The following is a 72,089-nucleotide window of genomic DNA, read 5'->3' on the forward strand; positions in this document are numbered from 1 at the left end:
TCACCTGGTTTGAATGACCATTTGTAAAATTATGTCTTTTATTTTCATTTTTATTTTTTATTTCTACTTGTTATTAGTAACTATAGTTACTAATTATATTATATATATTATCATTAATAATGTTGTTTTATTGTATAACTTTTCACTCTCTTTTTATTTTACACACATGAAAAATTTGAATGTTGGGAAGAATCCTACTGGATGGCTCATGTTGAGGAAAGCCTGTTGGTTGAAACCGGTCTGGGATGTATACTACTTTTTGAATAAAATACTTATGTCTTTACTTTACTAGTTTGTTTGGTGCTTTTCACTGTAATTGGTGCTGGTATTTTTTGTCTACATCTGTCGTGAAGTTTGCCACTTCTGTCTTAAGAAGCGTGAAGTTGGCTTTGGAGACATTTTTTACTATGGTTTCCCTAATGGAGGGGGGTTGGGGAAGGGATGTGGATGTCTAGGGTGATTAGCTTGTGGTCGGATCTGACCAACTAGAAATTGACCTCTGGTGTGGAGCACCGGTTGCCCATGTTGGTAATAGCCAGGTCTAGGATACTGCTGCCCTGGTGGGGGTGTGGATAAGTTGATCCAAGGTATTGGAATTTATGAATTCCAGAAAATGTTGAGCACAAGAGTTGGTACATGAGTAGTTTGACCAGTTAATGGTGGGGTAGTTGAAATTGCCCATTATTATGGTGTTAGGTTGTACCCTAATATTTTCCAGTGTATCAAGAAATGAGGAGTGTGAATCCTAAGGCATGGTGGGGGTTCTGTAGCAAGCTACAATTTGGATTGCGGTCTTGCCCAGAGTTAGTTGCACTTGGATAATCTCGGATGCATTATGCTGAGCAACTAGCCTGCAGGAGTGGATATCCTTAATGAATATGGACACGCCTCCGCCTTTAGTGTTTCGGTCCAGGTTAGGTGGCCGAAAGATGTGGTATGAATTATAGCCTGGTAATGCAGGGGTACTCTCTGGAGCCTTGAACCAGCTCTCTGTCAATGCACAGATGTCGCTGTTCTCCATTTTAAGGAGTGCCTCGAGTGAGTACATTTTGAGGTTTAGACTTCTAGCACTGAGTAGCAATACCCTCAGATTCTTCTTGCTTGTACCTGTTACGGTAGTGAATTTGTCATTTGAACCTTGCCTAAAAAAGGCACTATAGGGGTGGCTAGAGCCTTAGCCAGTATCCGGAATCCCAGGGGTGATAGGTGCAGGCCATCTCTGTACTGTGTAGGAGTGGCCTAAAACTGTGTTATGCAATTTTCACACGAGCTACAAAGATTATAGGGCTGACATGTGCACAAAGGAACTTCTAAGGTGAATGACAGCAGGACTGCTAAAGTAGGGCACTGGGAAGTGTTGTGGGTGGGACAGTCCTCAAAATTCTTTATCCTATAAACATACACACTTGTACACACACACACACACACACACACACACACACACACACACACACACACACTTGTCAGAATTGGGAATGGAACCTCTGCCTATCTAGTTATTTACTTTTACATAGTTATTGAACGTGCCACAGAGCTTATAGGGCTGGGGCTGTGCAAAGGTACTTCTTAGGGGGATGACATCAGCAGGACTGCTAAAGTGGGGCATTGGGAAGTGTACTGTGTAGGAGTGGCCTAAAACTGTTTCACCTACAAACACACATGCACACACACACACACACACACACACACACACACATACACACACACACACACACACACACACACACACACACACACACACATACACAAATTCTCTTACATTTGTGCCAGGACTGAGATTAGAATCCCTACCTATCTAGTTATTTGTACTATAGTGTTACACAGTTATCGCACATGCTACAGAACTTATATGGCCACCAGGTGTCCAATGGTACTTCTCGTGAATAACAGCTGCAGATCTTGTGAAGTAGAGCAATGGGAAGTGTAATGAGTGGGAATAGCCTCGTAATACTTATACCTACACACACATACACACACACACACACACACACACACACACACACACACACACACACACACACACACACACACACTTGTCAGAACTGAGAATGGAACTCCTGCCTATCTAGTTATTTACTTTTACATAGTTCTTGCACATGCCACAGAGCTTATAGGGCTGGGGCTGTGCAAAGGTACTTCTTACATACATACATACATACATATAAATGTTTCAAGCACGGGCATTAAAGCCCTTCTAGCTTGCCAATATACCAAAACACTTGTTCCCATAATACATGCCCAGGTTGTTCTTAAAAATATCTAATCTAGTACTTGCTTTAATGTAATTTGGAAGTCTGTTCCAAGCATCAGCTATTCTGTCAGAGAACCAATTAGTACACTTCTCATTCCTATAGAATCATCTACATAGGTTATCTGATGATTCTCTAGTACTTTTTGATAACCCCAAACATTCCCAGAGGTAGTTGTCCCTAAATGCCCTATATACCTGAATAAGATCAGCCTCCTAATACTTAAACCTGCAGACACACACACACACACACACACACACACACACACACACACACACACACACACTCACGCACACACACGCACACACACACACAGGCAGCTAATGTGATATTATAACCCCCACCTCAAAACTATTACACAATGGATCTCGCCTTTATGCTGGCACGTGCGACTGTTTATGACCGATATGCCACTGTCCGCAGCAGGACATCACTCTTTGCCATTCAGGGTATCTGAGTGTATGACTCACTCTCTGTGTGTCCCCCTGTGTGTCTCTCTTTCACTGTCTGTCACTCTCTTCCCCACGTCTATGTGTGTGTATGCTTGACAAATTGTTATCTTTTGTCCTTATATATGTCTGTGTATCACATGCAGCAGATGTAGAAATATCACATATGCTAGCTGAGGGTAATCCTGTCTGATGTGTGCGTGCAGGGACAGTTACAGTGTACACAGCTGTCTGTATGCAAATACATATATGCACAATAGAGTTATATAGTCCAATGTGAGTTCCAACATGGTGTGTGATTATCTAAGTGTGGGAGCATGCCCAGTATGACTTTCAATAGTGAGAGTGAGACTCCATTCCAGAGATAGTTGTACTCCAGTTGGGGGTTTTGTGTGCTACAGCCATACCACTCAAAAGTAAACAGGACTTTCCTAGAGGTACTGGGTTTGTTTTAGCAGACATTTTTTTGCATATCTGAAGTTTGAAACTGGAATGTATTGTGTCATTACCTAGTGCCAGACATCCTGAGATCATCACAGTGTTTTACCAGAGGAATACAAGATGTATGATGCACAGACTAATATTATGAGCCCAACTATATACATTCTTGACCAAAAAGGCCATTTGAGAGATGTGGCTACAGCCGGTTGACTGATGTAGCTGTGTAAACAGTCCAGCATCTTGGTGATATACTGGCTGGGGACCTCTTACTTGTGTGGTATTTTTCTTACCTGAAAAGTCATATCTTAGTGTTGCCATACCTCTCAACTATACATTTTTTGGCAGATTGTCCAGGTGTTTGTCTAGAAGTTCCATCCAGTCTACATAAACTTGTGTTTTTATAGCAAGTTAGTTGCATATAATTGAAGATGACATTACAAAACAATGACAGACATTAGTGTTTCACACTTCATAACCTTCAAACAATTCCTGCTAATGCAAAACCCCATATTCTACCAACTTTCTCGGTATGTAAGGGCAATATTTACAACATGTGCCTATCATTGTGCCCTTGTCCCACTTTTATTTATAACCTTGTCCAGATGTCTTACTGTCAGAGGTTGGGAGGTATGGGTGTGTGTGCAGAGTGAATTCCACTGTGCAGAAATGTCCATTATATGTGTAGTATATTCTGCATAGCACTGTGACTTCCAGATATGTCAGTGGCAGAGCAGTAGACAGTAATGTGGTAAAGCACTGACAGACAATTGTGTATAGGTTGATAGGTTGCTATGACATTAGTAAGGTATTGGCCCTGAAGCCCTTATAACCCACGCAGACAAGAGTGTAGCCCATGTTACAACATGTTGGGACACAGAGCCCCTGTCCAGCAGGGACACAGGTGGGATCAAAGGACTGTGTTTCTGTTTCTCATGCACTTAGACAGGGAGCACATCACTAGGGGTATTGAGCCACTTGGTTTGCTGTTGACAGGGAGCATATCAGTCACACCACCAAGCTGTATTGTTATCACAGCCCATGTTGATGCTGTACCTACAGGTTGATGGAGTGGGGCTTGAGTTCCAGATGTGCAACAGTCCCATCAAGACAGAGTCTGGATTGCTTTATATATCACATAGGGGTCACCTCAGCAGAGTCTGTATGGAATGGGGTAGAGGCACAGTGCTGTTTGCCTATCTGTGTAGGATAGGTGTTTGGGGTTAGTGGGAAGGCCTTAATGTTTGCAAGACCTTGGTGTGTGGAGTCTACATGGTCAATGATGTGTAGGGTTGTGGAGTTCTCATGTGATTTTGCCTCTGTGGTGTCCATTGTTTGGGTTTTGTTTTGTTGCAGGCCTCCACTTACATGGGTGTGTGTTGTATATTTGCAGGTGATGTTTACTGACTCCTTACACTGCATGGCACCTATGTTACTGCACAATCTGTTCTGGTGTGCACATTCCCCATTTGTCTAGCCAGTGGTTCCCCTTCCCCTTATGTGTGTCTCTTTGTCCTTCTGTAGTGCAGTCACAGGCTTTGGCCACAGTGGCTGCTATGTACTTGTAATTCTGATGTGGGCAGGGGACATGCTGTTACATCACACACAGGATTGTGGACTTTACACCTCTTAGTGTACTTATTTAGCAGGTTGTTCATCATTGCACCACTCCATTTGCTGTGAGCCGACAGTTTGTGAGGCTACATATGGGCCTAGCTGCCATACCGTCACAGACTGACATCCACACAAGCCCAAATATGAGAGTCTGATAAAGGCCCACACATGGGGACAGGGTGTTAATAATGTTCTGCCAAACAAAGACAGTTGGGAGACCGGTTTGGTAATTGCTTGTTTCTCTTATGGGTATGATGTCTGCTTCCCCACTGTCTGCCATTGCTGTTTTGACATGACCCTTTCTTGTTTTGCAAATAGTTGGCAGACAAATGCAATACTAGGACAAGCAGAACAGATAAACAAGGCATACCTGTGCTCCTTCTGTGACAACCTGTGTCATTCCAGGAGTATGGCTGTTGGCCAGTGACATGTTGTCAGTGCTGACACAGAAAGGTGGCAACCTTTTATACACTGGCACTACACTGACCTTCAGGTACCTGCTGTCCTGCTAGGCACCATACCTCTCAACTTATGAGAGCCAGACATCTGGACAAAGCCATAAGTAATTGGGAGACAGAGGCCTAAATATAGGGACCATTTTTAAGTATTGGCCTTACAAACCTAGAAAGGAGATTCAATAACAGGATTTGCATTAGCATGCATGTTTCTATAGGGTATAAAGTCCGACACTAGAATCTGTCATTATTTTCTGACCTTGGTCTTACGTGATTTGCCAGTGAATTGCCAGACAGCCACTATTTCATGTTATACAGATCACAGTTATGATGCAAACCTCTGAACATTCTGCAATAGGTCTGTACAGTTGAGAGGTATGGTGGGCACTGTGTGGGTTACTCCAAGCTGTGTACTGTCCATATGTGTGGCTCCCTGTCCATGACCTGTACAGCTTTCCTGCATTAACAGATATTGACATCTGGTAAGTGTGTACAACTCCTACCATAGGTGTAGCTGACATGCAGAATAGTTGGCACTGCAGTTCTTGGAACATAGCCCTGACAAAGACAGCACTGTACCTAGGCCACTATGACACAACAGCCGGGAGTAAGTGTTGGCAACATCCTGACAGTATTAACCACACATATACATAGCTCATTGACCCCTGCATATTGTGGACATGCAACAAGTTATCATGTTGATTGGGCAGCCCTGGCAATGTGTGCTCTGCTGCTATTTCCCTGCAAACATACATGTTACTGCATCTCTATGGGAATATGGGTGTGTGAGAGGGGGCACACCTGTCAACTGTACACATTTGCACAGACTGTGCTTCTATTTGCTTTACATTTTGGTTCGATTTAGCATAGTACTGTGCCCTGTCTTAGAGACTAGAGGCATATCACTTAGGACCAGAGGTCAGATTGTAATGGCATACATTTGAGTTTCAGATGTCTTACTCTTCAGAGCCTTACTGCAACTGTAAAACCTGCTGTGCTGCCACTGTGTAAGTCTGTAGTGGAGTATTTCATCATTGTTAGCATTTGTTGGTGTTTGCCAGACATTTCTTTATGGTTTTCTACAGCTGACTTGATGGGTGAGGCTGAGGGATGAATATGGGACCCCCACAGTGACATCCATGCCTGTGACCTATGACCCCCCAGTTAGTTGCCCCCCAATATATACTACAGTGGGATTTGTCACCTTGGATACTACTGCATAGTGTGGGGAAGCCAGTATTGGGCAAACATTTCCCGGTGTCCCAAATAGCTGTCAGTTGTCTGCTGCTATCCCAGTAGGCTACCCCATTCTCTTGCATGCATGCACCGATACCAAAGATATGCTCCCAGAACATACTAATCCATCCATTTATTGTTAAGAAGCCTGACTTACCTTGTGCCTGCAGCAATTGTGAGGAGAGTGAGTGAGGGCTGCCTATGTTGGATGCACATAGTACACTACCTATACATGGTAGGTTACAGGTAGTGCGATGTGTGTGTCATCCGTTTTACTGTGTGTGTGAGGAAGAGAGAGGTATCAGTTCCTGGGTCCCTACAGTGTCAATGTGTGTGCTATGCATTGCCTCTTTGCCAAGGCCAGGGCATACTGGGCACTCCTCCATCTACCTACAGGAAATGGCTCAGGAGGTTCCTCCTTTAAGTCCCTCTGTGCCTGTGGGGACCATGGCAATGGTGGGCTGATGTGTGGCCCTTCCCCATGCTGTTCCTACTGTAGCTGCTTCTGCAGGATCATATTGTGTAGCATGGCACATACTATGAACATGTGTGCACATGTGGCTGGAGAGTACTGCAAGGCACCACCAGTTATGTCAAGGTAGTGAAACTGTGACTTGAGTGTCCCAAACACATGCTCTATAATGATCTCGGTTTGTGCTTGTGCCTCATTATGGCATTCTTGAGTGGGTATGTGTGCATTTCTGATGGGAATCATCATCCACGGCTCCAGTGCATAGCCAACATCCCCCACCAGATGGCCATATGTGTTGTCCCCCAGGCAAATCCCTGATACAGCTGTGAGGAATGCCAGATGTGGGAGTAGTGATAGCTTCCAGAGCTGCCAGCACACACATTAATGATAATGCCCTGGGGATTGCACACAACCTGGCAGTTGATAGAGTGAAAGCCCTTGCGGTTTTGGTAGACCCTACCCTGCTCACTGGGTGGTGCTTTGATGTGGATGTGCATACAGCCTATGGCACCCAATACTTCCAGGTAGTCTGCTACATGGTGTAAGAGGCACATATTGCTGGTCATCTCCTCATGGGTGCTGGGAAGTAAATGTGCTCACAAGCATGTGGTAGCATGACATCCAGGAACTCGTGGAGTACCCTGGATGCAGATGCCTGTGAGACCCCACGATGTCCCCAGCAGGTCTTTGAAAAGTTCTTGTAGCTAGTATTCTTAAGGCTACAAATTCCTTCGTATCCACTAGGATGGGTTCCCCTCTGTTGGCTCTGGGTCTGAGGTGAGGCCGTCACATCTTAATGAGTTGCTGAAGTATGTCCCTGTCCACCCTGTAGAGCTCTACTATCTCCAGATCATGTAACCCTGGTAGATTACCCTGGGTCTGAAAACTCTTCTCCTCCTCCTCCTCAGTCTGGGGTGGTTGTCAGCATTATCCTCCACACTGCCCTCAGCCTCCAGCACATACTGATGTATCAAAGCAACAGCAGAACCTAACATTTTGTTGGTTAACATTTCCATGAGTGTTTACAACAATGGTGCAGAGTTTCTGAGAAAAAACAGACTGAAAAGTGTTTGCCTAGTTTATACTGTTGTGCTGCAGATGCTGCCTGCATGATTGTCTGACTATGGTGCATTCCACCTGCCAGCTATATTATTTGTACTTGATTTCTTTTATTCTGCTATTTTCTGTTTTTTTCATTTTTCCATTACCATTTCCACACCTTTTAAGCCCCATGGTGCACCACACAAACCTGTTGCCCAAATGTAAGTAGTTCTGCTATTTCTGTTTTTTTTTTCCTTTTTGTTTTGTTTAACACCCATTGCGTGCTATGCAAACCTGTTTAGCTAAAGTAAACACTTTGAAGCAGTAATTGCCCTCCCTTGATGCGAACACACTCTTCATTTCATGGAATAAGTAAATACAGCCTCAGACACACCCCCTTGCTTAGCTGTGCTTAGCTAAGCTCAAATGGAAGCCGTGGAGCTCCAATGTGCTTTTCATGTCAGCTGCTTCTCCTGCTTACACCACTGCCTTATAGCTCTGACACGGTTAGGTGCAGCCAAAGAATGGTCTCCCATTTAGTGATTTACTAAAATGTGCTCATTTGCATACCTCACTGCCTTAGTCCCTTGTTACACCACTACACCAGAGCCTTGCTCCTTAGCAACCAATGTTACCGGTTATTGTTTTGATTCTGCATGCCATACACTATAATGGCAAAATGCAGATTTCACTTAAAATTGTCTTTTCACATTTTTGCTTTATTTTTTCCACAATCTCATTTGTGCACCACTGTGCTATGCTTAAATGGCTGAAATCAGCCCCCCAAAAATAAACTTTGATTTTTATAATTTTGCAACTCTTTTCCATGCCAATGGCCATATTTTTGGCCATTGGCATGCCTAATGGTTATAATACATGTTTTACTTTGACCTGTCATGCCCCTGTTTTCATTTCTGCAGACATGTACATGGTCAGTAACCAAATACATTTCTGCAATGGACACTGTTCTGGCATGGATGCCTGCCTTCTTACCGAATCGCTAATTCACCTCATTTCCATGGTTATCACCAGCAAATGAGGTAATTAGCATTATTCAGTGGTGTTTTTGCCAGAATAGTGCTAGCATGCTCATGCATGCCGCCAGCCTTGTATACTGGATCACTTGGTGGCCATATTCCATGCAGAAGCTGCTGCACTATTCTGGCACAGAAAAAAACCCTTTATTAGACTTTCTCGTAGTGGCATTATGTTGCACATTGCACATACTTATGCATACATGTACTGCTTGTTTGCTATATCTCTTCATGTTATTTCTGGCTGCAGTTGTGGGAATATATCTCTCAATGCTGGCCCCTCTTCCACATGTGTTGTTTTTTAATTTAGTAGTGGCTTGGGGCCTCAAGTTTCCAGTTAGTTGGATCATCATTTTTCAGCTGCTTTGCTTTATAAGGTATATGCATGATAGCCTTAGAGCTATCACGGTAGGCATGTTTCTGAGTCTCAAAGCAGTATATCTGTAGTTGTTACTTTCTTTTTATAAACAGATTTTAAAACATGTTTTCTTCTAGAGTTTTAGGATGCTCAGTTTTAAACATGGTTTCATTGCATAACAATATGATGTTTCGATAGGTGGAAATGTCTAGCTCTGAATGTTTTGAATTTGTGTTGCTGAGGTTGGAACAGCTCAGGAAAGCAATACTTTTCTTGCATTGTCATAGTTATGATATTCATTCCCTTGCATATCCATGAAGGCCTTCAATGGCTTTCCTGTCAGCTGATTTGAGAAAATTCTTGATCAGTCACTCTGGTCTCATCCCTTTGGTTGGTTGAACCTCTCAAAAAGACCAGATGTGCTTTATGGTCTTCCTCCATGGTTAGTTGCATAAGCAGGGACATTGTTTTCAATGTTAACATTGATACAGTGTTTGCTACCATCCCTTTGGCTGTAATGGTGATTGACTGTAAAACATGATCATCAGTTGTCATTTTGGTATGACAAAAACAACTTTTCCCCAGAACATATTATGTACATTTCCATGTCCACACCACAGTACAGCTACCACTAATACAATGCCATATTTAAAAAAGGTGCAAAGACTTGAAGTCTATACAAATAAGTACTGTTCTTTTTTTATGTGATAAACAGAACAAACTGCAGGGTCTACTTACATGCAAAAAAAAAAAAAAAACACAATCTCTCATATCACTCCAGATTACAGTCTATCATACATCACATCAAGCTCACAAGCATTAGCTTTTGGATTCCTTAACCAAAAATCTAAGGCTTTCCAAATCCTTCCAGGTCATCTTCCTCTTGGTTGTAACAAACTTCCTGAAAATATTGTACTAGGCACAGATTTCCCTTGCATGCAGATGCAAATATCTCTAGGATAATTAGATCCTTCCTTTTATACCCTACATAACTGAATATCTTTGTATTCTTCTAGCAACAATCCATCAGAATTTCCTCTAAACGACTACACGAAGGCTTCTATCTATCTTAAAGCAACATTTCTGTTTGCCTTATATACTCAAAGAAAACACTTCTTATTTACAAGACGGCTCTGTTTTCTCTTGCAATACACAACTACAGCACTATTTACAATATTTATATTCATCTTAACCCTTTTATGGAAAAAGCAACTACACCTCCTAAAACTGTGCTATTGCAATCCTGTATTACTGAGTGATCGATGCATTCCTCAAACAAATCCTTAATGGAAAAGTGGTTATATAAAAGTTTACTGGTTGTGGGAAGTCAGTATCTTAGGCACCTCAGTTACTCTCCAGTTGTGTCAGTCACATATCGATGCATAGGTGCATTTTTGCATCTTCCCACAAGTGGGCAACATGCATTGTTGCTCCTGCACTTGTCTCTGATTGAGCCACTTTAAGCTGAGTTGCTGATACTTGCAGTTAGGAAGTTAGCAAGCATAATCATTCTTGCTATAACATGTAGCAACAACTAGACAAATAAATGTAACTTTGTAAAATAAAATCACCATTTACAGTATGTAGTAGTCATTTACATACTGCATCCTACCAAACAAGACAGCAGTTAGTACATGGCACCTGCTCACAGAAAGAAAGGTTAAATGCAGCTGACTTGTGAACATTTGGAATTAAGGACCAGAAACAATATCTGTCTTTGCAATGAAAAGTAACAACAATCTTGTTAAGTAATACAATTGTGCAAGATGAAAGTAACACCTGCAGAAAACAGTAGCCATTCACCACACAACAGACTAGTAAACAATTACACAGGACTGCAGCTTATACAGGACTGTTTCATGCAGACTAAAAGCCTTAAATACAGTTGAACAAACTGAACGGACAAGCCGCAAACTCGAAATGAAAAATTCAACACAGCAAGGTGAACACAGGATACAATAGAGGCTAGTATAGCTTTAGCGCTTTCTTTCACTTTAATTAAAAAACGTGAACTTCTTCAGAAACAAAAACATGTGCCCTCCCCAACACATGTCTTATAAACCCTTAATATATACATGTATATATTTTTTTATATACTTTTTATATTTTTGTATTAAGCACATATGAAATAATTATGGAAACTTTATGACATCATATGCTGTTTAAGGGTTTATAAGACATGTGTTGGGGAGGGCACATGTTTTTGTTTCTGAAGAAGTTCACGTTTTTTAATTAAAGTGAAAGAAAGCGCTAAAGCTATACTAGCCTCTATTGTATCCTGTGTTCACCTTGCTGTGTTGAATTTTTCATTTCGAGCCTATGGGCTTGTCCGTTCAGTTTGTTCGTTTTGGGTTACACAGTGCTTGGTGATACTATGGCTACTGAGGCATCCTCCTCGGATATCTTACTGGATTTAACCATACACTCCACACCAGGAGCAGATCGGGCTGAAGAGCGGATCAACACTCCGGATGTGGACTCTGCATTAGTACACACTATTACTAAAATAGTGTTTGATTGTCTACAAAAGAACAACAAGCGAGACGCTCACGAAGGGGTTAAGACAGGGAACCCAAGCAGGAGCGTCTTATGTCATAAAGAGGCGCCGGTTACAAACGTTGCGGCGCATATAAACCTAACAGAGTCTGAAGGTAATACCAACAATCCATCGAGTAATAACGTATGGGGCTACATCTGTAGAGAATTGCAGAACCCGTTTAAGGATATAAACGGTGATACCATCAACCGGACTGCTAGTGAGTATCATGATACTGCCACTGATTTAAAAACTTGTAAAAAATTGATTTTTGATCTGGAAAGATTAGTCTTCAGGTACATTACACTCGAACTTAAGATTCAGTACTTGACAGAGTGTATTCAACGAGGCATTGTACCGCAAGGTTTGCGGACCGCCAAGTTTCCAAATTGTGTGGAACCTGGCGATATGTTATCTAAATTGATTATTAAAGTCTATAATGATGCAGGTTTGGCAATGATGAACATATTGGTCAAACATTATGAGACTGACATCAATAGAATAAAAACGGAAATTAAGGATTTAGATGATGCAATTAAAACTAATGCCTGTTTTCATGAACTTTTTACATTGTACAATAGTATTGAGACCAAGGCCAACAAGCACAGGTCCACCATAGTACAAAGAAAACAACACAAATTGATGAGGGACATTAAGACTTACAGGTTAAACGAAGCATATATATCCATTGCGGATGTAACAACAGTGAGTCGGGTTCCTTCAAACAGTGTTTTTGGTGGAATGGAGATTTCTAACAAACCTCAACAAGGACTAGTAAAAGATACAGGGGCCCCTACTAATGACAATGTTCACAATTTGAGGTCTAAATGTTCCAAAGAGAGTACACCAGTGTCAACGGATACTCCTAAAGACACTAATGGAGACACAAATTCAGCGACTGCAACTACAAGCTACGCTGAGGTTGCAAGTCAGCAACTAGGTCAGCCTAAGGTCCCTTTTCAACAACAAGGGATTCAAGGAAAGAGGACTACAAAGTGGTACAATACCACACAACAAAAAGGGAAAATGAAGGGCAAAAACAAAAGAAGGTGGTAACACCTTTTGCCAATGAGACTGATTATACAGTAAATGTGATAAATTTAAGTAGTGTGACATTAACAGTGGATGCTTACAATGTACTCAACAAAGGTTTCACCTTTATTCCTTCGAACAAGGTTGAAATAAGTAGACTATTGGTTGATTTTAGACTGTATTTAAGAAAATTAAATATAAGATACATTCTTAAAGATATAACTGATTACAACATTTCTAGTAACAAACTACCAAAGAGGCCTAGTACTTTTAACCCCCCCTTGATCAACACACTGCAGGTTTTTCTGAATTCATGTGAAAAGGAACTTAAAAACATTACAACAAGTAGTGAACAGAACAACCTAACTGACACAGAGAACAAAGTGTTAAAGGAGTTATCAGATAACTCCGAAGTTAGAATAATGAAAGCAGACAAAGGGGGTAAAATCATTGTTATGAATACAATAGATTATAGTAAAAGAGTACTAGGTATGCTAAAAGACACTAATAACTACTGTAAGGTCACAGCAGAATTTGTCCACATTAGTTTCAGAAAGATAGATGTTCTTCTGTTCGATATGTTTTGCCAGGGAGAAATAGAGAAGGTAGATTATGATTTTCTTTTAGTAGAGCATCCGACTATGGCAAACTTTTTCGGTATACCAAAGTTACAGTATGGTCTTGACGATTTATCTTTTAGGCCGATTGTATCAGCTAAAAATTCAAAAACAGAGAACATTTCTATTTGGCTTGACAGCATACTAAACCCTGTAGCACAAAAGGCAGAATATTATCTCAGGGACTCTTGGCAACTTTTGGAAATTTTGGGAAGGAATAGAACTTTAAAGAAGGATGTGAATTTTGCCACTTTAGATGTCAAGAGTCTTTATACCTCCATAGATCAAGTAGAAGGCATTGAGTACATGAGGGAACATCTTGTAAATAATACAGACATGAGTGGTCACAAGGTTAACACACTATGTACCCTCATGGAAATAGTACTTGAGAATAATTTTTTTAGATTTAACAACGTACTTTACAAACAGACATCTGGAGTAGCAATGGGGGCCAGAGTGGCCCCAGCATTTGCTAATATAGTGATGTCCAGATGGGAACAGAAATTTCTAAAACTTCACTCCAGTTTTGGAAAGGTGTTGATGTACTATAGGTACATTGACGATTTGTTCTTTCTGTGGAGAGGTGATCAACGGGAATTTACCGACATGGTAAATGATTTAAACACAACTACTACATTTCTAACGTTCAAAATTGGAGAATTTGGTAGAAGTATACACTTTCTAGATTTAGATCTTAGTATTAATGATACATCTGGTAACATCATAAGCAAGATCTATAGAAAATCTTGCTTTACAAACCAATATCTCCACAAAGCCAGCCTACACCCTTCACACATGAAAAAGAGTGTTGTGAAGGGACAAATGATTAGGCTCAGCAGACTAACTACACAGGACTTGGTATTTCAGGAAGAGTTATTACATCTAAGACAAATGTTTCTAGTGAGGGGTTACAACTTAAATTGGATTAAAAAGTTAGAAAAGGAAGTCAAAAAACTAAGGGAAGGTGTAGCAAAACCTATACTATTATCTGCAGATATATTTGTAGAAGCACCAAGAATTGTCCAACAAGAAAACATTAACAAAATGGAAGGGGATTTAAATATGTTTTATATAGCATTCCCACTTCCCATAGTTAATGAGTTAAAAGAAATCAGAAACATCATAGAAAGAAATTGGAGGATCATTTTGGGCAACAAAGAACTAGTTAGTTGTGTGGGAATCAGACCACAATTCACCTACAAAACAGTCAATAATATCAAAAAAGTTTTGGAAAAAACTGACTCATCTTTAGTGGTTAGGACCAGAGATTTAATTAAAAAGGGCACTTACGCATGTACCAACTGCAGACAGTGCAGATTCCTCAGTAATAGTTCTTTTGTCACTATGAAACATTTAAAAAGAACCTTCTGGGCAAAGAAATATTTCAATTGTAACAGTGAGTGTGTGGTTTATTTGGCCTCCTGTGTCTCCTGTGAATGTTACTATGTGGGTAAAACTGTTAGAATTCTGAAGCGAAGAATTTACGAACACACATTAGCTATAAAGAACAAAGACAAAAACAATGCACTTGCAAGGCATTCTTTGTCTTGTAGTGAATTCAAAAAGTTCGAATTTTTCGTTTTAGACCACATAGAAAAAATGTCATTCATGGGGGATGTGAACAATAAATTAGAGCAAAAGGAGGCACTTTGGCAACTACTGTTAGGGGCAGACCAATATCCAGGCCTAAATGAAGTAATTAATATTAAATGTTTTTTGATTTATAGGTAAAATAGTATGAATGAATAGAAATACAAGTGATAATGATGTGTATATGTATATATTTATGTGTATCACTTGTATCAAAGTTTTTTATCTTTACAAGTAAGTTTGCATCAGTTTATTTAGTCATGGATAAATGTTTTTAAGTTCATAAACATTATGACAACTGTTATCATTACAGTATTATAATGCTTTACAATTTACACAAGCATGTACAACATTGATTAGACACAGTTCATGTTAATAAGAAATTTATTAGGAGGCTAACAATAGTTTGAACTTTTACTTATACAATATAAAACCAGTTTAGATGCTGTGAACAATAAGAACACATTAGACAATAACATTTTTAATGTCAAAAAGTTATTTTGTAAACTTTAGGATAGTATATTGTAATATATATATATATATATATACATGTATATTTTTTTATATACTTTTTATATTTTTGTATTAAGTACATATGAAATAATTATGGAAACTTTATGACATCATATCCTGTTTAAGGGTTTATAAGACATGTGTTGGGGAGGGTACATGTTTTTGTTTCTGAAGAAGTTCACATTTTTTAATTAAAGTGAAAGAAAGCGCTAAAGCTATACTAGCCTCTATTGTATCCTGTGTTCACCTTGCTGTGTTGAATTTTTCATTTAAATACAGTTGAATTACTAAGTCCTGGAGATAAAGCCAGCAACAATACTTTCCCAACAATAAAACAGAGCAACAACCATGATTCCTCCACATTTCTTTGCTAGCCAGCAAATAAAATTATTGCACTGAGTTATTTTCTGTGAGAAATAAGGACAGACAAATTCAGCATATGACTGTATACTGGCAAACTGAAAATATATCCAGTTAACAAATGACAGAGATTAGATATTTTAGCGACCACAGTAACAAATAAAATGTCATAAAATTAAAGCAACACTTACAAAAGCTTACAAACTTACACCATACTATAGACTGCCAAAGACGCTACATTTGACAGCAACTAGTAAAGGGCAGTCAGACACATAGTAAGCCATTTAAATTCATCTGAGTTGCTGGGACTTTGACTTATGGACCAGCAATGATATTTGTCAAAATCATGAAAGGCAGCAACAGCAACATTAAAAGACTTAATCCAAAAAATTCAATTTTATCAGAGTTTTATTGTCAGAGAACAATCTGTATTTTTCAACAAGCCTAGCTGTTTTATAGCTTTGATTTATTTATCTGGTTTCGATGTTGTTTGACTTAAATTCTGTAACTGTTAGAACTTGCAACCATTTCTTTTTAATAAAGAAGCAGACTAGAATTAATTAAAGGTGGTGGTGAAGCATGTCATAAGGTGGTAATCCATAAAAACTGAAAAGATCCCACAGATTGAGAAATTATGTAATATTCTTTATTTGGAATCTCATCCAAGCTTGTTTCCTTGCTTACCCATGATGTTTGCTGGGCTAGGTTCCAACTTCCTTCAACCCTTAAAGAGCAGATTTGAGATGCTGAAAGCGGTTCAAATACTATTCATTGCTTAGCTTTTTATGTCTGTCACAAAAACATCAAAACACCATGACAGTAACAGGATAATACTTCAATTTTGCAGTAATACTCTGGCAGTAAATACCAGATCTGTCTTCATTAAGGAGGTATCCATTTTTAAAAATAGTTGTTATGGTATATTACCTTGTGTATCTTTTTACTGGGTAAATTCTATCATGTGGTGACAAACAAATTACAGCCTTCATACAAGGATTTTTTTTTACCAGTGATCATAGCTGAATGCTATATAGTTTAATTATCTGCTGCTCTGCATTTTCAATGTCTTTTACAAAAAAAAAAAAAAAAAAAAAATCCATTGATTAGATCTCCATGTCGCTGTGCATGCTAAATATTTGCTCCATGGTGAAATGATGTTTCCTTTCTTCTACTTAACAATGCTGTCAGGTAGTATCTATTTAAATTTATTTATGCTACTCTTCTTTACATTTTTGGGAATAAGACTTTTCCAACATACAGGATAGCTCACCCTCAATATAGACTTTTCTATTCCAAGGCATGTTATGTCACAATGACACACAGTCTGCCAAAGGTAACTTCAGATGTGAACATTTTAGAATTTAGATGGCAGTTGCACTTTTGGCTTTCATCCCTCTACTACACCTAAAAGTACTTATCACAGAATTTATTTTTGACCTTAGTCACAAGAAAAAAGCTAGTAGAAATAAATACATGACTGATATTATAGTTAAACTGACAGTCTCTTAGTTCCTCATATCTAACACTCACCACACATTATTGCAGTGATCATCCTTGGTCCCGCCTAGAGAAAATTACTTGGTAAGTTTTAATCAGATATTCTTGATCTCATAAGATTCCATACAATAAATTTTAGAACTGCAGCCAGCATATGCATTATAATACTGACTCTCTCTGGTGCACAAGGCCCCAGTGGCCTAATGGATAAGACATTGGCCTTCCGTGCTATGGACTGTGGGCTCAAGTCTCATCTTTAATGGCATAATTTCACTTGGGGTTTGGCATGATGGTTAAGGTGTTTAGTTCATAGACTCAGGATACAGGAATGGAGTCTCACCTTTGGTCACTGTCAAGTTATTAACTAGACATACAAGAACCTTTAAACTGATTGCCTAGTATTTATCATGAACCTATATTCTCACTAGGGATAATATATAATTAGTGACCATGATATGGGTAATGTCAATTGTACACTAAATAGTATAGGTTAATTCAAGCACAAAAGGGGAGATGTCTCACTTAAAATGGTCTTCAAGGGCAGCTAACCTAGTACTTACCTATGGAAAAATTGCATGGATACTGGCTTGGGCATCTGCCATGTGATATAGAAGAAGGTATCATTTCTGATTGATCTTGCTGTATTTTTTCAGCTGTATATAAACCACATTCTTTCTCCTGTTTTAATTAACTCTTGATTTATAAGTGACACCCATACTCATGTACCTGCTTTAATCTAAGTTAAAGCATAAAAGTCCACTTGCATTAGCACTCTCATTACTCTTTTTTCTACATCTCACCCTGTTTGTAACACCTGAGTTAAACTCAACACACAACTTGCTTGCCCTTGTAGTATGGAATTATGCTGAGTTGCCTGATTGCTTGTTTGATGTGTAGAATGCATATGATAGCTTGTACACTGAAATGCAACATATATATGCTGGCAGGGTGCATCCTAGATAAGTTATGTTTGACAGTGAGTGCCTGACCTGACCATAGTTATAAGCAAAATAAATACTACCAGAAATGAATACATGACTAATACTATCGTTAAAATGATCCTGCTTTTTGTTCCTCATACCTAATATTGGCCACAAACTACTGACATGTGATTGTCAGTGGATCTTCTCGGAGGAAAATCATTTGATAAGTTTTATTTATCATTTTTATGATCTTACTTGACATAGGGTTGCCACCTTTGTGGTTTAATCAAGAGGATGAAACATGAGTAATTAAACAAAGCCAATTGTGGATAAATCCTGATATACTCTCAAACAGTAGGAAATTGTTGCTGTTATACAATGATATAACTTAAGAAAGAGCACCCACACATAGCAACACTAAACACACATATGCGGACGCCCTTAACATTAATCTGCCAAGCAACAAGGACCTCCGAAGCCGAAATATAAACAAACACCAGTCACAACCAAAGTATCACATAGCTCACAACACCAGTGTGCCACCCAACAACAGCCCCTAAGGCAAGACAACGTACCCAACACTTTAGTCATAGGTGACTCTATAGTCAGGCACACTGATGTCCCACTTATCAGGATGAACAAGGAGAAAATTACAGTCAGCTGCCTGTTGGGTGCCAGGATCCGCCACATAACACATACACTCAAGTCACTCCACAACAAGTACAAATATGACTCTCTCATTGTCCATGTAAGAGTGAATGACTTGAGATGTGCCTCCACTACATGAAAAGAGACAAGGAAGAGCTCTCGGATCATGTGACCCAGGCAGGTATGACCCTAGTCTGAGTAGCATCCTGCCTTCGCCTAGAATGATACCACAGTATAAAGACAAAATGATTGACTTCAACAATTGGCTAAGCTTCTGGTGTCTTTTAAAGGGGATCCTGTATCTGTCTGCCTGGGACGACATGATCAAAAAACCACGATGCTTTGGCAGAGATGGTCTGCACCTGTCTCCACTGGAATTCACGCTACTGGCTAAGGCTCTTGCCACCACTATAGTGCCTTTTTTAGGCAAGGCTCAAAGGACAAACCCACCATCATAACAGGTACAAGTATGCAAAATCTGAAGGTAATGCTACTCAGTGCTAGAAGTCTAAACCTCAAAATGCACTCTCTCAAGGCACTCCTAAAAATGGAGAACATCGATATCTGTGCAGTAACTGAGACCTGGTTCAAGGCTCCAAAGAGCACCCCTGAAATACCAGGCTACAACTCTTACCACACTTTTTGGCCACCAAACGAGGACCAAAACAGTAAAGGTGGAGGAGTGTCCATATTCACCAAGGATATTCACACCACCAGGCTAGTTGCCCAACACAATGCATCCAAAATTCTCCAGGTGCAATTAACACTAGGTAAGACTGCAATCCAAATTGTAGCTTGTACAGATCTCCCACCATGCCCCAAGATTCTCACTACACCTTTCTAAACATACTGGAAAATATTAAGATGCACCAAACACTCTAATAATGGGTGATTTACTACCCTGCCATTAACTGTGAAATCTACTCATGTACCAACACCTTTGACCAATGATTCTTGGAATTCATAAATTCCAATGCCCTGGATGAACTAAGCCATAGTCCCACCAGGAGCTCCAATATCCTGGACCTGGTCATTACAAACATGGGAAATCGATGCTCCACACCAGTGGTCACCCCCTCATTGGTTAGGTCTGACCATAAGCTAATCACCTTTGACATCCACATCCTACCCCCACCCCCCAGTAAGGAAGCATCTGTAAAAAACTTCTCCAAGGCCAACTTCATGCTATTCAAGTCAGAAGTGACAAACTTCATGACACCCATGCAGACAGGAACTGAAATTTCAACTGCCGAATCCTACACTAAAGCACTGTATGAGCACATCCACTTGTGCATGAATCGTGCCATCCCAAATAGAACCAAGATGCTCTCCTCCAAAAAAAGTAAGCCAATCTGGTGGTCCCCTGTCATAAACAAACTATACAACAGAAGGAAGAAACTGTTGCAGAAAAGAGGAAAATGTCAAGATGCAAAAAACTCCCTTACCAGCCTCAGTAACAAGCTGAGATCCTTCATAAACTCCTCCAAAGCTTGTTATGAAAATAAAATTGCCAACGATTCCAAAGACAACCACAAGGCATTCTATAGCTATGTCAAGAATATAAATGGCAATGCTCAGATCTGCTCTGAGCTACAACAGAAAGGCATTAAATATACTGATCCCAAGGACATTGCCAATATCCTGGCAGATCGATTCAGTGCCAACTTCACCCACCCTTTACCCCTCTAAAGGGCCATCTCAATACTGAAAGATTGCCAAATTTCGGTAATCATGGTCACACAGGTAAAAACTGCACTCTCCAAAGCTAAGAATACAGCATCCATGGGACCAGATGACATCACAGGCTGTGTACTACATGAACTACAAAAGGAATTGGCACCTCACCTAAGTGTCATGTTTAATCATAGCCTCACCTCATACTTCGTGCCCACTGAGTGGTGCACAGCTGCAGTTATCCCAATCCACAAGGGAGAATCCACCTTGGATCCTGGGAACTACCGTCTCATCAGTCTGACAAGCCTGATCTGCAAGGCTATGGAATGTATTATCATGGAACTTATAAACAAAGACCTTGGCAACCTTCAAACACTGGACTCCACTCAGTTTGGACTTGTGAAGGGCCAATCGTGTCTGCTGAACCTGATTGACTTCTTTGAATCAGTCTCCAGAGCTATGGAAGAGGGTAAGGTGGTCCACACAGCCTATCTGCACCTCGACAAGGCCTTTGACACCATCCCCCACTCTGGAATCATAGATAAACTTACTAAGCTTGGCATAAATCCTTACATTACTTGATGGGTAGCCAACTGGCTTACTGATAGAACCCACACTGTAAAAGTAGCCGACTTCAAATCCATCTCCAGACAAGTGACAAGTGGTGTACCTCAGGGTTCAATCCTGGGACCGCTCTTATTTGGCATCTACTTCTCTGAAGTACAGGCCAACACTAAGGGACTCTGGCTAACAAATTTCGCAGATGACTGCAAACTGGGAGCCATTATTGAATCCCCAAATTATGTGGATATTCTACAAAAGGGCCTTACAGAAACAGATGCTTGGTGCCAGAGCCATGGGCTCAAGCTCAATGCCAAGAAGTGTATAGTTATCCCCTTTGGGAAACATAGATGGCAGTACACTAAACACTGAAAATGTGATATGAGACTTAGGAACACAGGTGGACAGTGGTCTCACCTTCGATAACCACATCACCACAACAGTCAGGAAATCCTTCTATGTGGCAAACCTCATCACTAGGGGCTTTTCATCCAGAAAAAAGGAGGCCATTGTCCCACTATACTCATCCCTCATTAGACCCATCATAGAGTACAATGCCCCATTTGGTATGTACGTCACAAGACATCTGCAACAACTGGAAAGGCCACAGAAACACCTCACTAACAGAATCACAGGCCTAAAGCAGATACTCTATGCTGACTGACTAAAAAAAACTCAAGCTATACTCTGTTGCATATCATCTTCTCAGAGGTGATCTCTGCTTAACATACAAGGCCATGTCAAACCCAGAGCTGTTGGACATGTTACACTTAAAGAAATCCCAATCCATCAGAGCTACATGCTCCAGGGACCTAAACCTTGTCATCACAATGAACAAAACATGCTGGAGGGATAAGTTCCTGACCCAGAGACTCCCCATACTCTGGAATAGACTGCCCATACATATCAAGCAGAGTGCCTCTGTGGCTGTCTTCAAAAGGAACCTTGATGACTGGATGGGAGATAGGAAATTTACCCCGGGAATCACGTCAGTCGCCCTACAGACAGGGGTCCAGGGAAGTAAATACTGTGGGAAGAAATAGCCAGGGAATTGTTATGGCTAGGCTTGTACAGGCCCTAAGGCCAATAGCCTAGTACCAAGCTATGAACCTATGCTTATATTCATTAAATATTGTCTTTGTGTGAAGGCAGTATTCTTTCTTGTTTACTGATGTGCTGTGCATGCGTATGTGCCAACATTCCCATGTTTGCACAGTGCAGTTCAGAAGAAACAACTGGATCTCAGTTGATGTTTTTTTTTTCTTTTGGCATACCTTAAAGCCCAACATAATGGGGGGGGGGGGTGAAGGTCCAAAAATATGGACAGGTTTTAAATATGGTTCTTATAAACTTACAAAGTAGTTGGAATAAGAGTGTTTGTGTTAGTGTGCATTTTCTGAAGGATATGAAGCCTGAACTTGAAATTCCTGTCATTATTCAATGACTTCAATCTCCAGTGGCTTGTCAGAAAATTACAATTTTTATGATGAACAGGCCAAAGCTCTAAGCCAAAAATCTGGACATTCTGTGAAAATCTGGACAGCTGAGAGGTATGACTGCCAATATTTTAGTAAGGGTAGTACAGAAATACAAAGAAAATCAAGTGCATTTCTGTTTTATCAGTTTTGTAGAACATATCTGATTTTTTGTTTTTGTTTTTGTTCTATTTCCTAAGCATTTGCCAATAAAAAGTCTGGCCACTCAATGATACATTAGCAGCCAGACTTTTTTTTCTATTGGTATGTGTTCGATTTTCAATGGGCATGCTGGTTGGGCTGTCCGATCAGTATGTTCCTTTTTGAATAGTAATGACCCATTATTGTATAATTACAAATAAAACGCACAATATCCTTTCAGTTTCTTAACAGAATCTCTCATGATCATCATTGTACTTATCTTGTCTGGGGACAACACAAGCTTAAATGGCACATTATATTTAACTGGGTACATAGAAGAGATATTCAGCAAGGATATTGGCAACAGCCTACACAAATAATATAATTGGCAACAAATAACATTTGCACTGGATGGAAAATTATTTTAACCAGAGATTACTCTGATTAAATATTCCTATACATACTTAATTCTATTGTCCACCCCACAACAAAAATTAAAATCTTCATTTGCCCCATGGATGACTAAAGATATTAATCAGCTTATGACAAAAAAATGTGGCTTGGAAATAGTGGAAGGGGGCACAAGCTTTATAAGTCAAAAGGATATTACAGCATACTTAGAAACCAAGTTACAACGTTGATTAGAACTACTAAGTAATCGTATTTTCACTGACTGCTAAGCAGTGCTAAAACCAATGATAAGAAATACTAAACACACATTAATATGCTTCTCGAACTCAGTAATAAGATGAAATAGATACACATTTGCTATTCCTGCTTAAATCAGTATAGCAATTTCTATCAAACAACACTGTAGTACATGTGCTACTAATTCCACAGATCAGTATAGGTGCAGCTAATTTCTGTCTAGAATAAAACATTTTATACTGCAATTAAAGTCCATTTTTGTTGCTTCTGAGATACTTAATTGAGAATATCTTCAAACTGCTTCAGAATCTGTAGCATATACTGTTAATATTCTCATTAGTAGCTCTGCCACTGAACTCTGTGTTCCCTTGTTATAGAAATAAAAAATATCATACATTATACTGATTTATAAAGGTGAAACCCACAATGACCATTCAAATAGTAGACCAATTGCCATCCTCTTTCCCTTATCAAAAATACAACAAAATGCATGCAAAAACAATAAATTAATTATCTCTCAACCATCTTCTATCATCACCAAATCAAAAAGGCTTTTATCCAGGTCACAGTACTTAAACTGGCTTGTGTTTCTTCCTAAATATCACAAACCACAATAACATCAAGAGTCTAGCTATAATTGGATGAATCTGATTTCAAAATTATACAAAATGTTGATAACATATAAGAGTCTAGCCACTAGTGCCATGCCCCTAAATCTCTTTAAGCCTTTCAGCACTGTATTCGACTCATTCCTCCTTGAAAGGTGATCAAAAATAGACATCAGACAAAACACTATAACCTGGTTCGTAAGCTGCTTATAGGTCAAAAAATATTCCCAGCCTTTATCTAATTTTCACCATTCTTGTGTGGTATTAGCTGTGCTTCTTAGTAATGCTGTGCACTGAAAGCTGCATCATTTTCTTGACTATACATATTTATCGACTGCTGCTGCAGTTAAGCTCTAGAGCAGGCCAGTGTTCAGCACTGAAAAATGCTTGTTTAAAGTCCTGCAGTTGCTCCCAGTCAGCATTTATTCCTTGTTTTATTCCATTTGCATGATATGCATTTGCAAACAATGGAAGAATAGTAGAAGTCATTGATAAGTAGAATAGTTCCATCATGGATCAAGCCGTGTAACATTGTCTGAATAAATTATAATACTACCCCATATCATACTAGCTAAAGTCACACAACAACGCTATTCAATACATTGTCTTTGGTGGGTTAGAAGAGGACTTTACTACTTGGGAGGATGCATGTGGCATTTTTTTCTGTGTAGCAAAGATCTTCAGGTCATTTAAATGTCATTTTATAATATAAACAAAAACACCCATATTACTGTCTCCATAACTGTACATATAAATACAAGCCTGACAAAGCCTGACACACACACACAACATACACACTGACCTGTACTGGTATGCCAATCTCAACATTCATTTGTGAAAGGGAAGGACCTAATCCAGTGTGAGATTTGTGATGACCGTGCCCTGGCCCAGCAATCAAGGAGCCTCAATCCTCACCACTAACACCAGGGAGGTTGTCTCATAGAAGAGGAAAGGATAACTAATACACACAGTAAAGTACAATTTCCCTTAAGTGCAAACAGAGAACACAGTCAGTCTGGGGCTGGTTGCTCCCTTGCTCACCAGGTCCCCAATAAGACTCCCCACTGGCACAGCTATAGGGTCCAGGTCTCAGCCTAACTGGGCAAGCTAAAACCTCCAGTACGCTCTCTGTCCAACCAGTGCTTCATGTCCCTACCAAGTAGCTGACACAACACACACACACTTTGAGATCAGTATTTATATACCTTCGCAGACACTCCTGGGAAAGGCTGACACAGATTCTCCAACTGTACCCCTTTACCCAGACTATATGGTAGTAATTACTGCCACCACCCAGTTAATAATATCAGCTACTAAAAGGCCCTTAAATTGGTGTCCAATTATTACTGTGCAATATTAATATCCAATGGTAGTATGACTAACAATCAAGGCTTACTTTAGAGTGGCCTATTACAATAACCTCTACAAATATGCAATATACTCTAGAGCTTATCTCTACACAAATCAGCCACAGGTAGAAGGTTTTAAAAATGTTTAATAATAAATAATTAAAACACAAGACAAAACTACTACACCACAGAGTTCAGAGATCACACAGAAACTTAAAATAATACAGTAGGACAGGTCTGATTTCAAAGAAAAATACCTAATTAATTTTTATTAGCTTTAACTATTCCTACAATAAATCACAGTGCTAAAAACTTACATGTGAGCATAAGGCAGAGTGCTGATAAGTGGATATCCAAGATCAAAATGCTCTTTAGTCTCTTGTGAGAAATAATATTTAAACATTACTAACAAACATGTTTACTGGGTCCCTCCCCAAATTACATAATTTTGATACTTAGGTTTTTCCAGGCAAACAAGGTGCATTATTTAGCAATCTAACATCTGCACAGAAACTTACAAAGATAGAAGACATTTCATATGTATCAGCTAGCAGAAACCAGAGCAATAAAGCACCTTCTACATCTAAATTCTAGTCATAAACTTTAGCCTTAAAACAATGGGCATGAAATCTTCATTCAGCCGCCCTGGAGCCGAATTAGAAACATTAAAGAGATTCATAAGATCTTTTCCACTTAAAAAGACACATTTGAAATACTTGGCTTGGTTTTCCTTACAGCAGATGGCAATGTTGCAACAATCTTGAAGTTCACATTTTAATGTGTTTTCTTACATTCAAGAAACACACTTGTATTTTACATTTATCAAGAAAACATGCCTGTATTTTACATTTATTTATACAGTTGATAGAATTATGTATCAAATTCTATTTGATTAGGCTGGCAGCCTTCGCCCCATCTCTCAATCATCACAAGATTCACAAAAATATGCTGCTTTTTCAGCTCATTGCTATAATGCTTGTTCTATATAGGTACACTGTGCGGAGTAACTGTGGTAAATACATGCAAAACCCTCCTGTACATTTTGCACTGATGAGTGGACAAGAAAGAAAGGAGCATCAGCTATCACATCACTATGCTAGTAACATTAAAATATCTGTAAAAATCTATGCACTTTCTGTTCAGGCTCCATGGTTCCAGAAAATCATGTTCAGGCCTTTATGTACATCATAGTGTTCAGCATTGCCACTGACAAATATTCGTCATGTGGAACTCGCTACCAGAATGTAGTGGCACTGATCCCTGCACTGTGCATTCCACAACATTTTTGTGTGTAATAAAGCTGTTCTACAGAGTGGTACAGCAGACTTATATAGCCTCTTCACTATGAGTGACAATACTGCTGAAACTACTGGAAGGTTTGTTTTGCACTGCAGACTCTAGAAATAGCTTGCATTTAGCAAACAGATTTTGACTGCATAGATCACAATAATGATGCATAATATTTAACCAAAACTGCAAAACTATTATCTTGATGTAAATAAATGTATTATTATAATTATTAATATTCCTAGCGGAATAGATATTATTGCTTTTTAAGTATTTGTAAGCATATTAACAGGTGATCCTAGCACACTGTAAGAGTATAGGTATATTCTATGTATGTGGATTACTGGGATCACTCAGCTTTACATAGCTGGAGACATACACATCATTTTGTGAGTAAATCCTTTTATAATTTTGGAAAGATGATGCAGATTGTTTCCAAAAAGATTTTAGTGGAAACTCCTGAAAGGGCCTTTGTTAATTGAATGTTTATGTGTGCACATAAGAACACATTGCGTAAGTTAGTATTAATTACATGAAGCTGTTTAACAGCATTTCTTAGAACACCTGAGCTTACTGACTCAGCATCAGCAAAAAAGCAAAACATCAAAAGGATGGCTTACAAGCTTTTACCTTTCAAGATACATTGAAGTTTCAGTTTAACCATTTCACTCAATGGAATATTACTTTATCTCTGAAGCAGTCTGTTTCTTTTTATAACATACAAATGAAGTACAGATGCAAGCATAATGCAATTTTTGAATCCAAACTTCTTTTCTACTCAGTGCAGACTATATGAGATGCTATGTGGAATCATAATATCATTTGTGTAATAGAGAACATCACAATTCTGTTTATATTTAATTTTATATACATTTTCTTTATGTTTTGCACAAATTGCTTTATTTTCATATGCCATTTCATGCAACTTATCATTTCATGCAACATTTTGCTTTTAAGTTTTCTTTTTCCATTTTTTCTTGCAGATTATTCTGCACTTAATTCCATATTATGCCATAAAGATAGGAAGATCATGTTCCTGTTACCTCAGTTGGAAACATACATGGTTAACACTTGGCAGGGAATTTTAAGTGTAAAGAATGTATCTATGTTTCTTTAGTCATCCTTTGAATGGTATCATCTCTCCATGTGCTATAATGTATTTTAGCCATAACCTATGGCTGGGTGTGGATATTACAGGATTAACACACAACTGGCATGAAAAACACAAATGATTTGCATAAGCTCCCGGTTCCTACGTGGCAATGCAGTCCAGATAAACAGTTGAAACACAGTCACTGAGGACTACAGAACTCTTTTCAGAGATAAAAAAACCTTTTATTCAACAGATAGTGAGCGCTTTCGCCAGGAGGCTTCTTCAGACTAATACAAATAACAGCAGTTACTCAACGTTTAAATAGTCAAGCTTGTAATTTCATTGGTTCTTTGCTTAAATCATGTTAAGTCATAATTAATGCCTTCAGAAAGCCTTTCTTAAGCTACTTGCTAAAATGCATAAAAGACAAAACTAAAAAATAATTAATAAATGCAATAAGAATGTATGCAATAGATACATATATAAAAAACATATATAAACAATGCATATAAACAGGGCATATAAAAAGATATATCTATGTATAAAAAACATGTTTAAAACTATTAATGGGAGTGTGGGTCATTAAATTCATATACACACACACTAGGACTATGGACCATCAGATGACAGTTATGTTTACCTTCTCAATTTCCTATTTCTTAAAATGGGTCTAATAGGTGTCTTATCGTTTAAACCAGGTGCTTGATCAGCTTTGCACCTGATGATCCATTTTAATTCACATTCTAAAGTATAATTAATAATATCACCTCCTCTAGGGTTTGCAAAAATCTGCTGTATTACACAGAACCTAAACTTATGCGTAGGGTCCAGGTTCTTGCTGTGTTTCGCTAGTGCATTAAAATCTGAACCAATTCTAATGTGGTATACATGTTCTCTAACACGTTCCCTTAGTGACCTATTGGTTTTTCCTATATAAAATGCGGGACATGCTTCACACCTAGCTAGATAAACCACGTCTTTACTACTACAATTGGTGTTAGTGTTAAACTCAAAGGTTTGTTGTGTGACAGGATGAACAAAAGTGGTATCGTCATTAATATATACACAATAATTACATTTCCCACAGCGTAGTGTGTTTCGATTACCTTTCTTCATTCCTACCTTTTGCTTAGTATCTTTGGGTTTGCATAGCAATCGCTTGAGATTGGGTTTATTTTTGTAATATACCTTAGGTTTAGTGCCTACAACATGCTTAATGTCCTCATCTAGCATTAGTATGTCCCAATTGCTGGCCATGATGCCTCTTAGCTGTGCTGCATCCTTGGTATAGAACATGGGTGCCCTAACTTCTCGTGTGGTTTTTGTTAAGTCTGTACTGGGTACTACAGATTTTTCTGAGTAATAGGGTTTAGCTGTAGTATTTCTAAGATCATTAACTTCTAGAATCCTTTTTTCCACTATCTCTGTATCATACCCTCTTTTACTAAATTTATCTCGAAGGCCATCCAATTCATTCAGATATCCATCATAAGACGGATTAAGTCTGGAGGCTCTCATTATTTGTCCTTTTACTACGTTATTAAATATGTGGTTGGGGTGCATGCTACTCCTATGCAGGAGTGTGTTTCTGTAGCACAATTTCCTATGGACAGAGGTATTGAGCATCCCATTGCTCAACCTATTAATACCTATGTCTAAAAATGAAATGTTGTTTTTCGAGTAATTTAAGGTAAACTTAAGAAAGCTAGTGGAACTATTCATATAGTCCACTAGTTCTAGGAGCGAGGTTACATCACCAGAAAGCGAAAGCGCTCACTATTAGTCTGAAGAAGCCTCCTGGCGAAAGCGCTCACTATCTGTTGAATAAAAGGTTTTTTTATCTCTGAAAAGAGTTCTGTAGTCCTCAGTGACTGTGTTTCAACTGTTTATCTGGACTGCATTGCCACGTAGAAACCGGGAGCTTATGCAAATCATTTGTGTTTTTCTTGACGTTTTATTGCTGGTTCTACGTCTCTTAGGCTGGGTGTGTACTTTTCTGGTTTTTTTTACACAACTGGCATGGTTTGATCATGCAGGTGAAGCTCAAGTAATTAAACAAAGCTATCTGAAATACCCACATCCAGGAGTGAATTATTGCTATTATACAATGACATTATGTAAAAACAGAAATTGTTTGCCATTCTTAAATAAAGTCTTTGTATGATGGCACTTCAGTTTTCTTCTGCTTTTTTCACTTTTTTCTTATGTGCTGCACTCAGTATGTGCATATGTCTCCAAGGTTGTACATCAGACAGTGCTAGGGAGCTGCAGAAGAAGACAGCATTCTGGCAGCAGTTTGCTTCTCTTTCTCTGTTGTTGTTGTGTGTGTGTGCATGTATGTGTGTGCGTGTGTGTGCGTGTGCGCATGTGTGCGGGTGTGTGTGTCTGTGTGTGTGTGTGTGTGTGTGTGTGTGTGTGTGTGTGTGTGTGTGTGTGTGTGTGTGTGTGTGTGCGTGTGCGTGCGTGTGTGTGTGTGTGTGTGTGTGTGTGTGTGTGTGCATGTGCGTGTGCGTGTGTGTGTGTGTGTGTGTGTGTGTGTGTGTGTGTGTGTGTGTGTGTGTGTCTGTGTGTGCGTTTCTTAAAAGCTTCAAGAAGTTTAAACATTTTGAAGGACAGACAAGTGTATGAGGAAAATGAGGGACACTCCGCTACATTGTGGACAGTTAAATGCTAAGAGCATCATGACAGATCGTATTATCAGTAAATATACCTTTAACTGTCCAGAGTTTTGCAGAGTGTCCTGATTTTTTTTGACATTTTGCTCTTTCCCTCAAGAAATATTGAAATATATATTTTTGTTTGCTTTTTTAAGCATATCCTAATAGAAAGTCCAAATACTCAGTAATAGTTTTTAGTCGTCAGACATTCTTTCAATGAAGGAATGCCCATTCACGCATGTCGCCACACAGAAGATGCTCTAAATGAGAATCAAACGGGCAACGTCTAACTGTGGGGTGACAATGCTACCGCAGCACCACCACTGCAGTTTATGGGTGTATTTATGTTTATGGGTGTATTTATGTATTTATTTATTTATATTTATTAACTGAACTATTGCACTGATCAAAAATAAGTAATTTTAGTCTCAGCCTGACTTCAGTGGAACTCATGGAATATGCTTTTGAGGCATTTTGTTTGCTATACATGTAACAGACTAACACGCAGTGGTACAATCTCTGGTTTTACAATGGACTTTCTGAAACTACTATTGCACTGCTTATTATATAATTATTGTTATACCTTATGGAGGACTTGGCTTGAGGAAAGAGAGCATGGGGCTGCTTTACAGAAGTTTTTCATTGGTGGCCGGCAGTAAGTGAAAAAAGTCACCTCCTGCAATGAAACCTCACGTGTGTAATGGGGCACTATATTCTTTTTATGTTATGCTCTATATGAATGCAGGGTTTTGTTCAAGGTAACTCGAAATGGTGGGGGTGTAATTTACAGAAAATTTGCATTGGAGGCTGGCAGTTGAGAAGTCCCCTCCTGCATTTAAAGTTTGCATCAGTGATCAGGTGCTTTATTGTTTTTATTTTGTCCTCTTACAGGTATGTATGGCTTTGTATGAAGTAAAAGAGAGTTGAGGGGCATGAACTTACCTGTAACTTTTCATTACTGGCCAGCAGTTAGTGAGAGAAGTCCCATTCTGCATTTAAAGCCAGTGTATGTGAGTGGATGAGAGCCAAGTGGCCAACACGAAGACGAAAAGTCACTGTTTGCATAACTTTATGTATTAGGCATGTCAGTGAGAGAATGTCAAGTACAATATTGTTTAGTTTTTCTGTTAGGCCTCTAGGTACATTAGTTTAGTTTCTTTCTTTATTTATTTTTGTCTTAAGATTTTATATTAAGGTTCCTGGTTTTAGATTAAAAGACTGTTAAGTGTAGTTAAGTTGTGTCTATTTTAAGACTTTTGTTGGTCTTTAACATGAAGTTAGTCACTGATGTCAGTAATGGGTTCTTAATGATTATTACTCTGTTATTTTATGGCAGTGAAGGAACAATAGTCATTCAAATTTTAAGGTAATTGTACAGAGGTTATTTTGTATAGTTATTAAATTCTATTCTTGTATATTACAGATGTGAATGTACATCGAGTTAATATTTCTACTGTAGATTATTGATTACATAAAGTGTACTTGTAAGTTTTAAGGTAATTTGTTTTATTAATATTTGAGTGTCAATATATAGGTTCATAGGTAGGTACAAGGCTATCGGCCCAAGGGCCTATGTAAGCCTAGCCAGCAAGGTTCCATGGCTTACGCCACCAAAGAAAGTTATTTTCTTGTGCCACTGTCGAGCAGAGACACAGAAGTGATCCCCGGGGTGTATTTCCTATTTCCCATCCACTCATCAAGATTTTTCTTGAAGAGTGCTAATGAAAAACTTTGCTTGACATAGATGGGTAGCTTGTTCCACAGTATAGGAAGTCTCTGGGACAGGAATCTATCCCTCCAGCGTATCCTGTTTATTGTGGTGACAAAGCTTAGGTCCCTAGAGCATGTAGCTCGGAAGGATTGGGATTTCTTTAGGTGTAGCATGTCCAACAGCTCTGGGTTTGACATAGCTTTATATGTTAAGCAGAGATCACCACGGAGTAGGCGATATGCTACGGAGTAAAGCTGGAGTTTTTTGAGGCGGTCAGTGTAGGGCATTTGTTTGAGGCCAGTAATCCTCTTTGTGAGGTACTTCTGTGACCTTTCCAGCTGCTGCAGATGTCTTGTGAGGTACATTCCAAAAGGGGCGTTATACTCTATAATGGATCTAATGAGTGACAAGTAGAGGGGAACAATGACCAACTCATCTTGTGATGTAGGGATTTATACCTAGTTTAGTGAGTTTAGCTATAATTCCAGAATGGGGGATGGTGTCGAAAGCCTTGGCAAGTCAAGATAGGCTGTGTGAACCACTTTACCCTCATCCACGGCTTTGGTGACTGCCTCAAATAAGTCGATCAGGTTCAGGAGGCATGATCTGCCTTTCACAAACCCAAACTGGGTGGGATCCAGAGTTTGGAGGTTACCAATGTCTTTGTTTATGAGTTTCATGATGATACGTTCCATGGCCTTGCAGACCAGGCTCATCAGGCTAATAGGTCGATAGTTCCCAGGATCAGTGGTGGCTCCCCCTTTGTGGAGTGGGATAACTGTTGCTGTGTGCCATTCAGTGGGCACAAAGCCTGATGTGAGGTTATTATTAAACTTGGTGCTTAAGAGGGGAGCCAGTTCATTCTGAAGTTCATGTAAAACGCAGCCTGGGATGTTGCCCGGTTCCATGGATGCTGTGTGTTTGGCTTTAGAGAGTGCAGCTTTTACCTGCGTAGTTGTGATTATAGGGACTCTGCATTTTTAGGGGGTGAGAGGGGGGGGGTAAAGTTAGCACTGAACCGATCTGCCAGGATGTTGACAATATGAGTTGGTTCTGTAATTTTTGAGCCTTTGTGCTGTAACTCAGAGCAGATCTGGGTGTTGCCATCTAGATTCTTGACATAACTATAGAATGCTTTGTGGTTGTCCTTGGATTTAGTGGTGATTTTGTTTTCGTAGCTAGCTTTGGAGGATCTTATAAGGGATCTCAGCTTCTTGCTGAGGCTGACCAGGGAGCTCCTCCACTCATGGGATTTTACTCTCTTTTGCAACAATTTCTTCCTTCTGTTGTACAGTTTGTTTATGGCAGGGGACCAGCAGATTGGCTTCCTTTTTTTGGAGGATAGCGTCTTGGTTCTGTTTGGAATAGCACAATCCATGCACTCATATAAGTACTTATAGAGTGCATTTGTGTAGGATTCAGCAGTTGTAACTGTATTGTCCATCTGCATGTGTGTCATGAAGTTCACCAATTCTGTCTTAAGAAGCATGAAGTTGGCTTTGGAAAATTTTTTTTACTGTGGTTTCCTTAATGAGGGGTGGGGGTGGGATGTGGATATCAAGGATGATAAGCTTATGGTCAGATCGGACCAATGAGGAGTTGACTTTACACTGGTCACTCATGTTGGTAATGACTAGGTCTAGGATATTGTTGCCCCTGGTGGGGGTGTGGATAAGTTGATCTAGGGCATTGGAGTTTATGAATTCCAGAAAGCGCTGAGCTAAGGAGTTGGTACACGAGTAGTTTTCCCAGTTAATGGTGGGGTAGTTGAAGTCACCCATTATTAAGGTGTTTGGTTGAACCCTAATATTTTCCAGTACATCAAGAAAAGAGGAGTGGGAATCTTGGGGGATGGTGGGGGATCTGTAGCAAGCTACAATTTGTTTTGCAGTTTTCCCCAGAGTTAGTTGCACTTGGATAACCTCAGATGCATTATCCTGAGCAACTAGCCTGGAGGCGTGGATATCCTTAATGAATATGGACACATCTCCGCCTTTGGTGTTTCGGTCCAGGTTACATGGCCGAAAAGTGTGGTATGAGTTATAGCCTGGTAGTGCAGGGGTGCTTTCTGGAGCCTTGAACCAGGTATCAGTCACTGCACAGATATTGATGTTCTCCATTTTAAGGAGTGCCTCGAGTGAGTGCATTTTGAGATTTAGACTTCTAGCATTGAGTAACATTACCCTCAGTTTTTGCTTGCCTGTTCCTGTTAAGGTGGTGAATTTGTTATTTGAACCCTGCCTAAAAAAGGCACTACAGGGGCTGCAAGAGCCTTAGCCAATATCTGGAATCCCAGGGACAACAGGTGCAGGCCATCTGTGGCAAAGCATCATGGTCTGTCGACCATGTCATCCCAAGCAGACAGATACTGGATCTCCTTAGAATGACACCAGAAGCTTAGCTAATTCTTGAAGTCAATCATTTTGTCCTTGTACTGCGGTATCATTCTGGGCGATGGCAGAATGCTACTCAGGGCTAGGGTCATACCTGCCTGGGCTACAAGATCGGAGAGCTCTTCGATGTCTCTTTTCATGTAGTTCAGGGAGGTACATCTCAGGTCATTCACACCAACATGGACAATGACAGAGTCATATTTGTACTTGTTGTGGAGTGACCTGAGTGTGTGGGTTTTGTGGCGGATCCTGCCACCCGATAGGCAGCTGACAGTAACCCTGGTGAGTGGGACATCAGTGTGCCTAACTATAGAGTCACCTATGACTAGTGTGTTGGGTACGTTGTTTTGCCTTATTGGCTGTGGTTGAGTGGCACACTGAGTCTGTGGGCTATCTGTCATTTGGGTTGTATTGGGGGATGGAGGTTGCTTGCGTTTCTGCTTTGGAGGCCTCTGTTGCTTAGACAGATTATTATTGAGAGCCTCCACAAATGTTCTTGTGTTACTGTGTGTGGATTTTGGTGGTGCAGATTTAGTGAGACTATGTGATGAGTGTGGTGTGGTGCAAATATTTACCTTCTCCTCATGACTGTCAAGTTCAGCCTTGGTTGTTGAGAGCTTTACCTCAAGTTTGGCTAGATAAGTTCATCTCTCACAGGTTGTAGTGTTGGCTGGTAGGAGGAGAGGGTTGTCTGTACATGAGGCAATTTCTTCATTGCCTCAAGATGCCCAGATTTGTCAGATAGACAGGAAAGAACACTGAGAGCTGACCCTTGGACATGCCTGAATAAAAAAAACTATTTTCCTGTAGATAAGTGAGGAAAGTGAATGCAAGAGCTGTTTTTCTCTAAGCAAGTGAGAAACCTAAGTACAAAAACTGTTTTCCTCTAGGTAATCAGGAAGATTGAGTGCTATAGTAATTAATAGCTTATTTAGTGCTTACAAGTTCTGAACAAGTGCTGAGCATGAACAAGCAAATTTAAGTGCTAAAACTAAGAGTCTGCATCGCACTGTTACAGAATGTACCAAAGTGTGTGATAATAATAAAATTACACAGCAATTAGATGAGCCTGTAGTCATACCATTACATGAATACATATTTCCAATCACTATTGTTAAAAAATGTTAAGAATAGTGACATAACCATGGATAAAGTAGATGGCATTGGGACTGCATATCTAGTTGCTGTTTGTACATGCAGTCAGTTGTAATATATGTAAAAATCATCAGAAGAAGGAAAGAGTAGATACTACTGACTAAAAGAAAGCATGGACGAAAAAAGACATGGAACACCATATAAGAAATGGGTTTGTGTTTGTATAAACATTGGTATAGTAAATGATATTATTACTTCTGAAGATCATGAGAAAAGTGAAGGATACTACTGACATAAAGAAAAAAACAAGAGAGTAAAGATGTTCATATATATACTGTGTGTGTGTGTGTGTGTGTGTGTGTGTGTATACACACACACATATATATATCTATATATATCTATATATATCTATATATATATATATATATATATATATATATATATATATATATCTATAGATATATATATATATATATATATATATATATATATATATATGGATCTAAGTTTTTAAATCGAAAGTACGGTTCATCGAACCATACTTCCTCGTACTTACTTCCGCAAAATTGCATTCCATTGAAAATGTACTTTCGCGGAATAAAAAAACAAAAACTAACTAAAAAAGTAAAATAATACACTAAACAGTGATATGCAGGGGGGAAGTCCCCACTGCACCCCCCACACCCCCTTACTTTAATATTCTCACTCCAAGATCATACTACAGTGGGGAAAAGGGAATATTCCCTTACCCCCACTATACTACGATCTCAACAAAACTTTCCTTAATTGTACATCAACAGCATACACTGATGTAGAACTAAAGCAACATGCAAATTGCATGTTTTCCTTTTTATTTGTTTACTTTAGCGAAAGTGCATGTTTGACAAAATGCACTTCCACTAAAGTAACTTCGACAAAGTACGGTTCGATGAACCGTACTGTCGATAAAATAAATAGGACCCATATATCTATATCTATATATATATCTATATATATATATATCTGTATATTTATTTTTATTTATATATATATATATATATATATATCTCTATATTGATATATATATATATATATATATATATATATATATATATATATATATATATATATAAGACAACATGGGAAAGAGAATGATACCATGAACTGTGTCATCAAATCTTGTAAAGAGCATCAGAATGTAGAAGTAGAAGTTAGTGATACAATTAAAATAAAGAAGAAAAGGGGCATGATATACTATGCACTTCAAATGACATGGCATACAGCAAAATGGTTGCAGAGAAGGATGATATAAATTTAAACAGTAAATGGAATGCCCCTTTATTAGATAATTCAGCAGAAAAAAATCAAAAAAATCAGATGTTGTATATGAGTATTTTGTGTCTGGTAAATACAGGCATAAGGAAATATCCTATGATATTGTAGTGTATGCTGCTTGCTGAGTACTGCACTATTGAGAAAGTTTATTGGCAGTGTTACTGTGTAAATTGCTGCTTTGTTTTTTTTTTGCTGGTACTTAATTGTGTTCTTGCAATTTTGGCTCTGCTAAATGGATTCTATACAGCTTTCTTTACGTGCCTGTATAGCTCTTTTGTCATTGGCTGAGCCTCTGAAGTGAATTTGTTCAATCATGTGCCATCCAGGCACAAGCAAAAAACTGTATTTAAAAGGATTGCACTTCCAGATGTTATTTTAGTGATCGACTTTGATTTCTTCTTTTATTTGTGCATGTATCTGTAACTAATGCTGAAATTGGTGTATTTGCAAAAACTATCTTGCTAATTAAATCCAATCAGGCTAATTACAAGGTCAAGATAGCTTCTCAAGCTAAAGACAACCACAACTCCTTCTACAGCTATGTCTGGAACCTCAAATATAACACACAACAGTGCAATGAACTGGTAATAAATGGTACCACCTTCAGTGAGCACAGTGACACAGCAAATCTGTGGGCCAATAAATTTATTACAAACTTTACTTCCACTTCCCCGCCACCCCTTGTAAAATCCCTACCAACATAACTCCCCAACTATCTGCAGGGACCAGGTCATAACAGTGGTCACTAAGGCTATAAACGCAGCCTTAGTTGTACCCAACAATATCCCATGTTGTCTTTGAAATAGGCTGATACATGACCTCTCAGGACAACTTGAGTCACTTTTTAACTACAGCCTCAAAATAGGCTACATACCATTCCAGTTTGGTTTTGTCAAAGCAAGCAAAACTTTGAAAAAGAGCTCTGGAACACCAAAAATAGCCAGTCGAATAATGTTTTTAGCGCTTTCAATCACTTTAATACGTGACCTTCTTCAGAAATGTCATGTTTACAAAAAAAGTTACGTCCAACAGTATTGATTGTAGAGTTTAATAAGTATGCACAATAGTGGAGAACTTAGCTGTATGTGGAGGGACTGAAAAGGTATACAGCAGGGTTGTGGGGAGCTTAAGTAGGAGCTTGGCAAGGGTATATTCTGGAGTTGAGTAGATGAAGTTTGAGTTTTTCTTTAAAGTGGGATGGGTGAATGATGGAACAAATGTCTCTTGGGAGTTTATTCCAGGCTTGGGTGATGGAGTGTTTGTATAAGTGTTTGCTAGCTATTTTTTTAGGTTGGTAGATTTGCAGTAGTTGCTGATTAGAGGTACGGAGAGTCTGCGGAGGAGTATAGATAGAGATGAAGGAAGAGAGAGCAGGGCAGGATGAAAGTTTGTAAAGAATGAAGTATAACATTTGAAGTTGTGACAGCAGTAGAAGATGGGGAAATTCTAATCAGTGGAGAGTATTTAGGGAAAGGCATTGAAGTGTAATGTATGGAGAGTGTGTGACAAATCTAGCTATCTTGTGATAAGTTTGTTGGAGTTTGTTTAAAGTAGTAGTTTGCATGTTGGTGAGTACTTTGGCAGCATATAGAAGGCAGGGAAGGAGAAGAGCTTGTGCAAGAGAGAGTCTGGCATTTGTAGTTAGAAATTCTTTGTTGCAATACAGTAAACCAAGTTTCTGGTGAGTCTTTTTTTATGCTTTGGAGGATGTGCAAGTTGAATTTGAGGTCATCATCTATGATGACCCCAAGGAGTTTAGTGTGAGCTTCAGGTTGGATAACAGTGTTATTAAAGGAAGTAATAGTAAAGGTGGATTTGAAGTGAGAGAGAGAGATCGGGGAAAAATAATAAGAGTTTGGTCTTTTTATGGCTGAGAATGAGTAGATTCTTGGACAACCACTGTTCAGTGGATAGGAAGGCCTGTTGAGTAAGAGTGTGGAGATTGGAGATATTGTCTGAGATGGAGATAAGAATAGAGTCATCTGCATATTGGATGAGGGAGGATTGTTTACAAGAAGTATAGAGATCATTGGGAAAGACATTAAATAGGAGAGGACCCAGGATGGAACCTTGTGGTACCCCAGTTGGGACAGGTATGAATGGAGAAGTAGAAGAGATACATTTAGCAGATCGCTTCCTCAAGGATAAGTAACTGGAGAACCAGGCAAGGGTGGAAGAAGATAGATTAAGGTCTGCAAGTTTAGATAGCAGTAAGGGAGACTGAATCAAAGACTTTGGAAATGTCAAGGAAGAGACATGATATGAGTTTGTTATTGTGTAGGGCCTCAGCAATGGTATGTTTAAAAGATAAGAGGGCAGTAGTTGTGCTGTGGTTGGGATGGAAACCATGCTGGATCTGAGTAAGGAGGTTATGCTGGAGAAGGTAGTTGAGTAGTTGTGAGTGGATACATTTTTCGAGAATCTTAGAGAGGGGGATAGAATAGCTATAGGTTGGTAGTTAGATGGCTCTGTAGAGTTTCCACCTTTATGTAGGGGACTAGTGAAAAAGGATTTCTATTGGGTAGGGGTGGTAGATTCCTGAATAGATCTATTGATTAGTATAGATACTGGATAGGCAATGGAGTCAGCAGCAAGTATGAGGAAGGTATGAGGTCGATTGTCAGTGCAGGTAAACTCACTGAACAAGGCATAGATCCCTGCACAACTCTGCTCAAAGATCGGACACATGAAGTCAGGATTGGTGAGACTACCTCCACCAAGAGGCAGGTCACCCGTGAAGTACCACAGAGCTCCATATTGGGCCCCCTCCTGTTTGGCATCTATTTCTTGTAGCTTAAGGCTAATGTCGAGGGCCTCTGGCTCACCAGTTTCTCAGAAAACTGCAAATTGGGAGCTATCAAAAATTCTCCCCATGATAATAACATCCTGCAAGAGGGTCTAACCATGACAAAGCCATGGATTAAAACTCAATGGAAAGAAGTGTATTATAGGGCCTTTTGGGAAAACGTCTACTCAGGCAAATTAATTCTATTTATAAGATACCACTAAGAGTTAACCCTGTAGTTAGAGATCTGTGAACGTATGTAGACAGTAATCTGATCTTTGATCAACACATAGCCAAGGTAGTAAGAAAATAATTTTATGTCACCTAACTTAAAAGTAAGGGTATGACAGCCATGTCCAAGGAACTTATAGTACCACTCTACTCATCCCTTATCAGACACATCACTGAGTACAATGCTTCCTTCAGTATGAAGCCCAAACAAAGAAGACCTTAGAGGCAAAAACACATGAGAACTACACAACCCTCCACACCATATACAATGCATAGTCCACACACCACTGTCTCACAACCACTAAGGCCTAACTATAAGCCCAATATATTAGTCATAGAAGACTCCATTGTGAGACACACAGATGTGCCTCTCACCAGGCTGAATACGGGGAAAGTCACAGTTAGTTGTTTGTCAGGTGGCACAATCCGCCATATCACACACACACTCAAGTCTCTCAACAACAGGTATGGTTATGACTCTGTCATAGTCCATGTTGGCTTGAATGACTTGAGATGTACCTCCCTGGACTATATAAAGAGAGACATGACTGAGTTCATTCAATATGTGTCCCAGGCAGGTATGTCCCTAGTCTTAAGCAGCATTCTACCGTCACCCGGAATGATGCCTCAATACAAACAGAAAATGATTGACTTTAACAATTGGCTTAGTTTCTGGTGTCATTCCAGGGGGATCCAGTTGCTGACAGCATGGAAAGATCTCATTGACAGACCATGATGCTTTGCTTGAGATAGCTTGCATCTGTCTCACTTGGGCTTCATGTTTCTGGCAAAGGCCCTTGCTTCCCCCATAGTGCCTTTTTTAGGAAAATTCATGAGGTCAATGCTACCAACATACAAATTTCAACAAAACGCAAATTAAAGCTCATACTGCTAAACACTAGGAGTCTAAACAGGAAACTGCACCCATTGCAAGCATTCTTAACCCTGGATGATGCTGACATTTGTGCAGTCACAGAAACCTTGTTCAAAGCTGCGGAGAGCATCCCCACCTTACCTGGTAACTCATCCTATCATACATTCAGACCGCAAAATGTTGCCAGCAAAGCCCAAGGAGGTGGAGTTTCAATATATATATATGTTAAAGGCACACACCTCCATGTTGGTCAAACATGACACACAGGAGACACTCCAGGTGCAGTTAACCATTGACAAAACCCCTATTCAATTTATAGCTAGCTACAGGCCCCCTAATTTGACTCAAGATGCCCACTACACCTATCTGGACCTCTTCAAATCTATCAAGATTCAACCCTTTACCCTGATCCTGGGTGATTTTAATTACCCAAACATAGACTGGAAAAACTACTCATGCAGAACACAATTGCCCAGAGATTCCTTGATTTTATCAATGCAAATGCTTTGGAACAGCTAGTTGATACCTCGACAAGAGGTGATAATATATTGGACTTGGTATTACCAACATGAGTAAGCACTGCAGCACCTCTAAGGTATCTTCCTCCCTGGTAAGATCCGACCATAAAGTGGTCACTTTTGAAGTCACCATCTCTCCTGCCCTCACTCTAGCTAGGGTCAAACAAGAAAATTTCTCCAAAGCTGATTACAACCTCCTGAGGGATGGCATAAACAACTTCATAGCCCCCTCCCCCACTGTAGAAACTGGCACCAATGTCCAAATCTACACCAAAGTACTATACAAGCATTTATATAGATGCACGGAATCAGGAATACCTGACAGGACAAAATCATCCTCTGAAAGGAAGGGTAAACCTGTCTGGTGGACATCTGCAATAAATAAACTATATAACAAAAGGAAAAAAAAATGCTGTCCAGGACCAAGAAGGAACAGATGTCCAATTGGAAGCAATCTCTCCTTAGCCTGAAAAAGCAAATAAGAGCACTAGCAAAATCCTCTAAAACCAACTTTGAGTCCAAATTGGCCACATCTACTAGAGACAATCATAAGGCCTTCTTCATATATGTCCACAATGTCAAAGGAAGCACCCAGATCTGTTCAGAGCTGGTGGTCAAGGTCACCAAATGCACAAATGCTGTAGATATAGCCAATCAACTGGTTGACAGATTCAGTGAAAACATCTTCCCTCTGTCCACCCATCAGTAAACTAGGACTTCCCCAGTATGTGCCCACCACCCCTAATCTCTATGGAACAGGTCATAACTACCCTCTCAAAAGCAAAAAATGCACCCTTCATGGGACCCGATAACATCCTAGGCTGCATCCTACATGAACTCAGGTATGAACTTGCAGCACCATTAGGCACCCTATTCAGCAAAAGCCTGAGTACCAGCTTTAACCCAGGTGAGTGGAGGACAGCCACTGTCATCCCTTTACACAAAGGTGGAGTGTTCACTGATTCAGGAAATTATAGACCCATCAGCCTAACTAGCCTGATCTGCAAGGCCATGGAATGGATTATCATGGACCTCATTAAAAGGGACATTGGCAACCTCCAAACACTCGACTCTATAGAGTTTGGCTTTGTTAAGGGGAGGTCATATCTGTTAAATCTGGCCAACTTCTTTGAGACAGTCACCAAAGCCATGGACAAGGGGAAGATGGTGCACACCGCCTATCTTGACCTCGCCAAAGTCTTTGACACTATTCCCCACTCAGGCATAGTAGATAAACTCTCTCAACTAGGCATCAATCCATTTGTTACCAGATGGGTAGCAAACTGGCTCACTGATAGAAGACACCTAATCAAAATAGGGGCAGCCACCTCAAGCAGTAGACTCATAATGAGCGGCGTACCCCACAGATCAGTCTTGGGGCCTCTGTTATTCAGGATATACTTCTCTGAGGTGCAGGAAAAAAACAGTGGGCTATGGCTGACCAGGTATGCAGATGACTGCAAGCTGGACACAGTCATCAATTCCCCAAGTGATGTGGATGTCCTCCAAGAGGATGTCACCCAAACAAATGACTGGTGCCAGAAACATGGCCTCAAGTTGAATGTCAAAAAATGCATCATCATCCCCTTTGTGGAGAGTGACTTCCCCGCATATTATCACATTAATAACAACATCCTAAGCACACAAGCAGTTGTGAGGGATTTGGTTGATAGCAACCTGATGTTTGACCTCCATGCTGCTTCCATTATACGGAAAGCTTCCTACATGGCCAACCTCATAAGTAAGTGTATTTCATCCAGGGACAAAGAAGTCAAAACATCCCTGCATTCTTCCATTTTAAGGCCAATTATTGAGTACAATGCCCCCTTTGGCATGTACCTCACAAAGCACATGCAGCAGCTGGAGAGACCACAGAGATTCCTCATCAGGAGAATCCAGGCCCTGAAACATCTACCTTACCATATAGATTAGAAACACATTAGATACGCTAAAAGCCCTGCCCCTTTACTCAGTTTCATACAGACTCCACAGAGGTGAGTGTCTGGCATACAAAGCAATCTTAGACCCCGCCTTGATGGGGCTGCTGCATATCCGCAAGTCAAGCTCCACTTGAGCACTCCCCTCAACTTGGTCTGTGATATCAATAGGACTTGTTGGTGAGACAGATTTGTGTCTGACAAACTCCACCATCTGTGGAATAGATTCACTCTCCACATCAAGCAAAGTACCTCATTATCCCTTTTTAATCGCAACCTGAATAACTGGATGGGAAACAGAAAATACACCCCTGGGATTCCACCTGTGTCCCTGCTGGACAGGGGCTTTGGGTGCTGACTTGTCTAAACATGGGCTAAACTCTTGGCTAGGCTTATAAGGGCCTCAAGGCCAATGTCCTAGTAACATACTATGGTCCTATGATCCTGTGATCCTAAGCTGACTAGGCATAAGCAACAGCTGGAACATCCACAGAGGTTCCTCATCAAGAGAATCCAGGGTGTTAACATGTTGTCCTATACAGATTGCCTTAGAGCCCTGTCTGTATACTCAGACTCCTACAAGCTGATGAAAGGTAATCTGTGTATGGAGCTTTTGCAAATCTACAAAGCAAGCAGCACTAGAAACACTAGATCCAGGGAAATGATCTTTGCTTGTGACATAAATAGAACATGCTGGTGAGACAGATATATAACTCAAAGGAAGCCCATGCTCCAGAATAGGCTCCCTGACCATGTGAGGCACAGTCCATCCATTACCATATTCAAATATAACCTTGACCATTGGATGAAAAATCTCAAATTCATCCCCAGGCTGGACCCCATATATTTTGTAGACATAGGCCAACAGTAAACATCCCCTATCTAACATTGGATGAGTAATCATAAATTCATCCCCCTGGCTGGTTCCTATGTCTCTTATAGACTGAGGCCAACATTAAATATTCACTAACATACCCCCAGATAACTTTTTTGCAACCTCCTCCATTGAGTTTGGGAAAATGTCACCCAACTGTAATGTTTCCAAGTTCCACCTGCAGATTGAGTGATCATATGAAAAAAAAAAAGTCTAGCATGAATTTTGGCATTTCTTTTTTGCAGAGAGGAAAAAGTGGAAGTCTAGAAAATACTTTGCCAAGTTGTAGCAAGGAACAGTCCCAAAGGCTGACACTATATTATGGTATGGAAATGAGAAGATGTAATTTACCAAGAAGTGAATTTAATGAGCAAAGCCACTGTGAGACTTTATTTTATTTATTTTCTTTGCATTTATTAACTGAGTAGTGAACTGACAGGTTTCCGCCATGACTCAGATCATGAACTCAATGATAACATACAGATGATTTATAATAAACATCAAAGTGAAATATTACTGAAGATAAAGACAGTACACAGACATTAGTATACAATAACAACAACAGATAATAGTACTTCAGTGATAAAGGGTGCAACACCACAGATGTGCAATGAATCTGTAATTCAAAAAAAAAAGTATAAGAGTGTAGACGTACAGATATATGTAAGGGAGGCTTTGTGCAAATTAAAATAAAAAAATGTTCAAAGAAAGAACTATGCAACATGAAAGGTAAACAGAATAAAAAAGAAAGGAAAATATATCAATCCAAAATAAAAGGATTACTACAAAATCAGTGTTCACCTTCCATACCCTAATACTCAGACTCTATTTCTATGCAAGTATAATACAATATGGGATGAATGTCTGACATATGGATTCCAGCACATAGCTATTATCAGTAAACCAATTACATTTCTGTGCAATAATGTAAGACTTGAGACATTTTGAACATTTTGAGTATGTGTAATTTCTTAACTACTCCTAATCTGTAAAGGAGTAAACTTGCTGGTGCAAATTTGGAGAATGTCTTTACACAAGTAGCTAGCATTTAAGGTGTCCTAATCCATAACTGTTCCTCAGGAAACAGCTATTATTTCTAAGGCTGAATATGTTATGGAGACAGGGATAATAAGATTTGCTCTGGCTCTCACAAGTAACCAATTATTTATGAAAAATGTGTTAAAGTAATGATTTCTATTGTTCACTAAGGAATCTGAGAATTTTATTTTCAGTAGATTGAATTAATGGCATTCAGAGAAGAGTATAGGGTTATAACTAGGAGGTATTATTCTAATCTGGGGAGTGTGATATTTATAGCTACTGCATATCCACCTTATTCCTTAGTAAGTTTGAAAATGTGAAAGCAAGTAGTACCTGATCTATATATTTATTAACTTGGAACTCTGTGTGAATGATGAATGAGTGATTTTGATCTAGTGTGATGCCTATATATTTCTGTTTTTTTTTTCATTGAAAATGATTACTTGATAGATCTTGATACTATCTCATGGATTCAATCATCTCTGTATAGGCTTTGAACAAGGTCTACACAGAGTGTATGTGTCTGTGCAATAAGTAGCAGTGCTAACTGAATATGCATGCCATGCATTGCACTTACACATATGTAAGTGAAGTTTCATGGCCAGCAACAGTGGTGGCAGCCAGAAAACCATGTAAAGCAGCACAAACACATTCAGACATGCAGACAAGTTTACCTACAGACAAACTTGTTTTATGAAATTGGAGATTGCACAGACAGCCACAATGACTATCAGGATTTAATTTAAGGCAATGAAGGCATTACTAAAACATAATAGGAAAGAGTACTCAGTGCAAAGTACATTGCAAACATGTTTTTGGCATACTGAAATAAAGGTTTGGTGCTGATCATCAAGGGTACGTAGAATGCATTTTAAATACACTAGTCTTGGGAAGTGTTTACATTGAAAAGTGCCACAGACATGCATTGATGCATTGTAGGAATGAAAAAAAGGGGAAGAGGAGGAGTGAAACATGGTAATGTACATCAGATATGGGCCTGTCAGTGTATGTACACCCCAAAGACAAGACAGTTGTAGCATGAACAGTAGTCACATATGTACATGATACAGTACATACTTCTGATTACACCTCATGTGTGGGTTTGTTCATAACATCACACAGTTACTGTACATTGTGTGACTGTCACACAATGTCACATATCAATGGAGTTAATTGGTTGTTATATAAGCACCCTGACATGATCATGAATGAGTTGGTTGTGGCTCATGCAGAACAGCTACTGACACAAATGCTGACAGTCACACAATAGTGCTGATAACCACCTCAATAATCCTAGGGGATAGCAACATAATGTTGCATACAATGAATTCTACAAGGTTACAAATGAATCATATTGAGCTATTTTTGTGTATATCACAGCATTACAACATGTGGATGAAACAAGACTTATGCGCCTATGTAATCAGTATGAATTTATATTGATGTATATATCACGGAGTATTTAATGATGGTAGGTATACACATGCACACATGTGCCATAATGCAGGTGTCACAGTGATGGTTGAATGGGAACTGCAGAGAATATTGATCTGCTCCACTACAAAAACACATGCCTTATTAAGACAACAATATACATAGTATCATCCCATGTCAGCAATTCTCACGAGGCATATTACTACAGCTGTTATGGAAGGAATGTGTAATCAAATGGCAGCAGTGGCCATCTATACATTACCTCACATCACAGACTGTAGTACCCTCTTTTAGGCATATCATACATCCACTCCTTATCATAGCACATGTCAATGATAGCGACATTGACATGTGAACTGTTCACATACAACGTATCCATCGTATCCATTATTATATCATTTAAAACAAATGTTCTATATCTATATGATGGAAGATAGCAAAACTGTGTGCATATGTGTGTATCTTTTTGATTGCATTACATACTACCTGTGTCAATATGTGACATGTGCACCTCCTCATGACAGAATTAGCAATCACACATCCAGTGGTCTGGGGATGGCTTGCAGAAGTTCTTGGAAGGACTCTCCTTCATGGTTTGTGTAAGCATTTTTGAGATGATGACAATCTCCACTCCTCTGCAAGAAAGATGTCATGTGGCCAGAGGTAAAAAGAGGATGCTGGCTGCATGAGGCTACATTAAAGGTTTTCCTAAGTGGTACTGAACTGAAAAGCAATTTAAAAGAAAATAAAATGACTGTAATGTACCACCAGCCACACACACACAGCAGTAGACTGGGTCTGATTTAAAAATTACACCAATGCAGGTGAATTCCATACAGTGTAACAATAGCACTACCGCATGTGTCTCAAAGTAAAACTGTCATGTTGAACTTTATGGAGTATGATAGTATAATTTATGCTGAGAAGAAGACATTGGGAGAAGTGTCTAACATGGATGTGGCATCACAACTTGGTGTAAAATTGTCTCAAAAATATTATTTGACTGTATATACTCTCAAGTTGCATGCTGTCAGATTAGAACCCAAAAATATCTAGTTACAGAAGTTGAAGAAAACATTTAACATTGCTGCCACAGCACAAGATTGACTTCAACATTGTCAGAGTGTACTTTATGCTGAATGACATAGTCAGTGTATGTTACAAGAAGATTTTGGAGGAGTGTCTGACAAAACTGTGGGCTCACATGCCATTGTAAAATTGTAACCATGCTGATTGCTGAAAGCACACACAAACCAGAGAACTACCATACTGATTGCTGAAAAAACACACATGCACTAGCTAACTGCAGTGAGACTAGAACCCCTACCTAACTATCTAGAGAACACAAAGCTTAATGCAAGCACTACAGCATAAGTCTGGCTTTTATACTGTCAGACAACACTTTATAGCTGATGACATCAACAGTGTGGGATGAGAAGATGGTAGTAGGAGTGTCTCACATGCCATTCTAAAATGGTCTCTAGAATGTGATCTAACTGAACACAGACACATGCCAGTTGATTACAGTGAGATTAGAGCCCTGACCTAGCTATCAACAGAACACAGTACTTAATGCAAGTACCACAGCACAGCTTTGGTTTTTATAGTGCCAGACAATACTTTGCTTCTGATGACAGCAGCAATGTATGTTTGTGAGAAGATGTTGTGAGGTCTGCATGAAATGGCTGTGTAGGTATGTACGACTGTTAAAATACTTATTCTCCATGGAATTTGACTGCTAACATTAGGATAGAGATTCATATTCCTCTGGCTCTACACACACCAGTTAACTACAGTGAGATTAAAACCCCTACCTAACTAGTTACACATGCTAAAAAAATAAAGTGTTTAATGCAAGTGCCAAAGTACAAGTCTATATTTTAAGTTGTTGCTGGACAGTTTATAGCAGATGACATCATTGGTATACGTTTGGGAGTAGATGGGAGGCTAGTATGAAATGGCTGTGTAGGCATGTACGACAGTCAAAATATTTGTTCTGCACGGCACTGGATTGCTGACAGGAGGATACAGACTCATGCTCTTCTGACTACACACACAAATGGGTCTATATTACCCTGTCAAAAGGGCTGTTCACTGAACACTCTTATGTTGACACATGTACACAGAAATACATAAATATCGAATGGCCAACGGGCTGTTCCCCCACATCAACCCCCCTACTTAAATATACCAACTCTGACATCATACTACAGTGGAGGAAATGGCAAATTCCTAACAATGGCCCAACAATTTTTTTCCCTGGGATAAAAATCGCTTTTGTGGCCATTCGACATTTAGGTATTTCGGTGTACATGTGTTGACATATGGGCATTCAATGAACAGCCCTGTCAACATGGTAATATAAACCCACACACACACACACACACACACACACACACACACACACACACACACACACACACACACACACACACACACACACACACACACACACACACACACACGCGCGCACACACACACACACACACACACACACACACACACACACACACACACACACACACGCACACACACACACAGACATGCACATCAGATGACTGCAGTGAGATCAGTACCCCTACCTACCTACCTAACTAGTTACATCAGCTAAATAATTCAGTACTTAGTGCAAGTAAATGCTTTCAGGTGGGGAGATATCAAAGGATAGCATAGCAACATCATCTGCATATTGAATAATGGGATCTTCGCTGCAATGCTACCACATTTCATTTATATAGAGTTAAAATGGGAAGAGACAAACCAACACCGAGGTATAGAGTGACAAAGCTAAGGCAATTCAGGTTTGATTAGCATCTCTGGTACCTATGAAACTGTCAGGGATGAATGTGTCTGGGAAATTAAGTTCTTTGAAGATGCTCCCTGAGGGAAGGCATGATACCAAAAGGATGGTAGCCATTGGATATTGTTGATAAATGTAGGGGAGGTTGCTGTGTTAAGAAGGGCATGCCATAATATACCCCCTCAGCAGCAGAAACAGTTTTATTTTATTTTATATTTGCTGACCGGGCTGGTCCAACTGGATTCATGTCCATTTTCAGCAGAGGCCCGGGGAGAAAAGCTCCAAGTGAGGTACAATAAGCAATGAGCATTATTCATTAAAAGCATTTAACAGTAAAAAAAAAGTTACACATATAGTTCAGAGAAGAAAAAAATGTTTTTTACAGTGTCTGCAATAAGCAAAATAAGAACATCAAAGGGAAAAAAGCAAATTTGAATTTAGTAGTAAGTTTTTGATAAGATTAGAAGCAAGATAAGCGAGAGTTCTAGGAGCAGAATGGTATCTAGTCAGGGTTAAAGCAGGGACAGAGCCAGTGAGTTAGGAGGTGAGTTTTGAGTTGGGATTTGAAGCTGGGAAGAGTGGAGAGAGCAGTGAGGTTGGAAGGAAGGCAGTTCCAGGCTTTTCCAATTGTGTTGGAGAACAAGGACTCGCCTGCTAAGTTGTTGGATTTGCAGGTAGATATTAGAAGTTTGTTAGAGGAACGCAGACTTTTGAGATTACAATAAGGGCTAATGAGAGTCGTGAGTATAGGGGTGCTGGTAGGTTTGTAAAGGATTTTATGGGCTAAAGAGAGCTGGTGAAATAAGATGAGATTTTGTAGTTCTAGCCATCCCAGTTTTTTTAAGTTTTGGCAGTGGTGAGTTCTAAAGGTAGAGCCAGTGGCAAATCTAGCAATACTGTTGTAGGCAACAGTTAGTTTGGAGAGGTTAGTTTTGGACAGATTTGTATAGATGGAGGAGGCGTACAGTAGGGTAGAAATCAAATGGGTACATTCTATGGAAGTTCTGGCAAGTGGTGTAAGAAATGGTTTAATTTTGAACAAGGAGCCTAGTTTTCTGTTGACTAGTTTTATTGTGTTGTTAATGTGTGAGTCAAAGCATAGGTTGTTGTCTATTTCTATTCCGAGGAGCTTGGTGGAGGGGTCAGGAGACATGTAGGTGCCATTATTAGAGAAGACAGAGAAATTGAGTGGATAAGATTTTCAGGTGGGGGAGAAAAGTAATAGTTTGGTTTTCTTGGGGTTTAAGATTAGGCATCTGTTTAAGAACCATTTTTCAACATTTTGGAAAGTCTGTTGGGTAATGGAGTGTAATTCAGAGGGGGATGTGGTAGAACAAATCAAAGTAGAATCATCAGCATATTGTATACAGGTAGCAGAGGACAGACTGGTATGTAAGTCATTGATGTAGATTGAGAACAGAAGGGGGCCCAGTATTGATCCTTGGGGGACTGCTAGGGTAATAGGTAGTAGGTTGGATAAGCTGTTTTCCCAGCGCACTGCCTGTTGTCTGTTAAGAAGATATGATTTTAACCATTTTATTGCACTAGAGTAAAGAGCAAAAGTTTTAAGTAAGTTTAATAGTATCTGGTGGTTGACCATATCAAAAGCTTTGGATATGTCAATAAAGAGAGCAGAGGTTAGTATGTTATTGTTTTGTTTTTTGTTGATACAGTCAGTAAATGAAAGAAGGGTCTGAGGTGATGCTGTGGCAAGGTCTGAAGCTATGTTGACAGTCGGCTAGTAGGTTGTGGTTTAATAGGTGCTTAAGAAGTTGTTTTTGGATGCATTTCTCCATGATTTTAGCTAAGGGGAGAGTAAGGCTATGGGATGGTAGTTTGAGAGTTCTGTAGAGATCCCTCCTTTATGCAGGGGAATGATATGTGAAATTTTCCAAAGTGAAGAAATGCAGCCTTCTACAATGGTTCTGTTAATCATGATGGAAATGGGATAGGCTAATGGATTGGCTGCAATTTTTAGATACTGAGGTGGTAAAAGGTCAGCAGAAGGTGAGGAGATTTTAAGTTTGCAGAGGAGAGAATGAATAAGTGAAGTGGGTACAGGTTGCAGTTGAAAGGTGGGAATGGAAGTGTTAGTAGGGGGGGCTGAGAGGAGGTATTAGGGTCTAGTTGGTTAGTTAAAGACTGGACGGTTTCAGTGAAGAAGGTATTGAAGGCATCAGTAGTTTGTTTTGGGTTGTTTTTGGAAGTGCCTAGTGGGTGTGGGGTGTCATTGTGGTCAGGCTTTAAGAGAGAGTTTATGCCAGCCCAGAACTTTTGTGGATTATGTTGGTTGGTTTGCTGTAAATGGCAGTAATAGTTTCTTTTATCCAGTAGTACAGCTTTTTTAGTGGAGTTTCTTATTTGTCTAAAGCTAAGATGGACAGAGGGGTCTTTTGTGCTACGAAACTTGGTCCAGAGTTTATTTTTCAGGAGAATTTTATCTCTTGTATATTTTGAGAGCCAAGGGGCAGGTTTTGATTTAATTCTAATAGATCTTAAGGGAGCGTGAGAGTCTAGGATAGAAAGGAACCTGGAATTGAAGTGTGATACAGCTTCATCCAGTGGCAGTAGTTTAAGAGGAGACCAGTTGCATACATTTAGTTCTGTAAGGAAGCTTTCAGGGTTAAAGTTTTTATTTGATCTGACCATTTTGTATTTGGTTAGGTTAGTGGAGGTAGTTTTATGTCTGATTAGATAAGTGAGTGCATGGTCACTTACATCATTGGGTAGTGTCCCTACAGTATAAGTTTGGGCGTGACTATTTATTAGAATCCAGTCCAATATGCTTTCTTTGTTGTTAGTTTTGTTAGTTCTGGTTGGGGTTTGAATGGTTTGTGAGAAGCCGTGAAGATTTAGGAGGGTGGGAGGGTCTGCAGAGTTACAGTTTTTCCAGTCTATATTAACATCACCTAGCATTATGGCTTCTTGTGGCAATTGGGTTGAAAGCCAGCTAAGGATCTCTTCTAGGGAACTAATATTATTTCCAGGGGGAAGAAAAGTGTAGATTATATTTATGGCTTCGTGTGTATTAAGTTACAGCTTTGAGATAAGGATTTCAGCATTACTTATAGAGGGCAGATGTTCATGATTGATAGTAATTTGCATGCCTGTTTTGTATAGAATATCTATCCCTCCACCCTTTTTAGCTATACAATCAAGTCTAGGATATTGTAGCCAGGGGGAGTAATTTCATTGTTAAGCGTAGTAGGTTTGAGCCAGGTTTCTGATAGGCACAGGATGTCGAAAGAATGTATGTCTAGTAGTGCATGGAGGTGAGCGATTTTATTATTAATGCTGTGGATGTTAAGTTGAGCTATGGAGAGAGAGTTAGGGGGTTTAGAGGGTAGGTCAAGGCTAGAGGGAGGGGAGCTTGAGGGTTTTGAGTAGCATAGTTGTTAGGACCAGGGTTTGGATGAATATCATCTGCAAGAAGGGAGAGGAGAAGTGTTTTTGTTAGGTCTGAGGGTTTAGTGAAGAGCTGAAAGGATTTTTTGTTAACCTGATTGTAGTAGGAGATGTGGAACTTTCTGTGAAACTTTGCATGTAGGTAGGAAGGAGCAGAGATTATGTTAGAGAAAGTTTTGAAAGTGTTTTGGGTAGGTGAGTTCATGTGTAGATTGAGGGAGTGTGGATCTTTCTGGCTATGATGTTCATATGAGGTTAGGAGGTAGGGCATGAAAAGGAGAGGGAAAACAGAGAAAATGAGTGTATGTTTAAAATAAGAAGAGCTAAGTAGAGGAGGCATAGTGCTAAGGAGGATTAAGTAGGAGAAGAAGGGAAGTAGAATTGGAAATACAAACAGGAAGGAGGGAGAGGTTGTGTGAGTTGAATTAGCACAGGTGGATAGGTTTTGGTATTCAAAAAAGGGGAGGGTAAAATGTGATTGGCTAGGAAGTGATGACAAGAAAGGGGAGGGGTGAAGTATGATTGGATTGGAAAAAGTGATGGGAGTGGTTAGGGAAGTATAAGTCTAGGAGTAGTGGGGGCGGGTGGAAATTGGGGGCAGGGTAGGGGAGCGGAGTGAGCCTGAAGGGCGAACGGAGCGGGTAGAGACAAGTAAGTGAAGAGATATCAGCAAAACCAATCTGTGAGTAGCTGACTACAGTGTAAGTTTCATTTGATACAGGTATGTAATGTGGGTTAGAGACAGTTGGTAGTGATAGTACTGGACACCAGAAGGCATGTGTGCAGTAAAGTAATTGAGTGGGAAAAAGAGGGCTTGGAAGGGGCTCTAAGACTGGGCAGTACCAGTTTCCTTAGGCTTCCTTGTAAGTTTAGGAACTAGATCACTATTTCAGTTTCAGTTCAATTCTAGGGAGAGCAGATGGGCGAAGTAGGAGCTGGCTTAGTGTAGAGTGCCACCTAGTGGGCAAAACTATATTTACAGCCAAGGACTGGAAAACAGGGACCTGGGTAAAAAGGAAGGAAAGGCTTTATAGTCAGTTATAGGAGATAGTTCCAGGATCGAAGAGTATAACTATAAAGGGGTAGAGTGGGGGGTATGGCTGCTGGGGTATTCTGGCAGGGTAGCACACTTGATAGAATGCACTGGTTAGAAGGCAAATACAGTCTTTATCATTGGGTTTGGTTAGCGCTTACTTTCTTGCCTCCTTGGTAGCAGGGTTCTTGATCAGAACGGCAAGATAAATTCTGTGAATTTATGAGGTTGCAGGCACCTCTCCCTATATGCCCTTAAAATCCATTATGGCCCCAGCAAAGTCAGAGAAAAATTATGTGGGTGGAAGGTGGAGCAGCTACACCTGGAAATGGATAGGGCCACTGGGATAGTTGGAATAAATAATGCAGCAAGGAGAGGAGACAGGTGAGGCAAGAGTGCAAAATATTGTGGTTACTCTAGCTACCACCAGACTCATTGAGGAAATATTTACTAAATTTCTTGTTAAAGTTTCTCTTTGTTTTAGGTAGCCACTGACACAGTTCACAACATGAGTTATTAAACCAGACTATGGTAATTAACCAAAGAGGAAGGCAAAAAATGTAATATCATAGATTTATTCCTATTGTCCAGTAAAAGGTTGCCTATAGTTTGGCTTCTGCTCATGGCTGTCAGAACATTTTCTTGATCGATGGATCAGTGCAATCCCCACATTATGTTTTGCTTTACTTTGGCACCATTTTTAAATAGGAATGATGTGTCCTCAACCCATGCAATGGTACTGCTTTTGGGCTCCTCTTCTCACTTCCCGTTTGCTACCTGGGGTGCTACAATATTTATCCGGGAATACCTCCTTCTATAAGAAGATGTCATTGGACTGCCTACTCCCTAGGCAACATCACTGCTCTTAAAAGTGTGGTGTCTCCTCCTAAAAGAAGCCTGCGTCTTGCTACCTGGGGTTCTCCCTCATTACAATATTTATCCAGGAATATCTCCTTCTATAAGAAGATGTTCTTGGACTGCCTACTCCCTAGGCAACATCACTGCTCTTAAATGTTTGGTGTCCCCTCCTAAAAGAAGTCTGCATGTATGTAGCTTAATTATTACTTGTAGCTTTGTTTATGTTTTACAGCTGTAATCTACGCTCAGTGTGCACAATAGCAGCCTACTGCAGTCCGTGGCCAAACATCCCTCCCTTCCAGATTTTACAATTCATTCCCCTGACTGTTTCTGCTAAACATAATTATATATATAGAGAAAAAAGACAAAGTATAATTAATTTCAGTTCACCATCTCATTTCGCCACTAGGCGGCAGCATACACACACTGCAGAGAGACGTACACTATAATTTTTTGCCTTCTCCCCACTGTTACATTTAATTATATTTACTCTTTGCCCTATATTAGAGTACTGTGGAATACCCATGTAATTCTCAGGCTTCCCTCTTAACTGCTGACACTACTTACTCTCTACCTGTAACTCCGTCCCAGCTTCAGAGTCCCACTTATTGATTGTTTTTTCTGTGGACTATCACTCCTTCTTGGCTCTACCCACTCCATTCGTCCTTCGGGCTCACTCCACTCCCCTACCCTGCCCCCAAATTCAACCCGCCCCCCCACTAACTGTACATTTATACATCCCCTGACTCCTCCTCATCCCACACCACACCAATCACAATAAATCTATATCACAGCCCACCCACCTGTAAACGTATCACTACACAAACCAACTCTTCCTACAATGCTCTACATTTCATCACTCAGTGTAACACCATTTGCCTACTAATCTCTCTGTCCTGTCTGTCCTATCTCACACATTTCCCCAAGCCATACCATCCCTCTCATACACACTTCACTGCCTCGTACCATCAATCTCTCTTCCCATCCTACTCATCCATCTCACATGAACTCTTTTCCTCTAACTCAGCCTTTCTATTCAAACCAAAACTATTCGCCTCCCCACCCTACCTGTACTCTTCTCTTACATGTCATTCCAGAAAATTAGTAGTTTCACAGAATCTAAGTTACCCATCCCCTACACCCTACCTCATTCTACTCCTTCACCATCTCTCTCTCTCTCTCTCTTGCTGGTGACATCCACCCCAACCCTGGACCCATCTCTAACATTAATCTCACCAAACTCTCCACTCATTCTACGAAACCAAAGTCCATTCGCCTCACTACACTTAATGCACAAAGCCTTAGAAACAAAATCCCTAACCTCCATGCCTGGCTCTCCCAAAACCACCCCAACATAACTGCCATTTCTGAAACCTGGCTCAAATCCTTTATAAAAGACAATGAAATTCTATCACCACAATACCACATCATTCGCAACAACAGACTTCACAAAAAAGGAGGTGGAGTAGCTATTATCTACCCCTCATCTTTTACCTTAACTCCCTATATCAATAAAATACCAATCTTTGCCAATACTGAAATTACAATAGGTCTATTAAAAATAAACAACCACAAGTCCATATGTGTCGCTGCCGTCTATATTCCCCTAGGAGATAACATCAAAACACTTGAAGACATCCTATCTGGGTTTTCCTCCAACATAAAAAATTAAACCTATATCCTCGGTGATACCAACATCAACTGGACCACTATTAACTTTGAAGCTCCTTCCCACACAATCAATCTGTATAATTTCTCCCAACTAATACATGCTCCAACCAGACCAAATAAAGATGGTACCTATGGAACCATCATTGATTGGATCCTAACAACTCACCCTAACCATATCACCAAAGCAGGAGTAATACCAGACCCTCTCAGCGATCTCTTACCAGTCTTCACTGACTGGCTCCCATCTCCTCTACAAAAACACCACCACTACATCCAAACCCGTAACCTCTCCTCTTACAACCCTCTAACTTTCTCATAATGCCTAAAGCATACTGACTGGCCCCCTCTAAAAACCCTTCCTCTAAATGATGCCGTATCCTATTTCAACCATTAATTCCCAACACTCCTCAACCAGCAAACCCCCCCCGAACCAAATGCATCAAAACCAATACCTGCCCATGCTTATCAAAAGAAACTAAACTAGCCATGCACCAAAGAGACAAAAAATGGAAACAATATCAAAAAAAAAAAAAAAAAAAAAAAAAAACTCCCTCCTAGAGTTTAAGCAACTTCGAAACTCCACATAAAAGCTAATAACTAAAGACCACAAAACCCACTACTGCAAACTCCAACCCTTGTACTCAACAAATCCCAAAAAATTATGGGGCTCTATCTCTATCTGCACCCTGGTAATAAAGAAAACCCTTGTCTAATTCCCACACTCATTGACCTTGACACAGCCACCCAGTTCAACTTATTAATCATAGACTGTATAGCAAAACTATCCACCTCCTTCCCATCTCCCTCCTCCAGCCCCAACCACCACCCCAATCACCTACCTTCCTCCACACCCTTCCACCTGAGTCCCATTCCCACATGGACTATAAAAAGACTTCTCCTCAAACTCAAACCGTGTCACAATGCACCTCACAATCTTCCACCTACCTTCCTCAAACAATCTGCAGACAACATCTCCTATCCTATCTCTATTCTTATACAATAGATCCATACAAGAATCTTATGTTCCTTCTATCTGGTGCCATGCTTACATCATTCCCCTCCACAAAAGTGGCAAAAACACTGATATCACCAACTTCAGGTCTATTGCCATCCTTTCCCATCTTTTTAAAATTCTAAAAAAAAACTATTCAAGCTCAGCTCATAGCACACCTAACCCTAAACAATCTCCTCTCCTCTACCGAACATGGATTCTGCCCTGGCCACGGTACCATGACTGCCCTTCTTTCCTTTCTTGAAACTATCAACCTTGAACGCGACTCTGGCAAATTTGTATCTGCACTATTTCTAGATCTGTCTAAGGCCTTTGACACCATCTCCCACACCTTACTTATTTCCCAACTCTCCACCCTTCGTCTCTCTCCCACCACCTTAGCCTGGTTTTCCAGCTACCTGTCTAACCACCAACAAGCTGTCCAGTGGAAAACTTCAACCTCTCCCTTCCCACCTACACCCACCGGTGTCCCACAAGGTTCTGTTCTTTGTCCTCTAATCTTCAGTATTTTCATTAACAACTTCCACCACTCCATTCCAGAATCCCCTGTCATCCAATATGCAGATGACTCAGCAATCATCTGCTCAGCCTTCTATCCCTCCAAGCTCCTAGCAAAAACCCAATTAGCCTTCTTCAAAACAGAAACCTGAATGCAATCCAACCATCTGACTCTAAATGCAAATAAAACTAAACTTATGATTTTTCCCTTACTAAATACTCCATGATTGACAAAAACTCATTCACCATACACAGCCAGAACAACACAACCATCGAACGTGTTCCCAACACCAAGCTTCTCAGCATCATCATTGATGAATAACTAAAATTTAATACCCACATCCACTCCTCAATCACGAAAACCCACCAAAAACTAGGTCTCCTCTACAGGCACAACTGCTTCCTCACCCCCTCAACCAGACAAACCCTTGCATCTACCTTCCTTCTCCCCTTTCTTATGTACAGTGTTCCTCTGTTCACCAATCTCCAACTTGGCTTACTATCCAAACTCAAATCTTGCTACCACAAAATCTGCAAATTTGCAACCAATTTAAAAAACTCATCCCACCACTGCCACTCCCTCCACACCCTCAAATGGTTTGAACTACCCAACTACTTCAGTTAACTACAACTCAACATTGCCTACACGCTCATCTTTAAACCTGCCAACTAACCTTCTCTTGCTACATCCTTAAAACTCTATTCCCAACCGCTCATGGAGATCCAAAAAACAAAATCTTCTTCAGGTTCACAAACCATTGCACCCTCCTGGCCAACTACTCCTGTCCTACTCTTTAGCTTAACAGTGGAACCCCCCCCCCCCCACCTACACAACCTACCAAACCATACCAATTTCAAATCTCAGCTATTCTCTCATCTTTCTTCTAAATGGGAATTCCCATGTCACACTCCAACATAACCTCTTTCAAACCCCCTCTCTTTTTCTATCTTGCTCTGTAATCTACTCCAATTACCATCTACTATTGCTTATATCTCAACCAAAGACAATCTTTCCCCTACCATAAACAGATCTTTCTCTTCTATTTGATGTACTGTACATTCCAAATAAATATACTGATACTTCCTCCATGCACAAGGTTCACCTTATTTACTGAGGGCTAGTAACTATATGTTTAAATATTAATCTACTAAGGTCTTATAACTTAATGTTTAACCTTTCTGTTTGAACTATTGTTTTTCTATTGTAACATGTAAAATGTAATGTCTTGGAGCTTTTCTCCCTGGGCCACCACTGAAAATGGGCTCTTTATACCAGTGGACTTCCCTGGTTATCAAACTTAAATAAATAAATAATCCATTTTGGAAATTGCGTGGGTATTACTGCAGATGTAATTGTTAAGTTGTAGTTGCACCATTTTATTGAGGTAGGATGTTGTAGATGCACAGCCTTTTGAATCAGTTTTCCAAGTAAGCTCAGTGCAAAGATGCCTCAGTTTTTTTAATAAATCCCTTTTAGTTCCATCTGAATCAAAGATGAAGCTCACTTTTTGGTAGAAGTAGGCTGGTGATGCCAGATAAGGAGCTTCTTAGAAGCAGTCACACTACTACTGCAGTTTGGTAGAAGAAAAACCTTAGCAATTTAGGTGAGATGTTGTCCACTTCAGTTACTCTATGTATTTTTGATGGTCAGTAATAGATTCTAGACTTTACCATGGAAAGAAGGATGGAACACTGTGGTATTGTGTAGTCTGTCGCAAAAGTCCTGATAAGAAGGAGATCTGAATGAGTGATTGTATTTATTTTCTTTTATCCCAAAATAGCTGTCAGAGTCATCATTGGAGAGTGAGAAAGTAGGCTTTACATTTTTAATGGCTACTCTTTTTGCAGAGTGGTTAATTATTTCCGTAATCATTTGCTACTTGAAGGAAATATTCTTTTCAGGCCCTCAAGGCAGCTACTTTTAGTAGTTCTGTTCAATGCTTTGCAGTTATCGCTGAAGGACTTGTGAGCCACTTAGGTGGGATTGTCTCTGACGTAGTGGTAGGCTTATAAGGCTTTGTGCTCTCTGTGATCAGAGATCATTTCACAATTCCATATTTAAGAAATCTAGACAGACTGTACCAGCTGTTAGACATCCAAATGCGTACATCAGTTTTTCCAGCATGAGGTAACCAATAACCATTTGAAATGTTGGGACCAGATAATGTGAGTCCCGAAATACAGAGACTGAATGGCTGAAAGAACAGGCTTACATATACCAAGTCTGAGATGCCATTTGACAGAATATTCTCTTTTTTCTGAGGTATGGTGATCTCGTAGTTGGTATATATAAGTTTGGGGGGGGGGGGCACAACGTCATACACCTTTCTAACTAGGAAAATACTTTTTCAGTGTTTTTCAGTGTCACAGCCATCAGTTCTAGGCATCATTTGTTTACTACTATTGCATGCAATTTGCCCTGGATATAACACAACTTAAGGTACAGTAATAGTGCAGTTTATGTAAAATACTGAATTCCAGCTTCCACTTAAAGTTACTTATGTGTGCAGCGGAAGGTAAGCATACTAGAATACTGATCCACAGGGACTCAGATGGCAGGATTCAATCACATCTAGAATTTTCTCTCTAGGCAGCAAAATCCAATCTGTTCATGAATTAAGTACATATAAAGGTTACTTCACAGATACACACACACACACACACACACACACACACACACACACACACACACACACACACACACACACACACACACACACGCACACATGCACACACGCACACACGCACACACACACACACACACACACACACACACACACACACACACACACACACACACACTGGCTGATGCTTGCACATATAGCTAGTAAATACACATAGTGAGGAGTTGTGCATCTGTAGACCATGAATGTACTAAAGTGCCTTATGTAAGTGAGATGCTGACAGTTATTGTGGAAAAACTTTGATTGTGGCATCCTCCAGTAATTCTATTATCCCTGTCTTCTAACAGTATACTTTTTAAGCTTTACTTACATTTTATGTGACATTAATATCTACAAAATGATGCACAGGATATATAAATCTTCATGTAAACAATCTTCATTTTGACCCACAAGAAAGACTCTGCTTAAAAGCTCAGCATCCACATTTTTTTTTTTTGCATGGACAGTTCTGAATTGTCAATTCATACTTTTGCAGATTCAGTGAAATAATTTGTAATATAGGTGCTGCTTTGTGACTTCTTAAATATGGTCTACCATTACTAAATGACCATAAATATATTTGCATAATTTTTCATATCCAGAATTAATAACATTTTTCCATTTGAGCATATTTAGTTTGTATAACTTATTTAGCAATATCAGGTCTAATTCTACCTCTACATTTGAATATGCCCCTGGAATAAGTCCCTCAGTTATTGTACTCCAGGTAACAGCAGATTGTTTTTTCCACATTTTTACTGATTTTCTTATTGCTTATATTCTAACTCATTTAAGCTGGATAACCTTGCTCCTATGTTTCTTAGTATCATGAACAATTTTTTTTCACATAGGATGTTAATTCTTCCATTCACTAACGTGGGTCATACTTTGGATCTTGCTTTTAAGATTGGCGGTCCTATTGCCAACTTAACTATTACTACAGTGGGCTGCTTTGGGCTGGTAATTTTATATTGTGGTTCTTTACTAATGTGCCCCTCAGTATTCTCCTAAATTCTGCCCCATTGCTTGCAGAAATCTTCAATGAGTACTTTCAGAGAGTTTTACATCTGCTGTTTTATCACTACCCATTCAACCTTCTAATGACCTTGAAGATCTTGTCAATACCTACAGTTCTCTGTGAAGCTAAGCTTTGGATCAGAATCTTTCAGTACAGATCTTTCTGTTTGATCAGCTGTGTGACCTCATAAACCTTGGTTTGACCTACCATTACAATCCTTAAGGCAGACTGACCATAAATTGGAGCATAGGAGGCTATGATCAAGCACTTCAGAAAATAAACATGCCCTTGAAAACCACTTTTTTCTCTAACACACTGAAATTTCTTGTCAGAAATGTACTTACTTATCTAATCAGATTGCAGAGTCTGCCAACTATCCTCCTACTCTTTCTTAGTGGTTAATCAATTTCTAATCCACAATATCTTTACCCCAGGTGGCACTTCCTTCTAAAGGGTACAAACTGGCTGCCAGTTATTCCTCTGGCAATATTTTATGAATCAGTTTCTCACTTCCTGCCTTATGCCTTGTATGTTTTGCAATTGATCCATGGGAATTTTCTTTCTACCATAATTAAGAAGATTTCACCATTCCTGACACTGACGATCTGTATGCATTTAACTTCAGTATGTGTACTACTACCTGCTCACTAGAACCATCCCCATCAAAGTCTGTGGAAGTATTATTTATGATAATAAGACCGTTGATTACAAGATTATCCCCACCTTTCTTAAATATAGAAAATTCCCTTCTTTTTAAAGGAAGAACTTGTTACCCAAATTCCATAAAAAGGCTGGACTGGGTGATAATGACTTTTGGAGTTATAATCCTATCTCCAACCTTACTTTCCTCCATAAAAAAAAACACAAAAAGAAAAATCTAGCAAAGCTAAACCTTCCACTGTGTGATACCTTAAACCTCTTGTATCAGAGGCAACATGGGATATATCCAAATTACCCTTTAAGGATATCAGGTGTTTCAGCTAAATGGCAATTCTGAATGTCAATTGACTTTTTCTTTTCATTTTACTTTTAAGTCTATTTATGGACAGTTTCAGGCCAAAAAAGCCAAACCCCTCTAGCTGTAGACATGCATGTTTCTGCCTTCTTATGGCATAATCAGCACAGCATAAGAGGAATGATTGACTTTTGGAAACACAGGGTTGTCATACCCAACTGATATCCATAAACATAAAGATGTCTACAAAATATCCCAACCAGCAAGCTAAAACAACTCAGTTTAGCTTTGCTAGATTTTTCTTTTTGTGTTTTTAACCAATTGTTTTTCCTGTGTGATCTTTTTACTCACTGTTTTACTTTCCTCAGTAAGGATTTTGAGAACGTGGTGTACCTTCACTTGTTGAGCTACTTAAACAATTGTGACATTCTTGATCCATTCCAGTCTGCTTTAGGGCTCAACACAGTACTGAGATGACTCTCGTTAGAGTTTTATACAATCCAAGTTGCAAGAGATCTGTGTTTATATACTCAGCCTTGGGTCTTCTTGACCTGTCATTGAAATTTGAGTTGGTGGACATTTCTATTCTCATAGACAGACTAGAACATTATGTTGGTGTCTCTGAATAGGTCCTCAGCTGGCTTGCTTCTTGTATTTCCTGTCCTAGCCAGAGGGTCATTTCAGGGCTTAATTCCGCCACCTCTCATCATTTGTGGAGTATTGTAAGGTTCATTTCTTGGTCCTTTATTGTTCAAAATCTACCTTCTGTCACTAGGTGACATTATTCATTTGGGAAGTTTCCAACACTGCTGCTAACATTGATACTGCAGACATGCATGATAACCTCTCATTTCTTAGGATTCTGTAACTGAAGTGATAGCAACAGGCTTAAAATCAATATCTCAAAGATAGTTGCTTTAATAAATGTTACTATGCTGAGTAACTCTTCCCTTCTGATTTTGTAACTTGATATATTTTATGAGGGTGACAAACTTAGTTTTGTGTCAAAGGTGCACACTCATGTTTTGATGCTTGAAGACAGATTAACCCTTAAGGACCATATTTTAGCCCTCACCAAGTCTTCTTTCTGTCTGTGGGACATCAGCCTTATCAAGCACCTTATTCCTCTAAGTGACATCCCTCCCATAATTCAAGGTTTGGTGTTTTCACATTTAGACTATTCTAATGCACTCTACACTGGCTTATTAGACTCTGTGATCACATGTCTACAAACTATTCACTTAATCACTTTAGCCCCTATTCTATTTTCTTTATCAACAAACTCCCATCTAATCTCCCTCGGGTACTTCTAATTCTTTATGCAGATTACATGGTCATCTCTGTGTTTGCCTTTAAACTTGTTGCTCACTGCCAGACACTGGCTTCTGGGAAACTATACGCCGTGGATCTTAAGCTGCACAAGTTTGTATCACATTTTGCAAAAGTATTGCAGAATTTATTTACTGACATTTAAATATGGAAAGGTTCCAGAAAGACTATACTAAATCAGTATCAGCATTGTTCATTGAAAAAATGAACATCTTTGATGTTATATGCACTGATGCCGTACATTGCATCCAAACTGCAGCATTTTTTTTAACTCAGGCATTGAAATGTATATACATACTTACTTTATTGTTGCTCTTCATTGGACCACATAGCTGCAACAGACTAAACACACCAACTACCCTATCCATTTAATTTCCTGCTCAAATGGTTCATAGGTAGTTACTAGGCTTGCAGTCAAAGGGACCATTGAAGAACCTAGGTTACGTCCCCAGTTGTCACAAGCACTGTCTGGTTAAATAACTCACTCAAAGTCACATACCTGGCAAATGAGAATTGAGGGACTCAAACCGTGTACCCCAGGAACTACAGATCACAGCCCTAACTCTCCTTTCAAACTGCTAGATTGGCACCCAATTTGGGGCTTATGTCACTACAACCTTGTCCCATTTCATCCTCTCACCTTCCCACTCCTTATATTGTAACTCCTACTATGCATCCAATATTTATATTATTTTACATTTACTTCTCATCTTACTGCTTCCATACACAACCCTCTAATCCTTCCATTGCATTTCAACTTCCATCTTCTCCTTTAAACAAAGCCCCTCGTTGGCCCTATGTAATTTGGACGATTGGATAGGTAACTAGAAATTCACTCTAGTGGTTCCACCGGTGTCCCTCTTGGACAGGGGCAATAGGTGCTGATTTTAGTGTTTTCTTGAACCAGACACCCTTCGGAACACAAGTTGAACTCAGCTAGGCTTGTAAGGGCCCTGGGGCCATTTGTCTAGTAACAACCTTTGATCGTATAAACCTCATCTTCTCTTGTAAAAATTAATGTTTTCTATTTCCAATCTAATGTAATCCTTACTTAATAAATTTGAACAAACATTTCTACACTATTTACAAATATGTAACTAATTTTCTAGACTACAACCCTTCAACATTATTAAGTATATATGTTTTATTACTACTTAGTATTTTGAGTCTCGACGCAAACACCCTGGACAGATTTTCACTACACTAACCAGGGATGCAGCCATACTGAATCTGTTCCTTATAATATGGGAGAGTGCTGCACACTTTCTAGTATAATGTCATCTCTGGTAAGGTCAGACCACAAAATAATCTTTTTTGAAGTAAAAATAAAACCTGGAACCCCAGCTAACCAAGGAATATTCAGGAACAATGATAACTTCCTAGTATTAAGTGATAACTTTGCACAATTTCAAGTCCCGTAAACCCTGAGAACTACGCCTAAGCAGAACTGTTCATAGAAACTCTATACAAGCATGTTAATAGCTACACAGTGGCAACTGTACACACCAGGAAGAAGTACAGGACTAGAAAAAAAATCCACTGAAAAAATGCATAGTCAGGAGCTCATGAACAGAATATTTATAAACCTTTAGCCTTCTTATCTTTAGGAAATATTAACACATTCATTTAGACCTGGATACTCATCTGCTCTTAAATTTATTTGCCATTCAGCTTCCCTTGTCTCTACTCTTCTTTTAAAGTTACCTCCTCTTAAGTCTGGTGGGAGAAGATCTAACACAGAGAATGAGAACTTTTTATATTTCTTACAAAGAATGGAATGCTTATACAATGCATTTTTCTTATCTTTAGTTTTGATGAAATACCGATGTTCATCAATTCTCTTCTCAAGGCTTCTAGTTGTCATGCCACCATAGAAAGCATGGCAACCGGAGGACATGCTGTATTAATATTCAGTGTTTCCTAAAGAAAAGAAGACTAAAGGTTTATAAATATTCTGTTCTTAGGCTTCTGACTACACTTGTTTTCAGAGGCTTTTTGTTTTCTAAGTTGTTATTTTACCACTGTTGGAACTGTCTTATTTTTAAGGAAGTACAGAACTAACTCATAAAACAAGCCACCCTGGTGGAATCACAACATCAATAGGCTATATAATAGTAGGAAGAAAATTGTGGCAAAAATCAGGAGGTGCAGCACCGAGTAGGGTAAAAGCACTATTATCAAACTAGAAAAACAACTCAAGGACAAATAAGGTTTAACAAAGCTAAATCTAAGGTAAATTTAGCCTCCCGGTACAAGGGCAATGGTAAGGAATTCTTTAGCTATGTCTACAACCTCAAAGGCAATACAAAATAGTGTGCAGTACTCATTGTTAATGGAACCTCCTATACTGAGCCAGAACATATAGCAAATCTACTGGCCGACAAATTCAGCTCCAAATTTATCCTTCTCTCCTCCTCAACTAGGGAACACGGTCTTAATGCTCTATCTAAACCCATCAATGGGCCCAGACAATATCTCAGAATAACATCTAAATAGCACTAATCATGACCTATCAGGGCCTCTAGAATTGCTATTTAAATGTAGCCTCCCAACACGTTTTATGCCTCACAAATGTTGAACAGCAATAGTCATCACTCTGCACAAAGGTGGGCCATCTACAGACCCTGGAAACTATGTACCCAGAAGTCTCACTAGTCTCATATGCAAAGCCATGGAAATAATTATAATTTAAATGATCAATAATGACATAGGAAACCTCCAGACACTGGACCCAACACAATTTGGTTTTGTCAAGAGCAGATCATGTCTACTCACCCTGGTGGATATCTTTGAGAAGGTCAACAAAGCAACAGGTGAGTGCAAAATGGTTCACATTCCTAGCTTGAGATGACCAAGATATTTGACACAATATCATACCTGGACATTGTTGGCAAACTCAAGAGGTTAGGAACAAACCCTTGTGTCACCCAGTGCATAGCCAGTTGTCTCACTGGCAGGACACATAAAGGTAGAAATAGGGATCCACCTTTACAAAGAGGCCATTTGGAAGCAGAGGCCCTCAGGGATCAGTCTTTGGACCTCTACTTTTTGGCTTTTACTTCTCTGAAGTCAAGGCCAATGTCAATGGCATCTGCCTGACTAAATTTATAGTTGATTGCAAATTAGGAGCTGTCACTGATTACCCCGCTGACACAAATGTTCTTCAGGAAGGGCTGACACAGATAAATAGCTGGTGACAGCGCCATAGACTAAAACTAAATAGCAAGAAATGCATAATAATATCCTTTCAGAAGTCATTCACCCCTAGTAACTGTAATATTGACAACGCACCCCTAACAGCTGACCTAGTAGTCAGTGACTTGAGGACAAACATAGACAGTTATCTAGCCTTGGACCATCAAGTGTCTACAGTAGTGAGGGAATCATTCTATTTTGTGCAACTTATGAACAAAGGTATGGCATCTAGATGCAAAGAAGTAATTATTTCACAGTATTCGGCATTCATCAGACCTCTCATTGAGTACAATGCCCCTTGTTATCAATCTAACCAGGCATATCCAACAATTGGAGCATTCACAGAAGTTCCTCACTAAAAGAATATATGGCATAAGTAACACGTCCTTTGCAGAACATCACAAGGCCCTATCCCAGTATTCTGTCTCCTACAGGCTTTTGATGGGGGATCTATACATGGCATACAAGACATTTTCAGACCCCACTCTGATGGACTTCCTGAATATCCGCAAAAAAAAAACAGAACCAGAATTACAATTTCTGAAGACTTAAACCTTGCCTGTGATATTAATAAGACCTGCTGGAGATATAGGTATGTATCCCAGAAACTACCCTATTTATAGAACAGGCTCCCCATCCATGTGAAGCAGAGTTCCTTCCTAACCAAATTCAAGTGCAACTTGGACAAATGGATGGGAAACCAGAAATTCATCCCTGGTTTGGCACCTATGTCTCTAATAGACAGAGGTGACCTATAAATGGTTCATCTCCCAGGCCCATGCTTACACTTATCAAGAGTATCGTAACTTGGGATGATTTGGGATGCATGGCTAGGCTTAAAAAGGCCCTTGTGGTCATCAGCCTAGTAAACACCTATGAACCTGTGAACTTATCTGTATGCATTTCTTAGAAGTGTACTGATGGGAACTGTCTGGATCACTGACAGTGGACAGGAGCTCTTCATTTGCTGTTAGTGCTGGCTATGCAGCAGAACCCCTCCAGTACCCTCCTATGTTTGTCAGGGCATTTCACTTTCTCAGATGTAGAGCCTTCTTAACTCTCATCACAACTGCTAATATTGCAACTGTTTTTTCTGTGTATAGGTTCATAGGTTCATACTAGGCTATCTGCCCTAGGGTATTTATAAGCCTAGCCAGAATGTGTTTGGCTTTCGCCACCCATTTTAAATTAATTTTGCTATGCCCTTTTTCGAAGTTAGTATACTGTGCCTCTGTCTAACAGTGACACAGAAGTGATACCCGGGGTAAACCTACGATCTCCCATCCACTCATCAAGATTCCTCTTGAAGAGAGTCAATGAGGGACTCTGCCATTACCTGGACTGGGATTTTATTCCAGAGTGAAGGGATCCTCTGGGTTATGAATCTGTCCCTCCAGCATGTCCTATTTATTTCAGTGCTGAGGTTCAAGTCTCTCGAGCACGTAGCTCGATGGGATTTGGATTTTCTGAGGTGCAGCATGTCCATTAATTCCAGGTTGGACATGGCTTTATACGTCAGGCACAGATCACCTCTGAACAGGCGGTATGCCACTGAGTACAGCTGGAGTTTCTTTAACTGGGCAGCATATGGCATCTGTTTGAGCCCTTTGATCCTCTTGGTGAGGTACATTTGGAGTCTTTCCAGTTGCTGCAGGTGTCTGGTAAGGTACATCCCAAAAGGGGCATTGTACTCAATTATGGGCCTGATGAGGGATGAGTTAAGAGGCACAATGACCTCCCCTGATCTAGATGCGAATCTCTTCATGATTAGGTGGGCTATATAAAATGTTTTTCTAACCACTTTGGCCACGTTGTTGTCAAATGAGAGATTGCTATCAACTTGGGTCCCCCAGGTCCCTAATTACTTCTTCTGTACTTAATGCATTACCTCCTATGTGGTAATTTGCAGGCACTTTGTTTTTGCCAAAAGGGGATGACTATACACTTTTTGGCATTTAGCTTGAGGCCATGGCTCTGGCACCAGTTGTCTGTTTCTATGAGGCCCTTTTGGAAGATGCTTGTGCCGGCTGGAGAGTCGATTATGACACTCAGTTTGCAGTCATCTGCGAACTTGGTCAGCCACAGTCCTTCCGTGTTGGCCTGTACCTCCGAGAAATATATACCGAACAAGAGAGGTCCCAGGACTGAGCCTTGTGGGACACCACTTGTAACTGATTCGGAGCCTGACATGGCTCCAGCAATTCTAACCATGTGGGTTCTGTCCTTGAGCCAGTTTGCAATCCATCTAGTGACATAGGGGTTTATATTTAAGCTGGTGAGCTTATCTATAATGCCCGAGTGGGGTACTGTATCGAAGGCTTTTGTGAGGTCCAGGTAGGCTGTGTGGACCACCTTCCCCTTGTCAATGGCCTTGGTGACTGTTTCAAAGAAATCAACCAGGTTTAAGAGGCAGGATCTGCTCTTAACAAAACCAAACTGGGTAGGATCCAGTGTCTGTAGGTCCCCAATATCTTTATTTTTGAGGTCCATGATGATCCTTTCCATAGCTTTGAAGACCAAGCTAGTCAGGCATATGGGGCGATAGTTTCCAGGATCCATTGAGGCACCACCTTTATGGAGAGGGACCACTGTTGCTCTATGCCACTCTGGGCACATATACTGTAGTAAGGCTGAGATTGAACAATAGTTTTATGTTTGGGTTTAGCTCTTCCTGGAGTTCATGTAGGACGCAGCCCGGGACACCATCTGGTCCCATTGATGCTGTGTTTTTTGCTTTGGAGAGGGCGGCTCTTACCTGAGCATCTGAGATGTCAGGGGGGCAGCACTCTGCTGGGATAGATATTTTCCCTTTTGGTGGGGAAGGGGGGGGGGGTTTGCGCTGAACCTGTCAGCTAGGATGTTGGCAATGTCTGTGGGTTCGGTGTATTTTTTGTCATTTTGGACTAATTCTGAGCATATCTGGGAATTACCACCCAGGTTCCTAACATAACTAAAGAAAGCCTTGTGATTATCCTTAGTGTCCTGTGCAATTTTTCTCTCGAAGCTGGTCTTAGACAATTTTATGAGTGCCCATAGTTTTTTGCTAATACTGATCAGTGATGCCTTCCCTTTTTGGGATTTTGCTCTATCATTTAGTAGCTTCCTCCTTCTATTGTATAGTTTGTTTATGGCTGGGGTCCACCAGACAGGATGTCTGCCTTTGGAGGATTGGGTCTTGGTTTTATTTGGGATCGCATGATCCATGCATTCCTGAAGGTGTTCATAGAATGCGTTTATAAAGGATTCTGCGGTCTGGGCCGTATTTTCCACAGGCCCGGAGGCTTTGAAGGATTCCACCTCAGTTTTGAGGAGTGTGAAATTTGCTTTAGAGAAGTTTTTCACTGTGGTTTTCTGGGCAGGGGGTGAGGTCAGGATGTGAATATCCAGTGAGATTAGTTTATGGTCTGATCTTACTAGTGAGGGATACACTTCTGGTCTGGAGCATAGAGTCCCCATGTTGGTGATGATCAGGTCCAGTATGTTTTCCCCTCTTGTGGGAGTGCTAACAAGTTGTTCCATAGCATTTGACTTTATAAATTCTAGGAACCATTGGGCTAGGGTGTTGGAGCTAGAGTAATGCTCCCAATCTATGTTTGGGTAGTTGAAGTCACCCAATATAATGGTGTTTGGAGAGACCTTCATATTTTCCACTGTTCTCTTGAAGGCCGAGTGGGGTTCCTGGGTTTGGGAGGGTGGTCTGCATCAGGCTATAAACTGGAAGGCAGTTTTACCCACTGTTAGTTGCACATGGATAGTCTCTGATGCTTCGTGCTTTGCCACCAACCTGGAGGTGTGGATATCTTTGATGAATATTGATACTCCCCTTCCTTTTGTGATTCGGTCCAAGTTTTGGGGCCGAAAAGCATGGTATGAGGTATAACCTGGTAGTGCTGGGGTGCTCTCGGGATCCCTGAACCAGGTTTCTGTTACTGCACAGATATTGATGTTCTCCATGCTAAGGAGAGTTTCGAGTGCATGCATCTTGAGGTTTAGACTTCTGGCGTTGAGTAGCATTACTCTTAGTTTCTTATCCCTTGTGATACCTATGGAGGTGGGTTTGTCTTTTGAGCCTTGCCTTAAAAAGGCACTATGGGGGTAGCAAGAGCCTTTGCCAATATCCAAAAGCCCAGGGGTGACAGGTGCAAGCCGTCCCTAGCGAAGCATCGTGGCTTGTCAAGCATATCATCCCAAGCTGACAGGCATTGGATCCCCTTTGAATGACACCAGTACTTAAGCCAGTTGTTGAAATTGATCATCTTGTCTTCATATTGTGGCATCATTCTTGGTGAGGGTAAGATGCTACTCAAGGTCAGGATCATACCAGCCTGGGCTACATGCTCAGAGAGCTCCTCTATGTCTCTTTTCATGTAGTCCAGGGAGGTCCATCTCAGGTCATTCACACCAGCATGGACAATGACTGAGTCATATTTGTACTTGCCTTGGAGTATAGTCTTCTATTGTTGTTTCTTTGAAATGGTAAATGTCCTATATTCTCAGTGACACAGGGTGCTGCTCACAGGTACACATGACTTGCAATAACTTAAAATGGAATGTTCTGTGTTAAATCTATAGATGTTTCAGGCACAGTTCATTTCATAGGTTCATAGGTAGGTACTAGGCTAATGGCCCTAGGGCCTATATAAGCCTGGCCAAAAAGGTACCCTGGCTTTCACCACCCAAGAAAATTATTTTCCTGTGCTCCTGTTGAGCCCATCCAATCATCAAGATTTTTCTTGAAGAGTGCAAATGAGGAGTTTTGTTTGATATAGATAGGTAGTTTGTTCCAGAGTATGAAAAGTCTCTGGGACAGAAAACTATCCCTCCAGCATGTTCTGTTTATTGTAATTACAAGGTTAGGTCCCTAGAGCGTGTAGCTCAGAGAGATTGAGA

The sequence above is a fragment of the Protopterus annectens genome, chromosome 4.part0 (genome assembly GCF_019279795.1).
Source record: "Protopterus annectens isolate FY-2018-M chromosome 4.part0, PAN1.0, whole genome shotgun sequence".
Classification (NCBI taxonomy): Eukaryota; Metazoa; Chordata; order Ceratodontiformes; family Protopteridae; genus Protopterus; species Protopterus annectens.